At 39.7% G+C, this 72,089-nt stretch overlaps 1 protein-coding gene across 1 annotated transcript; it reads right to left on the reverse strand.

Moving 5' to 3' along the window:
• Positions 1–417: 417 nt before the first annotated feature.
• Positions 418–39,887, reverse strand: TMED10 (transmembrane p24 trafficking protein 10). Its single transcript, XM_036735311.1, has 5 exons — positions 39,597–39,887; positions 18,454–18,565; positions 13,875–13,948; positions 7,866–7,992; positions 418–2,784 (listed from the first exon to the last, which is right to left on the reverse strand). The coding sequence occupies exons 1-5, from the start codon at positions 39,819–39,821 to the stop codon at positions 2,663–2,665; spliced, it is 660 nt and encodes a 219-aa protein (XP_036591206.1). The 5' UTR covers positions 39,822–39,887; the 3' UTR covers positions 418–2,662.
• Positions 39,888–72,089: the final 32,202 nt, after the last annotated feature.

Here is a 72,089-nt window from a genome sequence, read left to right on the forward strand (position 1 = left end):
CACATGAGAACTTTCCTGAAGGGGAAATTCAGTTTAAAGGGTATCTTCTGAGTCTTCCAGGTGGCACAACATATTATCAGACCATATGTAATAATGCAGGTATAATTTTTCAACAACTGTGTGGTTTTGCTGTAGCTACAGCAGTGTTAGCGTTTCCAGATCCTGAGGAGTGTGATCTATCCATTCTAACAGCAGATGGCGCCATTATTCAATGTTTAGTAGCTGAGCTATACTTTATCTTCCTCAGCCTAGCTTGAAGTTAATGAAAGCACTATTTTCCCCCTTAATAATCCATATAAATTTCTATGTATGTATGCACATATCTATGTCCCGTTAGAACCAAGGAAATCTCACAAGAATAAAACCATATAAACTCTGGCAAAGATATATACTAGACTCATAAACACACAACTAAAATGGTTTCCCCTAAACTTTATTCCAGAAAATTTACACAAAAATACCCAATCCAATACTTACAGGTAAATCTGTACAAATCCCACATGCTTCTTTCCTATAAAACAAGTTGTATGTGAAAACAGCTTTATGACAAGAATTGCATTTAATTTATGACCATGGTACAAAGTAAAGCTTACTGTAAACCTTATCACCTCATTTACATTATAGAGGTCATTTTGAATAATATACTCATGAGACAGAAAGTAGAGAACTCAATATGCTCTTATTTTCTAAGCAGACTTAGTCTAGCACCAGTCTTTCAAAGCAAATTAATTCTTAGATAAAAGCAAGCAGAGTATTAATTAGCTTTAGAATAAAAGCAGAGGCTTCTGGAGAAAGTTCCAGCATGGTTTAAAAAGGGAACAAACATGAAACAGAATTTGAAACTGCACAAACAAATCAAGGGTTCTAAAGTAACTAGGGATAGGGAGAGTTAGTAAAATGAAGATTTCTCCTTTCTGCCTGGATTATAATTCAAAGACATTTTGTCAAACGATATCATAATTAGTTTGGTGACTACCATGGTTAAGACAAGGAAGAAGGATATTGCAATCAGAATGGTAGTGAATAGCTTATCACATATTTTGCTTCAGTAGGGAACCCTGATGGCGTATGCTAGCATTTCACCTTCAAACTTCTGTGGAAGGTGCCTCAAAGAGAGATTTACTTTTTTCTCTTCCTTCTGGACACTGACATTTTAGCCCTAGAAAATCCCATGTGTAATATTGTAGATGATCAACGACTGTTTTTACTGTGGATTTTTGCTACACTGAGACCGACTGATCATTGCTGGATTCTCAGGAACAGAACAGCTTTTACCAGTAGATGGCGAGACTGCACTAGTTCTCAAAAATCAGAAAAGGAGAATTCACACAAGTGACTCCAAAAAGCTTCAACAGTTGTCACTTTATCCAGTCAGAACATTGTTCAATTTCCCTTTCTTTTAAGTAAGTCCCGTTCCTCTTACCTCAGACTTCCCTCTCAATTCTTTCATATATGTTACTCCCCATAATAGATAAAGAGAATCACTCACATGACTGAGGACAGTTCTTCCAGTTGTTGCTTAAGAAATCTTACTTATAAACTGGTTTGCAAGACAAAATAAGCCTACAAAGGAGCCACATATCTTCAAAATTCCCAATTATTTAAAAATGCTTGGTAGATGTATAACTTTGGGCAAGTTATGTAGTGTCTGGAAGAGACAACATAAAGGGCATATTCTTCCTAACCCTGGATCAACTGAGAAGTCCTATTTCAAAATGAAAACAGTATCTATTTTTTCTAACTATAAGAACATGGTCACTACGTTCTTCCTTATACGTACATACATAAACACACTTGACAGTGGCCTCTACTTACTCTTCAATCCCACACTGATTTTTGGCCCTGCATTCACTCCATGTATTATTGGGACCTACTTTATTCCTGATGCTCCTAGTTGTACAATTTTACACCTCACTGAACCAAATTCCTAAACACAGCATAAAAATATGGAAACTAAATAGCTAAGGTAAGAAAAGTTATTCGATTTTGCTTCTGTAGGTTACATTAAGAAATCTAGGAGGCAGAGTGCATAAAGCTTAGTTCTATATCCAGCTCTGAGTTTTTTTATGGAACTTCAGCTCCAAGTTTGAGCCCTATTAGGAAACTTATCCTTCATCTTTCCTTCAGCTCGTGGATTTTTATATCACTAGAACCACCCAACCAAATTCAATTCTAGCTAAAATATAATGGTCAGACTGCTAAAGTAACCTCGAAGAAGAAAAACAAACAGGACAATCAGAACACAGCAAGTCAATCTGTAGCAAGGTCCATATGGTCATACAAATCTTGGTGACAGAACTAGAGTGGAAGTCCAAGCCAACGGGTGGGTGGGAAAAGGAAAGAAGTCATAGGGTTCAAACAGATCATTCTGAGGAAACCCAGTGGCAATCTGGGAAACCTATTTCTTATCATAGGTGGCCTTAATGACAGTTCCAATATTGCAAAACCAGCCCACTACCCAGCAAGTTAAAAAGAGTCTCCCTTATTGACCTACATTGGAGTCTAGGCGGTTCCCCATTCCCCCCACCCCAAATGAGGCCAGTTCTGACAAGAAAACTCCAGGGTCAACAGATAGAATGTGCTGTCTGTGGTGTGGCTCAGGCCAGGTATGTCTCAGTGGTGTCCTCCTGGCTGCAAGACAGGGTGGGAAAGGATTGCCTCATTATTCAATCAGCTTCTTGGCCTTGAAGAAACGTCGAAGATAGAAAACTTGCCAGGTGGCCAATCCAATAAGGCAAAACATGGAAAAGATACTGAAGTACAGGACCCGGGTGTTTGTTGACTCTAAAAGACAAAAAACAAAGCTGTAAAGACATCCTTCTGGAAATGGAAGTAGAAAAGCTCAGCTGGCTAAACTATGCAGAAGACTTAAACAAGAATTTAAATTCTATTGTCTCTAATCACATGATTTTAAATGAATTACTTAATCTCAGTTAGCTAATGTATAAAAAGGGATAATAATAAAAAAAAATATTAAGCACTTACTATGTGCCACACACTGTGCTAAAGTGCAGAATTTTTAAGTTAGAAGGACCTCAATCCAATCCATGCACAAGAAGAAGGAAGCAAAGTATTTATTGATGTGATACTATGTGCTAGCCACTGTGCTAAGCACTTCACAAATATGATCACATTTGCTTCTCACAACTCTGAGAAGTAGGTGCTATTATCCCTATTTTACAGCTGAAGAAACTGAGGAAGACAGAGGTTAAGTGACTTGCCAGATAGCTACTATCCAAGGCAGTATTTGAACTCGGGTCTTCCTGACTGCAGGCCCAATGCTGTAGCCACTGTGCCACCTAGCTTCACTCTGGCCACTGATACCCAGATGCCCCAATATAACACACCAGAAAAGAATCTTTGCTTGATGACCTCCAATGAAAGGGAATTCACCACCTCTAGACGCAGGCCATTGTACTTCTTAACTGCTCTATTTTGTTTCTGGACACCATACGGATACCTAATGCCCACTGTTCAATTCCAGCTAAAATATAATGGTCAGACTGCTAAAGTAACCTCGAAGAAGAAAAACAAACAGGACAATCAGAACACAGCAAGTCAATCTATAGCAAGGTCCATATGGTCATACAAATCTTGGTGATAGAACTAGAGTGGAAGTCCAAGCCATTGTTCCTGGTCTGCTCCCTGGAGCCAAGTAGAGTAAGTTTATTCTCTCTTCCATGTGATAGCCTTTCAGATAATTTAAGACATTTGTCATGTTGTCCCTTGGTAGTCTCTAACCATCCTGTTTCCTCAACTTCTCACTTTATGACATGGAGTCAAGGCCTTTCTCACCCTAACTGCCCCATTCTGGACATCCTGTAGCTAATCAATATCCTTCCCAAACTATGGCTTCCTGGACTGAATACAACACTGAAAGAAATTTGGAAATTTGACTCCAGGAAGATTATCGCCTCTGTATACCTGAAAGCAATGCCTCTCAATGAAGTCCAAGAATGGATTAACTTTTTTAGTTCCCATATTACAATGAAGACTCCCATCATGATCACAGTTCACTAATCTCTCCCAGAGATCTTTTTCGGACAAACTGCTAACTGTGTGTCCCCATCTTGTGCTTGTGACAATTTTTTTGAACCCAAGCATATCCCTAAGATTTAGCACAATATTCTAGCTTGTAAAGATTTTTTTGGATCTTGTCATTTAGCATGTTAGCCACCCCTCCCACTTTTGTGTCATTCGCAAATGTGGTGAATAAGGCTTAATCCAAGTCATTGTTATAAATATTAAACCCTTTTCCATAAGAATACCATAAGCTATTTTATCAAATAATTTGCTGAAATCTAGGTAAACTATATATGTACAGTATTCCTCTCATTTGCTAGTTTAGTAACTAAAAAAGAGGGAATTAAGATTAATCTGGTATGATTTATTCCTGATATATAATACTTCACATTTCAGAGAGAGAGAGAGAGAGAGAGAGAGAGAGAGAGATCTCACTTTGCGCAAATAGGAGATGCAGCCCAAGGCTAGGTATCCTAGCTCCCTAACTTCAGAGGTGGAGGTTTGGAGGAGGTGGGGCCATGCAGAGCCCTTCAATGGGAGGAGCAGAAGGTCTGCAGAATGGTCTACTTATGTTAAGCCAGAACTGGCTGTGTATATACCACCTTCTTCTCTGGAGTTCACTAATGATCTTTAATGATCTGTTCCAGAGTTTCAAAGTTCACTGGCCGGTACTTTACAGGACTTGTTCTCTTCCTTTTTTTGAAAACTGGGACATTTGCCCGTCTCCTGTCTGCCAGTCTACTCCCATTTTCCACATCCCTTCAGAGATCATGGACAGTTGCTTCACAATAAGAACCTCTAGTTCTTTCAATACCAGAGGATGTGATTTGGATTAGGAGACCTGAGCCCATCAAGGTTAGCTAAGAGCTCTCTTATTCTCTCTTCTTATCTTGGGTAGCCAATCTTTGATAGCAACTTTTGTTTCCAGAGCAAAGACCATCCTACTGGGCACTGGAAACAGAACCAAAATAAGAATGGAGTAGCTCTGCTTTCTGTTGTCGACTATTATCCATTCATCTGGAGCAGGGACCTATCCCTTCTTTGATCTTTGATCATTGCCCTATTAAAAAGCTCAAAAAAAAAAAAAACCCTTACCTTTGTCTTGTCCTATCCTTCCCTCACAGCCTTAGTTCATTTTGAGCTCTGAACCTCCTAACTTCAGTTTTTTTGGACCATCATATTATATTCAATCAGTTACATGTTCTAACTTCTATCTTTCGTTCATATTTTAAAATTGGGTTGTAGGTTCTCTGGGCATACACAACTATCTCACTTCAGACAGTTTCCATTTTTCCTTCTCAATGGAATTAGTTTGCATTTTGTGTTCAGAATTTCATTCTTGAGTTTCCTATCTTTCCTGAGCCAACTCCCCCTGTAGAAATGGGATCATGCCTATCCTTTTTCTAAACCCTTAGAAATCTGCTTTCCTAAATTTTAAGTTGCATGAAAGCCTATGCCCAGAATCAAGGTTCACCTATCATTCCCAGCCTAGCAACTAATTCCTCCCTGTTAATTAACGAGAACCAAATCCAGGATAAGATTTCACCTTGTTGGGCTTGTTGGCACCCATCTTTTGAAGGATGAAATTATTATTAAGGCAAATCAAAAAGTCATTGGTTCCTGTGTCTTCGGTTGAGAGGGAGTGTCATAAGATGTCTAGACAACTGAAGTCTCCTATCACCATTATATTATGATTCTGTGCCAAGCTTGTGAACCTTCATTTAGTTCCTATTTCTATCCAGGCAATATACAACACAGTCCCATGATAAAATTGTGTCTTTCATCTCTCTGATCTTTACCCAAATGCCATTCACTATGCTTCCTGGATTACTTCACAAATGTCCCCTCTTAATATACAATGCTAACATTTTTCCTATCATGTTTCATTCAAATAAGGTAAACCCAGCCAGGCCCATATTTCTAGTCATAGATTATATTCCACAAAGCCTCAGTGGTACCTTTATAAAGTCAAATTTCCTACCTTACATTAGGATTTTTGGTTCCTCCTGCTTGCTGCCAAAACTGTGGGTATTTGTATACATTGTTTTTGAGAACAAGCATTTTACTACTGGCTCCTTTCTTGGATCTGTGTTTCCTGTACACTTCCATGTATTACAACTGCTTTTCTTCTTCCTTTATTGCCACTATGCTCTATAGTATCATGTTTGATGAATTACAGTTAGGCAGTTTTCTATTTCATCTATTTTTTAGCTTGAAGCTTTTTTGATATGATCCATACAACACTTGGTAAATATATTCTTTGTAAGTCAATTCAACATGTTAGTTTCAAAAAATGTCTGTGCCTTTTTAAAAATATCTTTCAGTTAATTTCTGTGTTTTAAAAAATGATTCTTGACCCCCCTTTTTTGGTGATCCTATCACTAGCTCCTATCCCCGATGTGCCCTCATCCAGATACAAAAAAACACAAGCCTTGTTATAAATGAGCATAAAGCAAAATAAGTCTACATATATGCCTCATTCCCCTATCAGGAGGTAGATAGAATGCTTCTTTCTTAGCCCTTCAGAGTCATATTGCACTGATCAAAATCCTTAAGTTTTCAATACAATGTTGTTGCTACTGTATAATACATTCTTGCCAAGCCTTTGTTAGGTATACTTCATCCCTGGCCACAAGTCCACAATCCCTATATTTTATGCCATGTTCCAGAAATTTAAATCCCATTCTCAGACATTTCAGACGTGTTCACTTCCCAAATCAGTTCTCTTGTGTCTCCTTTACTTTCAACAGGCAACAGTGATGAAAATATAACCTGTGTCCCTTTGGTCTTCAGTTTCTTGCCCAAGACTTCATAATCTTTGGCCATACATTTTAGGTCTCTTCTGGCATTATCATTTGTGCCCAAGTGAATCTCTTGGAACTGAATACTAGTCATTAGTTTTTATAAGTCTTGGAAAACTCTTAGTTATGCCTTGGATCCGTGCCCCAGAAAGACAACAAACCTCTCTATTATTGTTATCAGGTTAAAAGCTTCCTCAGAATCCTTGGGCAGGGAGTCACCAATCACCACAATTTTTTCTATCTTCCTTACTCTTACTGGATGACTTCTTCACAAGTTTTGTGGCTCTCCTATATCATTTTTTGGACTTTAACTTCTTTCTCCTAAGAGCACCCAGTTACCTCCTTAGGAAAAGCCTAAAATTATATTTTAAATCCAATGTACACCTGCCCTTTTTTCTTCCCTCTCTTTTCTAAGTGTCATTCGTTTACTCTCTAACTCACTAACAAGGGTCAAGTTCCCCTTCCTTTACCTCAGGTCTCCTTTCCCTCCACTGAAGCCCTGTTTCTGTTTTTGTTGTGTTTTTTTTTTTTTAATAAGGGAACAACCTGATTGTGGAGAGGCATTTCTCAAGTGCCTTTCACTTTCTCTACCAGAAGGGAGATTAGCCTGTGATAGAAATACACTCAACATTTAATGCAAGTTATTGCAAAGTCTTCCCTGATTTACATGACGACTAAGATTTTTATCCCCCATACTAATCTCTTTCACAATATAAGGAACAAGAAAAAAATCTGTAAAATCTTTAGAAATACAATAAACATTGTATATTGATTCTACTACTACTAATATGATTTGTAATAAACTGGATGACTGAGTTTATATCAATTATAAGGAAAAAGACTTTAAAGTGAGTCAAAATGTCTAAGTGGCAAAATTCCTACTTGATGCCTACTTGTTCATATGTAGCAAATAAAAGTGTGAGAAGTGAATTCCTTTACTTCATCATAGCTGGCCCACAGAATTTTGTAAGATTCTGCTAAGTCCAAGACCAACATTTAAAGTTCTAGGAGATCCCTCGGGAAAAGCTGACCACTACTGACCATTAGTGTCCCGCATCTCTTCTTCTCGCTTCTTCATGTAGGCAAAATCATTCACAATAGATTCTGAAAGGTCCTCCAGGCGTCGAAGCTCAACTTCCAGGGGTTTTAGCTTCTCCACTTTTGCAATCTAGGAAAGAAAGAACAGTGGACTGGCTAACACAGTACTGTCTACCCAAAGCACCTCTGAAGAATAAAACATTTGTACTTAAAATACAAGACAATGCACAACCTTTTCAGATTAAAATAATTATAATAATAATGATTACCTCATTTATTGACTCTAGTAATGTAAAACTTCAAACAAAGCATCTCCTCTGTCATCTAGCAGAGCACACCGGCACACAGTGGAGACTTACATGTTCACTGACTGGCTCCAATAGATGGCAAGAGCGGTTTTATTTTTGTCTTTGAATCTCCACAAACTAGCATGTACAGATGTCTGACATGTAAAGGATTTCTTAATAAATGCTTTCTGAATGAATACCCAATAACTCTCTATCACTATCCTAGTAGATACTTAATTGTTATCCCTCCCCCGAGCAGCTTATTTACCTTTGAATAGCAGTACCTAACATTTGTATAGAACTTTCAGCTTTGCAAGCACTTTATTACATTATGCCATTTCAAACATTATAATAAGGCCCATACAAAAGAAAACTGCTTTTGCAGAATGTGTGACATCAATAAGACCATTCACTTCCTCACATGCTAAGGAAACACATGTAACAAGGTAATTTTTTTTTTGAAAGGAAAGAGAAAGAGAAAAGGAAAGGAAAGAGAAAAGCAAGAGAAAACCTGGTACAGTATATTCACTATCATTACAATGTTAAGCCACACCAAATTTTGGAGAAGAAACTAGTCAGTTAATAAAAATTTATTAAGCAACAACAATGTGTCATGGCCTACGCTGGGGATACAAAGAAAGGCAAAAGACAGTCCCCTATCCTCAAGGAGCTCACAATCGAATGGAGGAGACAACATGCAAACAACTTTATAAAGGATAAACTAGAAGTAATCAACAGAGGGAAGGCATTAGAATTAATTAAGAAGGATCAGGAAAGGCTTCTTAGATTGGGGGATTTTAGTTGGGACTTGACAGAAGCCAGGAGGCAGAGGTGAGGCAGGAGAGCATTCTAAGTATGGAGACAGACAGTGAAAACGCACTGAGTTGGGAGATGGAGTGTCTTGGAGGATGGTGTCACTGGGTCTCAGAATATGTGGGGCAGTGTAAGGTGTAGGTTATTCAGGGCTTTGCAAGCCAAAGAAAGGACTTCATATTGGATCCTGGAGGTGGACAGGGAGCCCACTGGAGTTTACTGACTCTGTGTGTGTGTGTGTGTGTGTGTGTGTGTGTGTGTGTGTGTGTGTGTGTGTCTGTCTGTCTGTCTCTCCTGCAGTTTAGGAAGATCACTGTGAGAACAGAGTAGATGGACAGACTGGAGTGGGGAGAGACTTGTGGAAGGGAGACCAACTATAGAAAATGTACAAAGTACAGGAGATGAACTGTTGTGATTGTTAAAAGTCCTGAAGCAAGTTAAAGATTTACACCATGGAGAATTCAATTCAGCACCAAAACTCAATAAATATCTACTAAGCTCAGCATTGTTTTGAAGAAATTTATGTTAAGTAATTCTCCCATAGTCACATGACTGACAAATAGACTGGGAACCCATGATTATACCAAACTACCTCCTCAGAGAAGTTACTTATTAGTTGTTGAAAACTATCTATCCAGGTAACCCCTCCTCCTTTCCCACCCCCTTGAATCAGCAAAAATGGAGTTCTTCATTGTCCAAAATCAAAGCCTTCTCAATTACTACTGATGTTGTAAATCTAAGGTGTTTTTAGTACAATCTATATGAAAGTAGTTCTAACAAAGAAAGGTGTTAATTCCTTAAAAAATAGTTTCTTAAAGAGGATGTGTGAAGGCAGCTTGAAGGTTTCTAGATTTCACACTGAAGAGTTTCATAAAGCTCTTTTCCCTCATGTAGCATCAAGACCTAAGAAACAAATTTCTTTGTGACAAGCCAGATTTAATGAAAGCATTACATCAGTCTGAAACTGACTTCTGAAAGGGGCAGAACACTCTTATGATGGATTCCAGACCCCAGCACTAAGTGTTAACTACACAAGCCCAACTTTCACAAAGACAGGAACAAAATATACTTATGGACAAAATCCATGCACGTTTACCTGTGTCTGGGGAAAACAAAACAAAGCAAAGGCCTGTCTATTGGTGTTTCAAGAATTAATGGTGTTAAAATTAGTTCTGCAAATGTTCCTATCTCAAATGAAATTTGATACTTTCTGAAATATCAGATTTTGGTCCTGGCGTTTTAGAACAATAGTTCCTCCTTCCCTGCTAAGCATACTAGGGAAGAGAGCTATGGAAAGTCCTCAGCTGTTGTTCAAACCAAGAAACTGTGTTTCTGCTATATGTTCTATAATTACATTTTCTTGAGGAGCCCACAAGCAGGATGTTAGCATTAAAAGTACTGAAAGAAAAGATACATCAAGAGAAACCATCAAAATTGGGGGATAGGATGTGGAGGACTTAAGAATAAAATGTAAAGCAATTAATGTATTCTTTTTTTTTTAATCAATGCTTTCTTGATAAAGGAATGACTATCTTTCCTAGAAATGTACTTGATCAGTGTTTGTTCCTGCTCTAATAGTACCAGAAACATGCGAATTCACATGAATCAAGCAAAAGGGAAGGTACTGAAAGGCAAATTTAATGACAAAGTCTGACATATGGATAAGCTCTTCTTGAAAAAGCAACTTGAGAAATCAAGAACAAGTGCTATCCTTCTTACGACAGAAGTACACTTTCTCCTTATAAATATCAAGGTACCTTTGTACCTTTTTAGGCAGGAGAACTAAATATTTCATCTTAGCTGTGCTGAGCTCATTTTCTAACAGACCCACAAGATATCTGATCATGTAGGAAGGACTGACTGAAGGGACTTGCAAGCAGACTGCAAAAGATGACCGATGGATGACCTTTAAATCCTGGTGCTAAGGTATGAATTCAAAGAAGGGGGAGATGTATAGAGTATCAGAAGACTAAAAGCCTAAGCACACACCACCTTCTTAAATTTCAACAACAGACTCAAAAGATTCTGACCTCTCTAATGACTCCCAACCACATTAAGGCCTATCATCAGCCATCTCAGGAACACATGAACTCCCCAGACAAAGCCTGGATCTGGGTGGGTTCCTGAAAGTTAATTCCTCCCACTCTTTTCATGGCCTCACATTTTATTCTAGTACACAATAGGGGCAAGTGTTGTCACAGCTTGGCTCCAATAAATAGGAACATAATGTAGTGGGAAAAGCATGGACTTAGAGTTAGGAGGACTTGTGTTCAGTTCCTGATCTTTAATTTGTTGTATGATCTTGGGCAAGTATTTAATGTCTCTAAACTTTAATACCCTTATCTATAAAATGGAGATTACCCACCTCACAGGGCTATTAGGAACATATATCTGGGTTCAAGGCCAGACTCGGATACTTACTAGCTGTGTACATTGGGTAAGTCACAAATTTTCTAAACCTCAGTTCCCCTGCCTATATAATGCAGATAAAAATACTTACACTCCTGATCTCATGATGTTATAGGAACACTGAAAGGAGCTATCATTATTTCTAAAGACTGCATGCAGCAGTTGTCTCTACAACAAGGCCTGGGCAAAAACATAAAAGCACAGCCTTTGGGACACGACACAACCACTCCCTCTTTAACAGTAATAATAATGGGGGCAGCTAGGTGGCGCAGTGAGTACAGCACCGGCACTGGAGTCAGGCGGACCTGAGTTCAAATCCAACCTCAGACACTTGACACACTTAACCAGCTGTGTAACCTTGGGCAAGTCATTAACCCCAATTACCCTACCTTCTCCCCTCCAAAAATAATAATGATAATAATGATAATAATAATAATAATAATAATGACCAAATTCTGGTTGCTGCTAAGTTCCCATTTTTCTGAGTCCCAATAATGGTATACCATCTTGGGGCAGAGGAGTTTCATAACTGGGAAGCAGAAGCACTGCGCTATGTTGTAACCAAGTACGTAAAGACCGGCAGAGGAGAAGCTGAGGACGTGCCAGACACGCAAAGCAGGAAGTAAGGAAAGGAAGAGTGGCGGCTTCCTTTCTACTAGGGATTCCCCAGCTGGATTAACTAGGAGTCAGAGCCCTTCTTCCCAGCATTGACAAACAAGGCTCAAATCTTAATGGAATTCCAAGAGGTAGAGAGGCATCAAAAAGTTTGAGAACGGTACCATCTATGTGCCTTCTAATTTAGAGAACAAAAGAGACTGCTACATAAAAAGCCTTACTCGATATTTAATAAATATTATTCGATGCTAGTAAAATAGCTATCCATCATGCTGAGAGAAAAAAGATCAACCTGAACTGTAACTCAAAAACCCAGATTTGAGCCTGTTGCTTGTTAAGTTATAAAAATCTAGCAGTGTTGCCTTGGGAGCTGCTACAATTCAGAAAAATTACTGTACCTTCACAGTGTCACAATCAGCTAGTTTAAATGTCTTTGAGGATACCTGCTCCACATCTGACAAAAAGGTGGAAGATCTGGGCACAGACGCTTACTACTAACTAGAAAACATTCTACTCCTCCCTCATTTTATATTGGAGTTCCCTGTCTTTGGGATTGTGAAGACTTGAGATCATCTAGTAAAAAAAAAAAATTTGTTCTTTTCTACTGATCAGAATGTAGTCAGGGCAAACAATCCAGTGTCTCCAGGGAGCGCCTGTGGGATCATTTGCTCCGACTTACTGCTGACAAATAGCTCAGAGTGGTTTCATTTGAACAGGACAGACTATTTGGGGCCTAGGACAGAAAAAAGCAGAAATATCTCAAGGAACTACCATTCCCACTTGACTACTTCCCGTTTCAAAACTAACTGTTCACTTCCACTCCTCATTCGTGCCAGGGCATCTCCCTTCCAATGTCTGGTTCAAAGGTACAAATATCAAGTGGCAGAGGCTCTCATAATTTCCCTAATAAGATTATTCCATCTCTTATCTCCTGGTCACTTTATTACACCGCACCTATAAATTCCTTTAAAGGTTTTGAACAACTATCCTTCCTTAGTTTATGGTCTTCAAAAATAATTTATACTTCCTGTTCTCCCTCTCTCTTCCATAGCCAAAACTGTTGCTCAGCCAAATAAAATATATTCTTTCATTAGAGATTAATATGTCCTGTCCTTGTGGTTCCCTTGTGTCTCTTCTACTTTAGTAAATCCTTTTTGCCACCTCCAAAGTCCTCCAGCTGGGCCCTCATAAGAAGAGATGAATCTCTGTGCTCCTTTGTTCTATGATGTGATGCCTCATTCATTATATGCAACTGGTCTCTCTCCTAACCTCCACCCCCAATGCAATGACTTGTTTGCGGTTCTATCACATTTTTATGGCAGCATTTTATTGCCATTTATCATCAAAGTAGTTTCCTACAATTTTTCACAGTTTTCTAACCTTTAGCGTTTAATATAATTTTCCCTAAAAGTGACTTCTGTCCTTTGTGTCTCAGAGAGCACTGTTGCTCAAGATTGAATAGCACTGAATTCACTCCCCCAAGAAAACAGCTCTACTGGCATTCAAAAAGCCAAAACAAACCACTTTTTCCCAGCCTTGGACTTCAACACAGAAACAAATTCCAGCTTTTAAAATTAGAACTATGCACATTTGAAGTCTGCCTCAAGAGAACTAACGGCAGGCATATGAGGGTTTTATCACCCCGACATTTCCAAAGGACTGTCAGCAGAGTCTCTCTGCCTAACAACCAAGCCTGGAATGTTTTTCAAGACTACTAAACCAACTTTCCGTATCAGTAAGACACCAGATTACAAACAGCTGGTTGTCATGTGACTGCTGAGAAAAATACAGCATTCTGGGCAAAGCACAGCCTACTAGCCTTAGTGGGTCACAGAATCCTAGTAGCATAGTTGGCTGCTGCTTAATTGGGTATCACTGTAGGACGTACCTCCTCGTAATTTTTTGCTTCCACCCCATGTTTCATGTCCAGGATCACGAGCTGGTCAGGTGTCCGCCCTGTTCCTGGAAACGAAATGAAAGGATTCATTGTGTGGAATATTTAACATTCCAGGAAATCACCCACCCACTCTCTCTCCTTGCCCCCACCCTTTCAATAGAGGGAAACAGGCAGTCCCTCCCCCTACTCAGCTGTAGAGAATTCCCGTCTCTGCCTAAAATCACAGGCACTCCAGACAAAGCCTGGATCTGTGTGGGACTCCGGAAAGCAAAGAGAACAGGCTGCTGGCAAACAGTACTAAGTGTGTAAGACACAAAATACTGCAGCTGGTGGTAGAGGGACAGGGAGGGAGAGGGGGAATACGGGAATGTGAAATAAAGCTCACAAAGTCAAAACAATCTGAATTTGGGTGGGAGATAAATCAGCTGGGGGAGACCACTGGGCTCAGGCAGAAACATACATTTTACTCACTTGAAGAAGTGCACCAACAAATTCCCCCAGGGAGGCCTTGCTCACAGAGGTTTAAAGTGTTTCAAATAATTACAACATAGTCAATAAAGACACCAAGCTGAGAGACCACAGATTCTATTATGCAACACACTATTTTAAATCTAGGTATTGTGGTCACAAAATAAGAGAAATCTCTCTTATATATAGCATTAAAACCCTTAAAATTTAGAACAACTTACAGTAAGGACACAGAGACAGCCCAGTAGCCAAGTGGATGGTGTACTGAGCATGGAGTCCGGAAAACCTGAGTTTAATCCTGTCTCAGACACCAGCAGTGTGCACACCATTTAGCCTCAGTTTTCTCATTTGTAAAATCATGGGGTTGGACTCCATGGCCTTGAGTGTCCCTTCCAACTTGAAATCTATGATTCTATGATCTCTGATCTGGTGCAGATGATGTCATTGCAAAGGAAGGTCTCTGTTCTTCAGAAAGAAGAGGTCTATTTATGATGGCAGGGATCAACAAAACAATGCTCATATTAACAAAAAGTTCATCTCTGACCCAGAGTGGTGAAGTGGAATTCTTTCCTCATCTATCAAGTAGGTGAAAAGGAAAAGGCAACCGGAAGGTTCTGTGATCTTAGACTTTAAAATCCATCAGCTCATAAAGCATAGCAGGCATCAATTAATAAGTCATATTTATATAGCACAAAGTGCTATATAAATATATTTGCATATATTATCTCACCTGATTTCTTACAACAGCCCTACAAGGTAGGTCACCTCTTACAGGTGACATTCAGGCAGAGTAGAAAGAATTCTGTGTTCGGAGTCCAAGGAACAGAGTTCAAACTCTAACTCTACTGCTTTAAAACTAAAGTGGATGCTGATGACCATGGACAAGTCACTTAAACTCTCCAGGCCACAATTCTCTCAGCAATAAAATGAGGTTATACTCATTGACCTCCAGGTCTAGAGCTAGGATCTAGGATCAAGGCTTTGCCTGAGTCCAACATTCTCTCTATTATACCAAGCCAACCAAGCTGTAAGGAGCATATACTCTGAAAACAAGGGTTGATCCTAGGAATAGCATGGAGTTAAATTCAGCAAATATTTACTGATAACCTATGTGCCAGGGATATGATACTTGCACTCAAGGATCTTGCTGATTAAATGCCAAAATCAGTGGCATAAACAATAAATGCTACAAGAGGTCAGAGGAGGGAGAATAGGGTCCAACGTAGGGAGTGAAGACATCATGAAGTCAGGATTTGAGAAGAATCTGGGAGGACTGAGAGGATTTAGAAAGGAGTAGAGAGTACACTCAAGCTAGGGGAGGTGGGACAGGTTTCGGAAGGCTATGAAAGGAGGGAAGGGTAGACGCAGCCCAGAGCTGCGAATGAGCCCAGCATGTTCAGAAGACAATAAAAAGTCGAACTTGGCTAGAACAGTAGGTTCATTGGATAATGGACAGGCAAGTTAGAGAAAATTGTAGAAAGCTTTCAATGCCAGGCTGAATATTTGATTCCCAATCCCATCAGTAAGTGGTGATGCTTTGGAAGGACTTTTCCCCAAAACCAAGGTATGCAACCCTGATATTGCCATAGTTCCTATAGAAGATACAAAAGCATTTTTTCGTTTCCCCTTCCTCATTTATGGATTCATGAAATCCAAGCAGCTCAGAAAGGCACCTTCGTCCAACTGCCCAGGATATCCTCAGCCTAACAGTTTCTTCTCACCACCTCACACCTTGCCACTGCATAACATTAATTAATCACAAGTAAAACCACAGCCCTCTGCCAGGTCTGGTTCCAGATAACATAATCCCTAGAAAGTCCAGTGTTTCCCACTTTCAAAAACCTCTTCCAGCATCCTATCAGTTTGCAAAGATAGAATTCAGTCTATGTGGTGTCAGATATTAACAAATCTGAAAATGGTTTTCTGTAGGGTATGTAATCATTCATTCTAAAAGTATCTTCCACCCTAAACTCCAACTTCCATTAAATTCTTCTTCCTCTAACTCGTTTTTCTCATACATACCTTTTGTTTTTGTTTTGCCATTGCTGTAAGTACACCACCTACCACAATCCTTAATAACTGTCTGCTGAATTCTTATGTGCCCAGAACTATACTAATACTGTAGGAAGTACATAATAAATATAGGACCCAGTGCCTATACTTCAGGAGCTTAGCTGGAGCTGTCCGTGGAACACTGAAATAACATAGTAAGTGAAAACCCTTTAAATTCCAGGCTTAGGGTGGACTTCCAGGTCGAAAATTCTTTAATTCCATAACTTTATCCTGCATGCATCAGTGAGCCTACTAACAGTTTCTAAACAGAGGAATAACATGACCCTAGTATCCCAAGATTCAGGGTTGGAAGAGGCTGATGAAAGTAGTTTGAGGAAGATTAATTTGGCAGTGGTTTACAGGATGGCTTAAAGCAAGGTAGTAAGTTAAGAGGCTAATGAAACACAGGCATGAAAAAATTAGGGCATGGACAAAGATGGTTAAAGTGAGAGCGTAAAAGAACAAATAAAATAAAAAATTTGAAGGAATTATGAATAGAACTGATGACAGATTTGATATAAGCAGTGAAGGAGAAGGAGACCAAGATGACTTCCAATATTTTAAGCATATCATGACTGAGAAAGATGGTGCCATTGACAAAAATATGGATGTCAAGAAAGAGCCAGTCTGAAAAAGAATATAAGGAATTTTGAAATGTGTTACATTTGAGCTGATAGCAAGTGGAAATATTTAGCAGGCAATGGGCCATATAAGGCCTGAGGGAATGTTAACACTGGAGAAAAAGTTCTGTAGTTTTTCACTTCTTTACCTAAAAGCTAGTTCATAGTATGACACAATGGGAAAAGCACTAAATGTGCATGGCAGGCAGCTCCTTGCTCATCCATTTACTGGCCGTGTGGACTTGAGCAAGGCAGTTATAGCCTCTTTTGGGATTCAGCTCCTACTGCACCTGCAAATAAGCAATAATAATACCTACTCACAGGACTGTTAGGAAAATTAAATAAAATGTATGTAAAGTACTCTGAATCTGGAAAAGTATGCAGAAATATAAGCTATTATCATTGTTAATATCCCCAGTAGCTTTCAAGCAAAGCTGGGCTGATGCTGATCAGTTGCAGCCAGTTCTTGGTTGAGCTACTAGGAACTCTACCATCCTTAATGCAGCTGCATGTGCTGCTTACGGGACAAGAGCCACTCTCCTAGTGGAGTCTAGGAAAGTGTAATGAATCTGGGGGCAGGAGCTGCTGAAAAAGGTCTTAAAACAAGCCCTACTCTGCATATAATGTTAGCCTTGGGGGATGTGCTGGTTAGCCTGGCTGAACTGTTTTTTCTTTTTTCATGTGGGATGGCTCTTGGGAAATGGGAGTGAAGCTATCTTGGGAAACATAAGTAGTCTGAAAACAAAAACCATTAATATTTTTTAAAGGCACAGCACAGCCAACCATGACTCCAGAGGACTGAACTATGTTACCCACCTACTGACAGAGAGGTGACAGATTCAAGATGCAGAATGACTTACATTTTTGGACATGGGCATTACAGGAATTTGTTTTGATTGACTATGCATATTTATTACAAGAGTTTTGTTTTTCTGTTAAACTGGGTGAGAAGAGGAAACGAATTGAAAAATAAAAAGATAAAAATATAAGTAAAAGAATTTCAACTAAAGCACTCATACCCAGAAACAGCCAAGACCAAGAAGGAGTTCCTGGACCTATCACATAATGAAAGAAATGTATCAAATCTTTTTCCAAATTAGAGATAAAAAATTGTGCTTGAATGTGAATGTATCGTTTCTGGACCTCTATACCAATATCAGGCCTAGCTATACAACCTAAGGTACATCGCAGGACTCGTAGAGCAATTCCAGTTAGAGCACATGAGGAAAGAGGCCTAACTGGCTAACTTTCATTTCTACTTACGTGAGTAGATGCTCAGATCTCATTTCCTCTTCACGGCCATCCAGGACAGGAAGTTCATGCTCTGCCTAACTTCTGCGAGCCCTGTGGAAGTTCTCTGCCTCTCTGCCAACTAATCAAAAGTGGGGAGAACACCTATCATCTAGAAAGTACCTTCTCTGGTCACTTACCCTTGCTCTCAAAACATGCCTCAAACATATCATAATCCTCAGTGGTGAAGGCAAATTTCCCTTTGGTTGCATCCTCCTTGGAATATAGGATGTGGCCAGCTGAATCTGTAATCTGCAAAAAGAGTACATAATAAATGCAGTTTTGGAAGGGAATAACAGGCAGTAGAAATCCTTCCCCGTCATCTCTAAAGTATAACCATGGCAAGCAGTTCACATTTGTCTTTGTTAGGGTTTATCTAACCATCTCCAGAAACAGGCTCTAGATTGAGGCAGGAAGTCCCAGGAGATTCCAGTTTACAAAATTTGAGTTTTCTCCTGTCAACCTAACTATACTACATACTGAACCAGCAGTTTCCACAAATTTTCCTACCATACTGAAGAGCAGCTGTAACACTGTTCCATTTTATATGATTAAATGACTTCCTTTTTTAAAACATGTTTACTATATAGAACAAAGACTATAGCTAGGGTTCTTAGCCAAACTCATAGATAGTTAATGAATTCTTCTCTATTGAACTTTATCTCCCCCAGTGACCTATATAGTTACTCCAGATTTAGAATGGTACCCCTGGGATTGAGGGTTCGGAAAGCAGGGAGTCAAATATCCTATAACTCTAGTGAGTACAAGTGGGTGGTGGGGAGAAGAGGAGGAGTTACTTTCTTATGTTGAAATTTTAGGAGTATGCCAGGTGTGGTAGCACACACCTGTAATCTAATCCCTGCTACTGGAAAAGGCTGAGAACAGTGGATTACTTGAGTTTGAAGTTCTGAGCTGCAGTAGGACAAGGGCCAATCAGGTGTCTATATCTATAGGGGGAGCCCCTGGGATGGAGGGTGGTGTATGTGAGGGGGGCGGTGACAGTATGAGATTGAGGCATAAGGGCCATCGAGATGCCTAGGGAGGGATAAAGTGGCCCAGGTCAGATACAGGGTAGGTCAAAGCTTCTGTGACAATTGGAAGTGAGATCAGGCTCATGAGTGGCCCCTGTAGTTTCAAGCCTAGGAGAGACAGGGAGAGCCAGTACTGATGCGGGAAGGGGGAGGAAGAAATTCTAGGAATCTATAAATTTAGTACTAAAGCAAAATCTCATTTTTACAGAAATAGTTGGGTCTAAACTCATTCTGTAAAAAAAAAAAAAAGAATTTTCCATAAAAAAAAAAAATCAAATGATAACCCTATAGAAGTACATGAAAAAGCAGGTTAAAAACCAACAACTTTAAAGATACTTAAATTTCCTCCGTGGAACTAATTCTTACCTCCAGAGGATAAGTAACTGCCATACCTGCCATGAGAAAAGGATAGAAAATAGGAAAAGAGATGGGCCCAAAGAAAGAAATTGGATACAGTGGACATTTCAAGAAGACAAACTTTCTAAACTCCATTTGATTTTTTTTTTGGTGGGGTGGAGTTGGCTATGGCTCTTTACTCTATTTTAGCTTTCACACTATAGAATAGCTACTAGCTGATAAGAGTCCTTAGCCTAAGCTATAGTAGACAAATTACCCCAATCACTGTTTTGAAGGCAACCAGTACATATAGCCATAGATAAACAAATGGTAGAGGAACTTCTATTGCAATGTGAATCATCCTGGCTAACCAAGACTTTATGAGGGTTTGGTAGTTTGTCTACCGCTTGGACTATGGAACTCCTAGTCAAAGTGAGGCTTAAAGACATCTTTTCAGACATTAATGCTTAAAGTGAGTATCATCAAAACAAGATTCACTGAATCAAACCGCACATTATCGTAATATTTGTTAAAAGCAAGATTCTACTTCTATAAATTTGGTGAAATTGTTAAACAGAAAATGTGTCAATTTTAATTCAAGAAATTACTATAGAAACTCTATCAAGGCTGTTGAGCACGGATTGAAGCATTTTTTCCCCACTTTACTTTTCTTGCCTTTTTTTTTAAATCATGCCTACTATGGAAATTTCTGCATAACTACTGCTTGCTTTCTGAGTAAGAGAATTTGTTATTTAAAATTTTTAAAATGAATCAATAAACATTTAAAAAATTCTTATTAAGGCATTAAAAACGGCTTCCCCTCTACCCCCTTTACTAGGCAAATATTGCTAGAAAAAAAACAAGATTTTGTTATATCTCTTTTGAGTTCCCTATGCTTCAACATCCACATAGCCAAGGAATGCTGAAATAATCTGAGGCACGCCTAGAGCCCAATCAAAGTTAGGAATCTGGAAACTGTTCAGAACACTGGTTTGCCTGCATAACTCATCCAACTCTTGGATGCATGATAAAAGTTGTGAAACCAGCAAATGTGTAATATTTTGAAGAGGTGAAAGCACTGCCTTGACTGTTTCACAAACATCATGTTTATTGTTCTGCTTTTTTCTACGCCCTCCCCCTCTAAGCCCCTAAGGACAGGATTTATTTCATTCATTAAAGGCTTGTTGCCTGATCAGAAAGAGCTTCCATTTGGAGGTGTTGGTGGTAGGGGCAAAAAACAGCAAAAGCTGCCTAGGCAGAGTTCCATGGTACCTGATGGCACGACTTTGGGATCTTCCATCAACCCCAGAATCAAATGTCTTGATAATGGAAAAGTTCAAACATTAAGGAAATAGTTCAAGAAGTTAAGGATTTGTATATAGACAGGGCAAAGAAAACTAGCTGTTCTCACCAGGTATCACCTTCCTGCTCTCAAGACTAAGAGAATTCTAAAAGGTGAATAAAGATATCTGATTTCTACATTCTGAACAGAGATAAAAATCTCAGTTTGAATGCAGCTAGCAGGTAAGACTCAAAGCTTTATTTAAATAAAGTCAGTTTCTCCCCCCAAAGCACATTTGTATAAAAACCAATATTTTAGACTTGCTCATTGTACTAGCTTAGTTCTTAAGGAAGGTGATAATGATTAAATAGTGATAAGCAATACTTAAATATAAATGAATATGGTTTATGCATTAAGGATATGCTATTGAGTGGGGAAAAAAATTAAACAAATTTAATCTTCTTACCAAGTCAGGTCACTGACCTAGGACAAAGGAACCAAATGAAACAAGGTTAAGATGAGTTGAGATTTGGCACAGGAACACCCTTTGTGCTTTCCTAAAATACTCCAAAAGGTCCTCTTTAAAACATGTCATATGCAACTGGGGAATGACTGAACAAGTTGTAGCATATGAATGTAATGGAATACTATCGTTCCATAAGAAATGATGAGCAGGCAGATTTCAGAAAAACCTGTAAAGACTTACATGAACTGATACTGAGAGAAGTGAGGAGAACCAGGAGAACATTGTAGACAGCAACAAGACTGTGTGATGACCAACTTTGACAGACTTAGCTCTTCTCAGTAACGCAATGAACTAAGACAATTCCAAAAGATTCATGATGGAGAACACTCTCCCCATCCAGAGAAAGAACTATGAAGGAGTCTTGAATGCCAATCGAAGCATATTATTTTCTCTTTTTTTTCCTTTCTTGTAGTTTTTACCTTTTGTTCTGATTCTTCCTTTGTAACACAACTAACGTGGAAATGTTTAATATGATTGTGCATACAGCTTATATCAGATTGCATGCCATCTTGGGGAGAGGAAAAAAATGTGTAACTCAAAATCTTATAAAAGTAAATGTTGAAACAAAAAATAAATATAATTTTAAAATGCGATATGATAACATGGTAGATATATATCTCTAGCAATCAAGAAACATTATGTTGGGGGAGGGGTAGAGAAAGAGAAGAATGTGGGGGAGAAGACGGAAAGGGAGAGAAACTATCTAGACTGAAGGACTGAGAAATCTTAACCTCTAATGACTATGTCAACGACTTGTTAATTTTTTGTCTATGCAATGAATTGGGTGGTCTTGGCCTAATTTTCCTAAGGACAATCAAACCCCCTTTTTTTTTTTAAACGGGCAGACTCAAGCTTGGTCTAGACTAGGTAGTCTTAGTGTAGACTTCTTCAAAACAGATGAACACAAGAAAGACACTTCCACTGTCACCTGGGGCTATGGAGGTACTACAATTGACTGTGAAAGAACACTAGTCACAACCTGTGCAACTAAGGACAATCTGTAGAAGGGGTTCAAGGATATGAAGAATGCAAAAGAAATTTGAGAAGATTTGTAGGAACTGATGAAGAACAAAGAAAATACAGTTAAGAAAATGATTTACACAATGACCTTAATCAACCAACCAATATAAAAATGTAAGGAAGCAAGAGAGAAAAACATCAAAATTCTGATCAGTGCAATGACCAATCATGACTCCAGAGAAGTGACAGTACGATATACTTCCCTCCTCTGAGCAGACAGGTAACAATGGGTGTGGACTGAAGCCCATGTTGTAAGACATGGCCAATACGTTTATTTTGCCTAACTTGACTTTTTTTTTTTGTTTTGAGGGAGAGTTCCATGGAAGGTAAAGAACTGGTTAAGTGAAGTGATAGAGATGTTTAAAAAACCCAAAAAACAATTTATATATATACATGTACATGGACATAAACACACACACATACACACACACACACATCTGTTTAAAGTAATTCAAGGCAAAACAAAAAGTTACTCCATTCCCACTCAAGCATGTACCTTTTATTAGCAAGAAATTTGCTAACTAGAAATGATGCATCTAATAATGACCATAATTCCCCAAAGATGTCTCCTAACTTTTATATTCCCTATACACTCTCAAGCTGACAAAACTACTGGCATCATACACATCTCTGATGATTAATTTTTAAATCTGAAGTCAGACAACTCATTACCTTTGAGGCTCTGCTAACTAATATGGATGGTTTGGAATTCTTACATGTCCTAGAGATTTCCTATCTCTCGATTCAGTAGGCTCTTCCATCTCTCACATGGCACTTTGAGGCTGCTTAGACTCAAGCTGTAGATCTCAAAATTCCTTACCCAGCTCCCTCCCTGGCAATTCCATTACACAAAACCAGCAGGTAGCTAAAATTAGAGAGTAGGAAATTGGGCCAAGCTTGGTGACTAACCAGAATTGGCAAAGGCTAACAGGCTGAAATGATTGTTTTTAATTTTCTTTAATTAAAATCTTCTAACTACAGATCATTTGAGAAGGTCATCCAGTTTCTCAGGAGTTCAATTTGGTAATTTCATATTTTCTATTTAAGTGCTATTCAGATAACATACCCAGAAATACTCTAGGTAATGCCTCTTATGTATAGCTAGTATACCTTCAAAGGGATTCTCTATTCTTTCCTTATGGTAAAAAAAAAAAAAATTAGTTTTCAGTTACAGAGGCATAATATTAGCCTTTGCTTAGATGGAAAGTGATATTAAACTATAGATTTGTTTCAGCCACTCTGTCCCATATCACATCCCAAAAGCAATACAAAGACAAAAGTTTATTTTAAAATAACACCTTCTGGAGAAAGTCAACCAAAGCTCACAACTTAAAAGGTAGGAAGAGAAAAATGTGCTAATTGCCACCTGCAGAGTGGCTGATGTCAAAAATGCACTGTAATGTGAATACTCGCCCTAAATAACTGTGAAAATACAGATTACTGGAAGGGAAAAGCGAAAGAGAGAAACGTAAGAGATACATAAAGAACTACTATGCAACCTGTTCTGCATGGAGCTCTAAAGTTTTCTGGGTTTTGCTGCGTCTAGCTCAGCTCTGCTCCCAGGTACTTCCCCAATCCCTTGCCATTCATTCATTCAATCATTCATTCAAGACTTGTTTCCCTCTTACTTCTAAAATGACCTACAGATACTTTCACATTATCCATAGTACTAGCAAAACATTTAATAAAACAGAAAGATACAGAGGAGTTGGTCACTTGACCAATCAGATGAAAGACTAGATATTTTCTCCAGTCCTCTCAAGTCTCAAACAAAACAAAACAAAATTATGCAACAGAGATTAAGCAATTACAGCTGTACATACAGGACAAGAAAGGAAGAAGCCTAACAAAGCAAGGCCCACAAATCAGCTCTCAAGATTGTGTCTTGGGATACACAGGGATTTCCCTACTCCTGTAAGTTCTTTGCCAGCGCATCCTATTCTTGCCTTCCCCCCACTGTCCTGTTACAACAAGCAGAAAGCCTCAACTCTACCTAACCTCAGGAGTGTGTGTGTGTATCAAAGGGAGAGACCATGCTTCATTTCTGCCTGGGGCATCCCCACAGACTTAGCCTAGCCATCAAACTAAAAAACGTAGGGAACTGGAGTAGGAGATTAGTGAGCATGGTTATATCAGGCCTGAAGGAAAGGGGAATAAAATTCAGCTGGGACTAGTACAGTTCTATCCCACCCAAACCCACCTGGATCAAGGACTAAGATCACTGTTAAGTAAATTCCTCTAAGGGCTAGGACAACTCTGGCAGCAAAGGTACTATCCAAGGGTGAAGTGTTAGAAAATGAGTAACAAGGAAAAATATGAAAACTACCAATGATTTCAAGAAGAAAATTCTATTAAAAACTTAAGAGTAAAAATGATAAATGCTGGAGAAGACAAGGTTAAACTGGAACACTAATTCATTGTTGGTAGAGTTGTGAACTGATCCAACCACTGTGGAGAGCAATTTGGAACTGTGTCCAAAGGGCTATAAAAAATGTGCATACCCTTTGACCCAGCAATACCACTTCTGGGGCTGTATCCCAAAGAGATCATAAAAGTGGGAAAAGGACCTACCTATGTGTACAAAAATATTTATAGCAGCTCTTTTTGTGGTGGTCAAGAACTGGAAATTGAGGGGATGCCCATCAAGTGGGGAATGGCTGAACAAGTTGTGATACATGAATGTAATGGAATACTATTGTGCTATAAGAAATGATGAGTATGAGGACTTCAGAAAAACCTGAAAAGACTTATATGAACTGATGCTGAGTGAGGTGAGCAGAACAGGAGAACACGGTACACAACAATATCCACATTGTGCGACGACTGACTTTGACAAACTTAGCTCTTCTCAGCAATGCAAAGACCTAAAACAATTCCAAAAGACTCATGATGGAGAATGCTATCTATCCAGGGAAAGAAATATGGAGTCTGAAAGAAGATTAAAGCATACTATTCGCTCTTTTTTTGTTTTTTTTCTTTCTCATGGTTCCTCCCATTCGTTCTAATTCTTCTATACAACACGACTAATGTGAAAATATGTTTAATAAGAGTGTATATGTAGAGCCTATATCGGATTGCATGCCACCTTGGGGAGGGGGGAGGAGGAAGGTGGAGAAAATTTTAAACTTATGGAAGTGAAGGTTGAAAACTAAAAATGAATAAACTAAATTATAAAAAAAAAAACAACTTAGAGTAGAAGCAGATAAATCAACAGATGATGCTATAAGTAGAAGGTAGGATGAATACCAAAATATTCACAAAATTACAAACCTCTCTAAACAAATATTGCAAGCCAAAGGATATCAAACCACACTTGATGTAACACGGAACCCTATGGATTTCTGAGAGAGCAAAGACCCACAGAAGAGAAAAATCAGACTCTTTGGAGAAGTTACAAAGGAACAAATGGCAGAATTTATGGGCAGCATAAGCAAAATAATCTGTAGAACAGAAAAATCTGAATCCACAGTGGTGAGTCTCTCCAAAGAAGTGGAAAACCGATTGGGAATACAAATATATTGAAATGAAGGACAATCTGGAAGAAAAAAAAGCAATAATATTAAAAGAACATATGATCTCTATACAAGCAAAACACACTGAAGATAGGATACACAGAAAGAACCTACATATGTTCATAATAAGCCAAAAAGCCATGAACACCATATTTCAAGAAATAATACAAGAAAATTGAGGACTTCTGAATATAGAAAACAAAGCACCCAATTTGAAAGAATACAGATTGCCTTCAGAAAAAAACTCAACACTTCAAATTCCAAGACATACTGTGGTTCAATTTAACAATTCCAATGACAACAAATTCTGCAAGTGACCAGGAGAAAAGACCATCAAGTATAGAGGAAAGGAAATAAGTATTTATGTATATAGCATGCCAGATACTGTGCTAAGTGTTTGACACACATGTCATTTGATCCTCACAACCCTGGAAAGTGGAGCTATTATCCCCCTTTTTACAGCTGAGGAACCTGAGGCAAACAGGCAAAGCCTGACTTGCTCAGCATCACACAGCCAGTTAAGTGTCTAAAGCAGATTTGAACTAAATTCTTCCTGACTCCAGGCCCAGCAATATATCCACTGTATTACTTAGCTGCCTCAAATCTGAATAACATAAGATTAGCATGTGTCCACTGGAGATTGCAGAAGGGGATGGAATAATGTATTCCAAAATATTATTGTGTTATAAGAAATGATAAGCAGGAGGACTTCAGAAAAACCTAAAAAGACTTATAGGAACTGATGCTGAGTAAGGTGAGCAGAACCAGGAGAACACTGTACACAGTTAACAGCCACATAGTGTGAAGACTTTGACAGACTTATCTCTTTGCAATTCAAGGATCTAAGACAACTCCAAAAGATTCATAACGGAAAATGCTATCCACATCCAGGGAAAGAAATATGTATTCCAAAATGCAAAAGAACTCAAGATGCAACAGAAAATGACATACTCTGCAAACCTGAGCCTAATTATTAATGAAAAAAGATAGACTGAATTAAAGAATTTGAAGCATTCCTACGAAACAAAAACAAACATGAGAATAAAACAGAAGAAAAGAATCCATGTGAAGAGACAGGAGTGACTATTACTATGCACCTCAAGTGAGTAGATACCAGGGCAATACAATTATCTCTGTTTCCTGGCAACGAAGGCAAAAAAGGAAACAAGGAATTGCAGACTTCATTTTCTGAAGGAAAGCAAACCAATTCATCAGCACAGGGTTTTATAAAATTAAACTCTAGCAAGAAATTTATGATGAGGATCTTTGTTTAAAGGATACTTAACACAGTGGACAATATCTTCAACTAGTCTGTGAAAGAGAACTGTTCAAATGGGTGGTTCTATGGGCAGAGGCCATGGTGTGACACTGTACCTCCATGAAGGCATTTCTGAGGGCTGTGGGGATAAGCTCTAGCAACCCCTTTCTGGCAATCCAACTTAAAGGATAAAATGTGGGAGAAATCTATATAAACATTACATTTTATCCTGTTTTCTATATTCTCCTATTATAGGCCCGGATAACTGCCCTGCTTGCTACCTTCTCATACAGCTGCCTAGCCCTATTTAATTTTGCTACTCTCTTTTGCTGCATGTTGGGGTGGTGCAGGTAACTGCCACTAAGCAATTACTAAATTCATGGTGAAATGCCCATGAAAGGCAATAAAAAACAAGAGCTGTATTAGTGAGTAAAAAGTGAATGGGAACAGACTATCTGGGGAACTAGATTAGCAATATTTTGCATATTGAGATACCTCCCAGGTACCCCAGGCAAGGTTCTACTGTACCACAGGGTCTCTCATGTCTTTTCTTTAAGAGTCAAGAAAGGTCAGTCTCTCTCATCTGATCCTGACTTAAAAGATAACTGTAAAATAAATAAAGTTCAGGCTATCAAGAAGCTTACTAGCTAGGACACACCAAGCACATATTCATAAGTCAGGAAAAAGCTAGATGACTGAGCTGAAACAAAGGCCCATTACTTCCCTTCCACAATTATGCAGTATCTGCACAGGTCCAACTCTTCCTACCTGTACGAAAGTTGAAAAGAATGTCTCTGAACTGCTCACAAAAGTAGTTTGTAGTTTTATTTATAGGTTTGAGGTTTGTTTTTTTTTTTGACACATTCTAAGAACACGCTAGCCTCCCTTTCTACTTTGCTTCACTCGATAATGAAGAAACTTACAATTCTGTATTGGTGATAAAATCTTTAGATATGTTATTTCCCTAGTGTATAGTGCTACATGATATCAGTCTTTTTTTTTCTTGGAGGAGGGAGAGGAGTTATCATCAGACTGTGGTGATACGCAGACTACATGAAGTAGTCCGTAATCTTTTTCACATTCTCTTATACACAGGCTTTGAGAGGCAGTCATTAGCCAATGATGTCAAATACTTCAGAGAGGTCAAGGAGAATGAAGACTGAAACAAGGTCAATGGAACCCCTAAGCCAGTAGCTCTAGCAGAGTGGTGGGGACCAAACCCCAGATTACCAAGGGGCTGAAGAGGTGGGCGGTGAAAAGCAGGAGCAGTGGATCTAGACAAAGACCTCATCAAATTTGATGGACTTTTATTAGTTCTCCTCTTTGACTTCTCTACTGCATCTGACACTGCTGATCATGCCCATCCTTCCTGAAACCTGTTCTTCCCCTGACCTCTGTGCAATGTGGCCTCCTTATTCTCTTCACCTCCCTGGCTGTACCTTCTGTCTACTTTGTGGACTATTTTTCCTATTCTCTAAAAGTTAACTGTCCCTAGGATTCCATTCTTGGTACTCTTCTTCCTTTCTGATCTTATTCATTTCCATAGCTTCAATGGTCACTTCTGGTGATCACTGATGCCTGCCAAATCTCCATCTTGGGACTCAATCTCTCATTTGAACTCCAGAGTTACACTTCCAGCTCTTTCCTGGAATACGTATGTACTCGGTATCTCAAACTTATTAATCTTTCCCTTAAAGACTACTCTTCCTCCAAACTTCCCTATTTCTATCAATCACTCTACTACTTTTCCAGTCCTATTATACATTATTCCTCTTCATAACATTGAGCCCTCCCCCTCCGACAGATTACAAGATCCTTAAGGGCAGGCACAGTTTTACTTCTGTCTTTGCAGCACACTATACTCTTCTCTTTATCACCACTGGCACCGCCACCACCCTGGTTTCAGCCTGACCCATCTCTTGCCTAGATTACTGCAGCTGCCTCTTGACTGATCCACCTGCCTCCAAGCTTTCCTTATTCCAATCCTTCCTACATACATACATACATACATACACACACACACACACACACACACACACACACATATATATATATATATATATATATATATATATATATATATATATACTGTTACCAGATTAAGATGATCAGTCATCTTTAAGGAATAGTCACCTCCTTCCCCTATCTTATCCACATCTACTTTAGTTCTTATTCTTAGGATTCTGCTTAGAGATCACTTCTGGTACAGAGGTATCTAATCCTTCTGTCACAGTTGTTTGTCCTCTACACTAATATAGTATTCTGTACTTCTTTTAGCTCATTCCCACATTTTATGTGTATAACAAGAGTTTATAAAGCTGTACTTTATAGGAGGGGGGTGGGAAGAGGCTCTATTAAGGAGAGCACTGCTGTGTGGAGTGAATGGAGTGATAATGATGGCAACAGACGAAAGTCCTTATTTTGCCTGCTTTCTCTGGAAAGGAAAATCGGCTTTGGATTGTAAAGAACTAGGGGAAAAAAGGACTAATAGGGAGTTGAAAGATGAAGTAAGTGGAGACGTAACTGACCTTGACTTTGCAAAACATCCTGAATGAAGTCAGTAATACAGTCTTTCTGGTGCTCTAGATAGAACAATGTCTAATTTTGGAGGCCACACTGAAAGAAGTACATTGGGGAACTGAAGAATGGTCAAAAGAAAATGGCCGAGACAATGAAGGGTCTCAAGGCCAAGCCATGAAGACTGTTGAAAGAAGTATGGAAGGATTCACGAATTTGAAAGGCTGTCACATGGAAGAGAGGTTATTCTTGCTTCTCTTGACCAAAGAGGAAACAGCAAGTAGCAACTGACAGAAGCTACAGGGAGGCAGATTTAAGGCTGATATAAGGAGCAATGACCCAACGATCAGAACCAGCAACATATAAATGGAAGCAGGAGATGCCCCTCCTTAAAGATCCTCAAGCAAAAAAGCCAGACGACCCCTTGTCAAGTGTGCCATAGAAGGAAGAAATTCTGTTCTGAGTGTAGTATAGAAGAAAGTGCTGGAGTCAGAAAGAGCTGGGCTTATGTCCTGCCTCTGACACTTCCTAGCTCTGGAAAGCCATAGGAAAGTCACTCATCTGTGTCTGTTTTCTCCTCTGTAAAGTGATGATAACCACATCTACAAGTCATAGGATTACCGTGATAATATGTATAAGGTGCTCTGGAAACCTTAAATAGCTATATAAACGTCGGCTGTGACAGCTACTCAGGGGCTGAGATTCTGTGGTTCCTTCGTATCTTTCTTCTCTGTAATCCCCATGCACAGAGGGTCTGAGTCTCAGTTCTTGTTTTTAAATCATCCACAGAATCCAACATAGGGGTCTGTTTCTTAACACCAAGGATCACAGGACTTGGAGCTGGAAGGGGATTTAGAGACCATCTAGTCCAACCTCCTTATTTTATGGATAAGAAAACTGAGGTCTGGAGAAGATAAAACGCCTTACCCCCGAGGTCAAACTGGTATTAAGCGGCAAAACTATGATTTGAGCTCAGATCCAACATCCCCACCATGATTAATTTATACTCTACAGCCAACATGCCCACCATTAATTATACTTCCACATATGTATACTTCAACAGGGAAAGTCAAATTTGGAACAGATAGGCCAGAGTAGTGTATGACAACACCAAATGCTTTTAACCCAGGAACATAATTCATCTTTGCACCACAAAGTGAAATACTACTAAAACTAGTATATGATCAAGAGCTGGGAGACACTCTATACAACAAACATGTTCAAAACCAGAAATAGAATTTTTCCTGGCACTTGTAAAATAACGGCCAGAAGCAGCTCTCCCAGCTTTAATCAGCATTTGCTACAATACCCAAACATAGACAATACGTCACTTCAGACCAGCTTAAAGAGAGCAACAAAAACCAGTTGCTGCCCAGACAATGCTGTTGCGGGGGTGAAGCCAGATCAAATGTTGGGTTTTTTTTTTCCCCCACTCTGTTCCAAAGTTATTTACGGTAAAAAACCTTCAGCCTGACCCTTTCAGTCACAAGCAAAGCCTTGTTCTTTCTTAACAACCATTCCTTTGATTTGAATATGGTTACACTGAACAATGAGGTGGGGACCCAGGATAAAGCAGATGACATCAACCTCCTTCAGCCCAGAAGCTTATTTGAGAGCTCAAATTCTGGTCCTTGGTCAGCGAGCTGACTTCATAGAGGGCTCCACTGTCAGAACAGCCATGTGGTGTGTGCATACACAGAGTCTGTATTCTGGGATTAACCACTAGTCAGCACTTCATATAAAAAGAACAAGCTCTGACACACCAATGACAATGTTTTAAATTTGTTCCACTTCCCTAGAAGCCACACTTGATCTCCAGGGCCAGCACAAAGAAATAAAGTGGCAAACTCAAACTATAAAGCATGTCTTTTCTTTCCATCATAGCTAAAGAAAGATGTCAGTCTCCTCTGTTTGATCATTCTTTGAATAAGAAAGAATATTAAAAAGACAATCACTTTTTTAGGAAGCTCAAGTGTTAATTTTTTAATTTAAATTTGGAAACTTGTTTGTAAAAAGGCAAAAGAAAACTAGCCATATAGTACTTAAAGCCATTTAGCCCCCAGGACACTGAAGCCCCTGACTCTACTGACCAGGAGCCCAAATGAAGTACTGTGAAAGGACCCTTCTCTCCCCTCTCCTCTCTCATCCATCCTCTAGTCAGTCAGTCAACAAGCATTTATTCAAGTGTTTATATGCCAGGCACTATGGTAAGCACTGGGGATACAAAGAAAGTCAAGAAAAAAGAAACTAGTCTTGGCTGTCAAAGATCTTATATTCTAATAGGGCAGACAACACACAAACAACTTTTGGTACACACAAAACATACGTACATGCGTGTGTATTAGATGAAATGTAAAGGGCAGAGCGGTGGGAAGGGAGAGTGTTAAGAAAGTCTACATGCTGAAGTGAGATGAGAATTAAGTCTTGAAAGCCAGAAAAACTCAAAAGGCAGAGGTGAAGGGGCACAACATTCTAGGCAAGGGGGACATACAGTACAGTAGCGTGTGGAGATAGTGTTATGCTTTGAGGAATGGTCCACGCAACCAGATGAAGTGTGTGGAGGGAAGAAAAGGATAAGAACACTGGAAAGGCAAGAAGGAGTCAAGTTATAAAAACTTTTAAAAGCCAAACAGAGTTTTATTAGATCCCGGAAGGAAAAAGGAGTCACTGGAATTCAGTGAAAGGTCGTGATATTGACAACTATGACAGACTTAGCTCGTCTCAGCAATACGATGATCCAAGACAATTCCAAAAGAGTCATGATGGAAAATGCTATCCACATCCAGAGAAAGAACTGTGGAGTCTGAATGCTGATTGAAGCATACTATTTTCACTTTTTTTGTGGTTTTCCCCTTTTGTTCTGTTTCTTCTGTCACAATATGACTAATGTAGAAGTATGTTTAACGTGATTGCACATGTATAACCTGTATCAGGTTGCTTGCTCCCTTGGGGAAGGAAAAAAACTTGGAACTCATAATCTTATAAAAATCTTATAAAAATGAATGTTGGAAAAAATAAAATACTATTTACAAGAAAAAGAATATTGTGATAATTTAAAAAAAAAGAAAGTGATATTGAATGGAAAGCCCTGAGGCAGAGAGACCAATCAAAAATCTATGGTAATAATCCGGGCAAGAGATGATGAAGACCTAAATGATTAAGTGAGGGTTTTTAAAGAATGGGGCATATTTACAAGAAGCAGGGAAGGAGTCAGTGGATAGGGAGACTGAAGATAAGATCATGGAGTTGACAGTGGGGATATTGCTGGAAAGGTCAGGAGGAGATAAGGACAAAGGTACACTTAGAGGGTTTGGCAAGAAGAACCATCTCTTGATCAGAAACCAGAGTAAAAGAAGAGAGTGTGAGGGAATTTGTCTGGATGATATATAAGGAAGTGGGAAGAAGGGGAACTCTCACTAAATAGCTTCAATTTTTTTTGGTGAAATAGGAGGCAAAGTTCTCAGTGCAAAGGGAAGGGGAGGAAATACTATGGAAAGTGTGAGGAAAAAAAAGGTTAGAATAGTCCCTGTGGTGAATGGAAGGGCTAACTGATTTACCTCACTATAGTAATTTGAGGTGAATAGCAGGCGGAATAAGCAAATTTTTGTGATTTCCTCTGGCTCCATTCAGAAGCACATAAATAGGAGCAAAGGAAGGAGATGGCAGGAATGACCCAGGGTTGGGGCTCTGGCAAGGTATTACTGGCAATAGGAGAAAGGGGCAACAGATATGACAGCAGAGAATAGGATAACATTGAGTTCATCTACCAAGGACCTGAGATAGGGAAGGCAGGAAACAGTTCAAGGTTGGTGGCCCGGGAATGAAAAGGAATGGAGGGAATCTAGGTCACAGTGAGGACAAAGGTAAAAATGGAAAGAAAAAAGATTATCATCAAATGAAGGAAACTTCAGAGTTAGTAGCTGCAGGAAATAGGAATATCAAGGGTGAAACCACCTCTGTGCATAGCAGAAGCATGGAGTAGGTATCAATATGTATGTTAAAGTTCCCTAGAATACGAGGCCAGGAGACGGGGAAGAAAATTTGGTATAAGTGAAGGATTCAGGAAAAATGTCAATAAAAATAAATGATCTGCTTCTGAACTGAACATTAAGAATTATTCTCTTTCTTCAAACATGCTTTTCTTGACAATATCTTGGGGAAGACATATACTTGACAGTTGCGATGAGCTGAAATACTTTGGTTCCAGATAAAAATTGGCTGAAAACTGCAATTAAAAAAAAATAGCATTCATACCCTTTGGTGAAATGGATTCTGTAAAACCAGTGTTTTCCCATATGCCACAACACTTCATTAAAACTTTCAGTTTGGTCTTATGGTGGAGTATTAATAACCCAAGCCTGGGCTGCTCTTGAAGTCATCTGTTAATCTCTCCTACTTATAAGCCACTTGGCAGTTATTTACTAGGGTCCTACATGTGAACAACACAAGTGATAATTTCATTAGTAAAATACATTGTTAATTAGCATTTATGGGAAATTATATTATTAAAGAGAAACTAAAGAAATATCTAACTCACAAGGGATTTTGATTAGCATCAGCCTCAGTCCCTCAAGTGATGATATATCTATATAAACAATCTATAAAGTCTTTCACAGATGACTTTTCAGTGAAGCTTCACAAATACAGACCACCCAAAAGCAGTTCTAGCTCTTGCAGTCATTTGATTGACTCTGATTATCTATCCGACCAAGATTTTGTGATAACAAACACTTTTTTGGACAGGACCAAATGATTTCATTAATGGGGAATACACAGGTTAAAAAAAATGCCTCTAGCAATGCAGGGCCACACTTGATCTGCAACTTGAAAAGTCTTAGAGTTGCATGGGGGTCCTGAAATGTTAAGTGACTTGTCCAGAGTTATTGGAACAATATACATCAGAGGTGGGACTTGAACTCAGTCTTCCTTTTGAACTTGGGCTAGTACTTGATCAAAGCACTTTAAAAAGTAAATTATCTTTTCTAATCATCTTTTTTTTATTATACTATGCTATGAAATGCTTGTTTTATTCCATAAATTAAAACATATTTTTTAAAAAGTCAATTACCTCTTGGATCCTGTTAAGTTCATCTAATAGAAAAATTAAAATTCTCTTTATTTTGATTGGCAGTGCAGTTCTTAATTTAATACAATATAAATGATGAACAGAACTATCCCATAAATACACATTTTTATGAGATATAAATCAAAAGAATTCAGTGCCCCTGCAGCATGTAGCAGAACGTGAGCTCCTTGAAGGCAAGGACTATCTCACTTTCGAATTTGTAGTCAGTGTCTAACATAGTGCTTGGCACACAGTAGGAGGTTAATAAAGGCTTGGTGGATTTCTATAGGACTTAAAGTCTACAGAGCATTTCACATACATTATTTCCTTTCATGATAAATTCTTTAAAGTTCGACATGCAGGCTTGGGCTGACGACTCCGAAGGGAATACGAATGAGTGAAAAATCATTAAGTCCCCAAGTCCCCACCCTCAAGTCCCTGGGTTCCTTACTCTCCCTCTCCACTAACAAATTAGGTGCCAAATCTTGTCTTTCCACTTCCCATGTCATTTCATTAGTCCCCTTCTCTCTACTCACACAGCCAGCACCCTAGAACAAGACTATTACCTCTCACCCAGAATACTTCAGTAGCCTCCTAATTGGTCTCCCAGCCTCAAGTCTCTCCCCTCTCCAATGCATTCTCCACACCGATGCCAAGATGATTTTCCTAACATGGACGTCTGTCACTCTTGGTCCAGCCAATCTAGCCTTGTTGCTGTTCCAAACAAGGAACACTTTATCTCCAGTTTCTATGGCTTTACAGTGATTAGGCCCCATGTCTAGTATGTAATCCCACCTCACTACCAATTCTGAGAATCTCTCATGTTGTTCAGAAGTTGGCTTGAGAGATATCTTCATAAAGCATCTCCTGATCCCCTCAGCTTCTCTGACCTTCTGCTACAAGAAATTTACCTTTTATTTTTCATATAATTCTGTTAAACGTTGTCTCCTCAGCTAGAACATAAGCTCCTTAAGGACAGGGACTGTTTATGTTTGTTGATTGTTCACTAAACTGCAACTTCTGTCTAATACACTCAATTCTCTTCTGTCACCAAGAGGTTATTTCTGGCCTTGGGCATCGAAAGCCACTCTTTGCCTGACTCCAACAGCAGATACTCCATCTGTTGCTCTCTTATGCTTACGCTACTCAAACAACAGGTCTAAAACAAGGGCACCAGAGTGTGGTGTAGAGGAAAAAGATCTAAGATGTAGTAATGAGATCTGAGTCTGAGTTCCAGCTCTGCCACTAACTAGCTTTATAAGCGGACCCTGAGTAACTCAATCTGCTGATCTGACTCTGTTTCCTCATCTGCACAATAAGGAGATTAATACCTGCAGTACTTACTTCACAGGGTGGCTGTAAGCCTAAAATGAAATAACCCAAGTGAAATGCTTTGTAAACTTTATGGCTTAGATCAGTACTGCGTCTCTATCACACCCAACACAAAGCAGTGGGTAGAGAGCTGATCTCAAAACTGGCTGTGTGACCCTTTAGCGCTCTAAGACCACAGAGAAGGTGCTGACCTGCAGTGAGTCTCCTCAAGGGGTTTCCTACAGTACTGAAATCAGGCCTAGATATTAAACTCTGTGTGCTGGGCACTAAGTAGATAAATACAAAAGTGAGACGGATGATTCCTGACCTCAAGCTTACATCCCACCAGAAAGATACAACATAAATTGCACAGTGCTGGTCAAGCAAAGGATCTTTGACCTACGTAGTTGGGAAGATATGCAGGAGACTGTCTCACCATTTCCAGTAGCAGGGATATTTAATTGCTGTTCTCTTATCAAGAGGTGAAATGTCGGGGGACGGGGGGGGGGCGGGGAGAGAGAAAGGATTCAGTCCCCAGGAACAGAAGGGGAGATGATGAGATACCAACAATGGCTGGGCCCTTTTGTCCTGATGGATGAGATGAAGCATGTCTGATTACGGCTAATATTAGACGGCTGAAGTAAAGATTGACTTACTTGACCTCCAATCTAGGTAGCACCTCTTAATAGACACACAATGTAGCCTAGAAGGGAGCATTCTAGCCCAGGCCTAGGAAAACTGGAGACTCCATAAGCTGAAAGCCTTGGAGTCTCCAGCAAAAAGCTTTTTTGCTCAGTACAACACTGGGATTCTGAATTGTGAAAGAGAATACTTAGAATTCTTGGTGGTCCAAAGTATCCCTTACCTGTCACTGCCACACAGATTTGTTTCAAATAGAACAGAAGACTTAGACTACCCACTCAGTTTCGAACCAAGAGGCGGAAAATACTATTAAAATTTTTCTGTGAAATAGTTGAGCACTCCTAAGATATATCCTACTACTTAAGAGTAAAGATCAGATATGGTCCTTGTCCATAACAGTCTTCCTTGCATAAGATGTACTATGTACAATGTCTTTTTTAAAAAAATATTTGTATCCTCAGCACTTAAAACCGTACCTAGCACACAGTAGGTATTTAATAAATTTATTAAATTGACTATTGTTGTATGCCACTGTAGAAGCATCTGCCTGTATCATGCCCTCTTTCTAGTCAGCAACACAGCCTAAAAACTGCCACTTTACCATTCCCCAAGGTACAGCTGAGAAATAACAGCTGTGTTTCCTGGAATACCTCAGTAGGTAGAGGAGGACTCACTTGGAATCTCATCTTGGTTCAGTGGCAGGCTCACTCAATACGTAATTACATAATAGGTAAGTTCAAAACATTGCTATTGTTGTAGTTGTGTCTTGTACTCACAGAATCATAGAATCAGACATAAAAACCACCATCTCTGCCACTCAGAAGCTGTGTGACTTGAGGTAACTCACTAACCTTCCCAAGCTTCTGTTTCATCATCTGTACAGGGGTTGATCCAGAGCAGTGACATCAAACTCAAATAGAAACGGGCCACAAATCCATACATAAGGTCCTTGGTGGGCTGCACACTTACTTGTGCTTTATTATAATCTTTATTTGCTTTGTTAAATATTTCCCATTTACTAATTAGCCTGCTTTGGGCTACACTCACAGGTGTTGTGGGCCACATGTTCAGACAACTCTGATCTAGATGACTTTAAGCTTCCTTTTCAGCTTTAAACTTCTGAGTCTTATGAGATGCTATATCCATAAACTTTCACTTTAAAGTCTGAAATATGAGCCCCAAAGAGTCATATCTGAGCCTCTAAAATTTCTCCCCAATCGCTTTCTTGATCTATCTAGAATGGACAATATTTGTGGTGGGATAGTAACTGAAGAAAAGATCACCTGTAACAGAAGGTAGGGCAAAGAGTGAGTGGGTCTTTTATTTAAACCTAATGATAAATTCAAACAAAAAAGTTTTAAACCAATGGTTGGGTACCAAGATCTTGGATAGAAGTCATGGTCTTATCCCACAGAAACTTTGAAAAATTATGTGGTAAGACTTTGAAACAATTAAAAAGAATTGCCCTGCCCTAGGACTATTTGCTTTGCTCACCAGGAAGCTCTATTCTTTTTTTCAAAGGCATTATGAAATGAAAAAGCAGAGTAAACTACCTATAGTTCAAAAATGCTACTGAGGGTGGGGATGATTCATTCATTTTAATCACGGAGTGCAGACTACGTGCAAAGAATTTTGATGATGATGAGGGAGCTATACAAATGGATATGATCCCTGCTCTTAATCTGAAATCTAGTCAGGGAACTAAAACTAGTATAAAAATAGCTATGATACAGTACAGAGTAGAGTATGCTAAATGAATGAGAGGTACAAATAAAGTGCTATAAAAATCCTGGGATGGATTCCAGTTTGCTGACTTGAATCTTGTTGCCTAGGTGATTAATTATAACATTTTGGAAATAAAGTGGACCTAGCCTCTGCTGGCATAAATTGCATTACTCTTTCAAGGTAAGAAATAGTAACAAGCTGGGGTATGTGACAGACACCCTGTCACCAATTCCATTCTATAGTCAGGGCTTATATCAAACTTAAGACTTGGGGATAGAGATGACCTACTGGACAGCATTAAAGACGGAATAGGTCTTCCCATATGGTAGCTGACAGCCTAACTCACAAGTTAATGATAAATAGGGTGGAAGGCACACTCTAATCCCTGATATCCAGATGTAGAAAAGGGAAAATCTCCTCACCCCTCTCCTCCCATAACACTAAGAAATAAAATTTTAGTCTTATTTCCTTTCTCTGAAGAATGGGAGCTCCCATAAATATAAAGATGAAAATCCTCACTATAACAAAATCATACTCAACCTGCAGTTCCAAGGCTGGAAAGAATTTCTGAGATAATCTAGACCCCCCCCCCTCTTTTTTTTTTTACAGATGAGGAAACTGAGGTTTCGAGGGGAGAAATTATTTTCTCAAGGTCCCCCAGGCAGCAAGTGACCGTGCTAGGGATCTGAACACCCAGCTGGGGGCCTCCACTGCTTCCTGGGATGAGACTTCTCCGAATCACAAGAGACGGGCGTAGACCAAGCCCGGGGACAATCACGGACTGGGGCCCAAGGGCCTGCCCCGGGGTGGTTAGGAAGGGGCATTCCTGTGAAGCTCTCTAGCTCATGCCTTCGAGGTCGGGGTCGTGGCCGCCTCCATTACCCTAAACAGGAAGGTGAAACGGGGTGAGGAGGTGCCCCGGCGACACGCCCCAGGTGATCCCCGCGGCCCTGTCCGCAGGCCTAGGCCCCGGCCCGCCCAACCCTTCTACCGCGGCCGGAATCCGTGGCCGACCGCGGGCACGCTCTCGCGGGCTCCTGGCCCGCTACCCCCCGCACCTTGAGGTGGGTCCGCAGGCCGCCGGCACCCCCAGACTGGTCGGTGATCTCGTACTCGCCCGTCACCAGCAGGTCCTTGTGGATCTCCTCTCGAAGGCACTTGCGGGAGTTGACGGGCAGGTGGAAGGAGATGGTGAGGACCGAGCTGGGACCTAGCAGGAGCAGGAGCAGCAGCGCCAGCTGGCCGGGGCCGCGGGAAACACGAGGGTCGGACAACCGGGACATGGTGCTGTCTACCGCTTCAGCTCCGGGGGCCTCCACCGCGCCGGAACCGGGGGACCATGGGACCGGCCTCCGACACTGCGACGCCGCCGGCGCCATCTTGGAGACTGGCAGAGGGAGGCTGGGGGAACCTGGAGAGAAATTTAGCGACAACAAAAACCCCGATAACCGCGCGGAGCAGTACATTAAAGAAGATAAAGTGGGCTAAATGTCAGTTAGTCACTTAAATTGCTGTATTTCTGGCGTTTTAGACCTTCGCTATCCACCATGATTAGTAAGGGCAACCCTGGAAGTAATTGCCCTTTAATTTCCGGAAACTCTTCCCGGGAGTTCTAGGGTCACCGATACCATGACAACCAAGCCCCAATGGGGAAAGGCCACAGAGCCGTTCTGAGAGCCCGCCCCACGCGCCGGGGTTGACTATGTGGCGGCGGCTGCGCACGCTGGCCTGGGCCTCGGTCTTTGAGGCACTGCAGACGTCGCCAGAGAGCGGGTTTTAGAGCCCGTGCTGGGGCACAGGGTGACAGACACAGGCCCGAGGCGGGGAGTCGGGGGGTGGGGGGGCAGCCTGATGCCGCAGAGTTCCCAAAAGCCCCGGGGAGGAAGCTAGGACCGGAAGGACTCCTCGTGGACCCGGAGAGCGGCGGGACCTGCGTCTGAGTCCCGCTGCTCCCCAGCCTACGGGGAGAGGAAGGGGCTCCCGGGGCCAGGCTGGGCTGTTTGACCCCAGTCAGCCTGCTTGGCCAACTGGTCAGGAGTAGGCAGAGCACCCAGCCATCCTGTGGCTTCCTCCACCCAGGGCCTGATAGTGTAGAAGTGAATGCCCGCTACCGGGGGAGGTTGTGGGTGACGGTGACCTGGTGTCCGATGTACTGGGTTTGTGCGCAAGCGAATGTCCCAGGGGCAGGGTGTGTGTGCGTGAACGTCTATAATTGAAAGTCCCACCTATGAGGTGTGTGTGTGTGTGTGTGTGTGTGTGTGTGTGTGTGGGTGAAAGGTCCATCTCTAAGGGGTGTGTATATGTGTGTGTGTAGGTGAAAATCCCATCTCTAAGGTGTGTGTGTGATCTGTGTGTGGGTGAAAAAGTCCATCTCTAAGAGGTGTGTATATGTGTGTGTGTAGGGGAAAAGTCCCATCTGTAACGTGTGTAGGTGAAAATCCCATCTCTAAGAGTGTGTGTGTGTGTGTGTGTGTGTGTACGTGGAAGTCCCACCTATAAGGTGTGTGTGTAGGTTAAAGATCCATCTATGAGGGGTGTGTGTCTGTGTCTGTGTGTGTAGGAGAAAGGTCCATCTCTAAGGTGTGTTTGTGTGCAGGACCATCTGTAAGGTGTGTGTGTGTCTGTATGTGTATAGAAAGTCCCTTCTGTTACAGGTCTATGTGTGTATGTATATGTATATACATATATACACACATATGTATGTATGCACTATCTACAGGACATATGTGCGTAGAATTTAAAGGAGATTACTATTGAAATGTTATAAATACTTGTTAGGTTTCAAGGTCATTCAAAATAGTATTATTGCTCCTACAGTAAAAGCTGATGTGTTTAAGGTTTGCAAAACACTATGTTTATCTCATTTGATTTTCACAAATGTGGGTTATATTATTTTTATAGATATTACATATTATTTTCATTATCCCTGTTTCATAGATTAAGAAACCAAGGCTCAGAGGAGTTAAATGAGTAGTGAGTGCAGGGTCACCTAGCTAGTAAGATAGGATTTGAACTGAAGTCTTTTTGATTTTAAGTCCTGTGCAACTTGCTGCATCTTATGTTTCTTTGTGAGAATGCCTTCTGAGTTCTAAGAATTCTTAGGAGATATTCTAATCCTCATGGAGTTTAGGGACAGGATTCATACTCCTGGACATCACATTAAAAAAAATAGGCTTTACTCTTTTCTTGTTTTTAACTTAGCAAACATTGATGAACACTATTATTTCCATACACAAAGAATAGAAAAAGAGGATTGCATATGAAACTTAGCATCTCCATTACATTCATCTTCATTTTCTCTTCAAAATTACTATAATAAATTCCATATGTTAGTTTCAAAGCTGTCCTATTCTCCCATTGAAATTCCCCCCCTTCTCTATGCTTCTTTAAAAAAAATACACTAACTTTCTTTTATGTCTTTTCTTTTGGGGGGAATGTTACTGTCACTGCTATTTCCTTCCCCATCTGCCCCACCCCAATAAAAACAAACACTCGTGTAACAAATAGACGTGATAAACAAATCCATATATTGGCCATGTCTGAAAATGTGTATCTCAATCTGCACCTTGAGTCCCTTATCTCTTTGTCAGGAGCTAGATATGATGATCCACTGTGGGTTCTCTGGAGTCATGGTTAGTCATCAAATTGATGACATCTATCAGATATGTTTTTCTTTACAATGTTATAAATTGTTCTAATTGCTTTTTTATATCAGGTTTAAGTCTAGGTTTTTCTAAATTCATCCTTTTATCATTTGTTATGGTACAATAAAATCCCATTACATTCCATAATTTGTTCAGCCATTCCCCAATTAATGGGCACCCACTTTGCTTCCAATGCTTTGTTAAAGTGAAAAGGAGTGCCATAAACATTCTTTTTACATGTAAGTCCTTTCCTTCTTTTTTTGATCCCTTTGGAGTATAGTGGTACCTTAGTACATAGTTAATGCTCAATAGATGCTTTATATTATCTCTGAGTCAAATAGTGTACAATATAGTGACTTTAGGGGTATAGTTCCAAATTACTTTCCAGACCCACATATACAAAAATATAGCAGCTCTTTTTATGGTGGCAAAGAATTGGAAATTGAAAGGATGCCCATCAATTGGAGAATGGTTGGACAAGTTGTAGTTTATGAATATAATGGAATACTATTGTTCTGTAAGAAATGATGAGTAGGCAGATTTCAGAAAAACATGTAAACACTTACATGAACTGGTGCTAAATGAAGTGAGCAGAACCAGGAGAACATTGTACACAGTAACAGCAACATTGTGCAATGACCAACTTTGACAGACTTAGCTGTTCTCAGCAATGCAATGATCTAAGACAATTCCAAGGGACTCATGTTGGAGGAAGAACTGGAGTCTGAATGCTGATTGAAGCAGACTATTTTCACATTTTTTTCTTTCTTGTGGTTTCCCGCTTTTGTTCTGATCCTTCTTTCATAACATGACTAATGTGGAAATATATTTAATAAGATTGTACATGTATAGCCTTTTTCAGATTGCGATGTCTTTGGGGAGGGGTTTGGGGAGGAGAGAGAAAAAAATTGGAACTCAAAATCTTGTAAAAGTGAATGTTGAAAATTATCTCTACGTGTAATTGGAAAAAAATAAAATACTATTAAGTGGGGAAAAATAAAAACAAAACAACAACAAAAAAACCAAATTGCTTTCTAGAAAGGCTGAACCAATTCATAGTTCCACTAACAATGCTTTGGTGTGTCTGTCTTCCCACACCCCCTACAGCTGTTGTCATTTTACTTTTCCTTATCTTACGACTGTGAGATAGAACCTCAAATTTGTTTTAATTTTCATTTTTCTTATTATTAGTGACTTGGAGTACTTTTTAATATTGTTGATAGTTTGGACTTTTTCTTTTTAGAACTGCCTGTTAGACCATTTATCTGTTGGGGAATGGCTCTTCTAATATGTTTGTTTCAGTTCCTTCTGTATCTTAGAATCAGGCCTTTAGCAAATAAACTTGCTGCAAATATTTTTTTTCCCCAGTTAACTATTTCCCTTCTAATATGAACTCCATTAATTTTGTTTGTGCCAAAACTTCAATTTATGTAGTTATAATTATCTGTTTTAGTTTCTGTGACCTCTATCACTTGTTTGGTCATGAACTCATCTCCATAGCTGTGAAGGGCATCTTTTTCCTTCCTCCTGTAATTTATGATACTATCTTTTATATCTAGGACATTTATCTATTTGGAGCTTATTGTGGGATGTATGATGTGAGATGTTGATCTTACCCTAATTTCTGCCACACTGCTTTCCAGTTTTTCCAACCAGACAGGGCTGCACAGGGAAGCTGTATGTTGGCCAGCCACTGAGAGGCCATGAACTCTTCTCTGCCACCAGTACTCGTTTTAATGATATATCTTTGCTTACATAAACATTAGCATTAGAAAGCAAAAGTCTTTGCCTGTATTACTTGAATAATTACAAAAACAACACAGTACAATCTTACTTTACATTGCTTTGTATTGTAATTTGTTTAGTGACCACTAGAGAGTAAGCTCCTGGATGGCAGGGATCTTTTACCCCTTTGTAAAGGAGGTACTTTATGTAATGGGAGGAGGAAGAATCACTTAATATTTGCTGAATAAATCAGAATCTTGCTGGTAATTTGGGGTTTTGGAGTAATGGGGTGATATGGAAGTTTATCCTTTATGTTTAGAGAGTTGAATATTCTGTTTTTGCTTTTATCTCCAAGAAGTTTGTGAATTTTCTAATTATCATATTCACATTCTTTCATTTATTTTAACTTCTGTCTTCCAGGTGCAGAAATTGAAGCCTAAAACAGTTAAGTAACTTGCCTCAAACCATACAGTGCCAGAGCTAAGAATAAAAACTTGGTCCCCTGACTTCAACCTAGACTAGTATAATACTCAGAGTGTATTTTGCTTATGTATGTGTGTATACATATATATGTTTTTGTAAGCCTAATTTGGTTTTTAGTTTTGAATTCCCATATCACTCATTTTATGTGCCTAGTATGATGCCTGGCACATAGTAGGCACTTAAAAAATACTTTTTGATTGGAGATTTTGGTTTGATTGGTTCACTGAATGTCTTTCTTTGATACTCATAACACACCTTTTATGATTTTTATCAGTGCTTTTTGCTCTGCTAGAAGATCAATGAAGATGTTTATATCTAATGCAAAGACATATAACATCCACTATATACCCCCCTCAACTCTACAAGTAACTGTGCTTTGAAAAAGAATATCTGCATATTCCTACCTAAGTTTCGTGTGAGGATAGATTTTCCGTTTTCTAGGTGTGAAACATGAACTATATGCCAACTCTACATGGTACACAGTGTACTTCATCAGTGCTATCTACACTATGTCCTGAAGATAAACTAGCAGGACCCTGCCCTATATACTAAAGCCAGGAAGTACAAATCATCAGGATTAGAGTTCTGGTAGTAACATTGCTGGATGATATCACTAAGAATATCTAATTTCAAAAAATCATTAAAGAAGTTCTGAGAGGGGAGTTCAAATACAAAAAATGGGTAGAAGAAAAGAAAATCTCTTTTCCCTTCCCCTACACCCTACCTACCCCCCATCATATATGACATACCCCAAACAACATCTTGAAATATACAGTTCATTTGTATGTTGACTATTCTCTACAAGCTGTACTTAACAGAGAGGTAGGAATAGGAAGCAATGAAAAAGGAAGGAGAAAGAGGACCTTTCTCCACAAGCACATGACAGCCCTTTTTTCCTTGCCAAAGGTCATCCTGGCACGTGGACCAAGGAAGTATTAATAACTTTTCTAAAGAGGTACTTCTCCAGGATTTGGTGTCTCATAGACCACAACCAATGCTGTCAACTCTCCAGATGGTCAACTTCTGCGTTATGAACTGCAGCTTCCAAAGAGCTCAAAGTGCATCTCAGATCAGAGGACTCAGTTATGGGGAAGAGCATCATTAGAGTCTCTGTGCTAAAGATTAAATGCCATATTTGTCCAAAGCAAAATTGTCAGAGGTAAAAGACCTAAAGATAACCATCACAACCTTATATCTGATTGAGCAAAGAAAAGGGGAAAGGATAGAACTGAAGAATACATTGAAGACCTGGATTCTTGCTTATAGGCTAGGTACTGGCATGAGGAGGGGGTGGGACTATAGAAGGAAGACATGCAAAAATGCTTCCTGCCCTTAAAGATTTTATAGTTATTTGAAGGAGAAACAAAATACAAAACAATTAGACAACGTTACAAGACAAGGCAGCATGGTGTGGTTAGGATTTCACTGATTTGGAACTAAAAGGTATGGGTTCTTATCCCACCCCTGGCTTAGTAGTAGTTTAATAGTTATTATAATTGCTAACATTTTTATAGGGCTCACTATGTGCCATGCACTGTGCTATGTGCTTTACGGTCATCTTATTTGGTACCGCAACCCTGGGAGGTAGGTGCTATTGTAATCCTCAATATACAGATGAGGAAGCAGGTTAAGTGACTTGACGAGGGTCACTCAGCTAGTATGTATGTGAAGCACTACAATCTTGACAAAGTCACTTCATCTCTGGCCTTCAGTTTCTTCATCTGTGAAATTAGGTGGTCCAGTTCGATGATCTGTAAGGTGTCTCCTTCTCCTGTCTATATAGGATCCCATGAATTATGCAGCTACTAAAGACAGAGACAATGATTTGTGACTCTAAATGATCAAATACAATGTGACATCCCAGGAGCCAAAGGAGCATTTAGGAAGCTATTGTCGGTGCAACAATCGAAATTTGAGTTTACCTCATTTTTGTACCAGCTCATATGTGATGTTATGAATAAGACTTGTGTAGGAGTTTTCAAATTAAGAATCAATTTCAAGAAGGTGGAATGATTTTCCTTGCCCTTTGCCACTGATTAATGAATGTTTATTGAATTGAAACTGAAATGGAATCAAATTGATAAAGGAGAAAATATCTGGAGTTGGAATAATGTTGGACTCCTTTCATTTTTTGTGTGACTAAAGACAAATACCTTCACTACTCTAGGCCTCAGTTCCTTCATCTGTGAAGTGAGGGAGTTGAATTACATGATCTCCATGGCTTCTGTGATTTTTAATACCCTATGGTTTGGTATATAAAAATGCAAATTTTTATGGTATGGGTTGTAAGTGCTTTAGAAGTCTAAAGAAGAGAGATAGCACCTTTCCATTCTATATCTTGCCATCTTCAAGATCTTCAATATTCATGGTGGCAACCCTTTTTTAACACCCTAATCCATTGCTCCATTCCATCCCACACTAGCCACACACCAGCTTGGATCTCACCATCGTGAAGAACTACCATTTCCAAAATTCTAAACTTCAAAATTCTGCTTCTACTACTCTACTCACTTTAGACCTTTTCTTCATACTCATCTGATAACCTCTTCAAGGATGGGGAACCTGTGGCTTTGAGGCCACATGTGGCCTTCTAGAATCTTGGGTACAGCCTTTTGACTTGAGTCCAAGTTTTACAGAACAAATCCTTTTATTAAGGGGATTTGTTCTGTGAAGTTTGGATTCGGTCAAAGGGCTGCCCTTGAGGACCTAGAGGGCTACATGTGGCCGTGAGGCTGTAGGTTCCCCACTCCTGCACCTAGGCTCTGGACCCAAGTACATGGTATAGACAGGATCTAGTCCTGGAGTACCTTGACCAACTAAAAGAAGGGTCAGGTTCATTTTCTCACACTCTGGCTCTTTTTACCACCACCCCAATGCTTTTGGGGACAGATTTACTTAGTTTAGGTTTCATTCATGATGGTGATCTCCCCAAAAGGAAGACTAGAAAAGTACTCATTGTACAATGTAATACAGGTATGAGACAGGTATTTTATTTCCTCCACACAAAAGAAATGCTATACAAAAAGCTATCACAACAGTGCACTGACAGAGACTTAAGCCACAAAAATAACTATCATTTCACTTTCCCAGGAGGTTGAGTATTAAATATTGGAACATGAAGCAGTTTGCAAGACTGCTGAATAGGCATTAGTGAATTTCACCTTGGCTCTGCACTGTCGCACCTCAAGGCCTATTAAGTAGCAGAGGGAAGGAAGAATTCATTCAAAGTACAAGAAACAGCCTCTGAACAGCGAGTAGCGCAGAGTAGCTAAAAAACTGAGGGCGTGAAAGATACCTAGACTGGATCCAGATTGTAAAGAGCTTTAAATGCAAAACAGAAGAGTTTGTTTTTAATCTTAAAGGCAATTAGAAGCCACTAGAACTTCTTGAAGAAGGGAATACCTTGTTCAGATCTGTGCTTGAGAATTTGGCACCTAGATGGGGTATGGATTGAAGAGATATTAATTTAATATTATTGATCAAGTCAAGGTCACAACTGATTCCAGAGCCTAGTCAGATAATTTTCCACTAGCCTGTGGGATGCTATCACTTCTTCACCTGAAGGAGGAATAAAAGAGAGAGCCAGCAGCTGAATGAAATCACTTGTAAATCTTTCATCAAGCTTTGTGCTCATAGGATCAGTTAGTCCTAGAAGGGACTGTGAGGCCATTTAGTCCAATCTTTAATTTTACAATTGCTACCTACCATAAGTGCTTTTAGCTTTTCAAAGCTTTATTCCTACTTCATTGATCATTTCTTTTCTATTATTGTCAACCTAGGAGGTTTTCCTGTAGGTTCTATATATTTGATTGCCTTGAAAAAACAGGTTATACATTTTCTAGCATATACTCTTATATATGTATTTTTATTATATATGTATCTTTGTATATTCTCCTGTGGAGAAGGGTAGCCTTGGACTCAAGAAGAGATGGGTTCAAGTCCTGCCACTGAGACATATCAGTGTTGTAACTATAAGCCTTCAGTGCCCCCTAGACATTCAGTGAGACTATGAGTTACAGAGAGGCTACAAATCTGTCCTGATATAAATGGAGGGAGTTTCCAACATGGCTAAAATCACTGCTCTGGGCCAAGGAATAACATTATGGGTGATTAACTAACAAATCCAGAATTTAAACCTAGGTCCTTTGTCTCCAAGCCAGTGAGTGCTCTTTTCACCATGATACAGCTGCTTTCTCCTGCTGCCTCCAGGACCTTGCTACAATAATCATCCACTCTCTCTCATGTATCTCTGTCTTTCCTCAGGCTCCTTACCATCCACCTATAAATATGCTCTGGTCCTTACCTTAATCCTTCTACCTCATTAGCATCCCATAACTCTCCTCTTCTTAACTCATAAAGTTCTTAGAAAAGTTGTCTATGTTAATGCTTCCATTTCCCCATACTCACTCCTTCTTCAATCCTCTATCATCTGACTTCAGCCCCCACCACTCTACTGAACCTACTCCTAGACTGGACCAATGACCTCCCAATTGACAAGTCTAATTACTTTTCTTTTCTTCAGGCCTCATCTTTTCTGACTTCTCTGTAGTTTCTGATACTATTAAGTGTCTCTCTGTTGGTTGTTCTCACCATCTTTAGTTTTAAAGGCACCAATCTCTCCCCATTCTCCTCTCTAATTACCTCTCCTCTTGCCTATCACTCTTCTGATACTCCTTTCTGAAAGGGCTCTGACCCGAGTGATCTAAGATCTAAGACAGAGTAGCATGGCTAGCCTGATGAGCTCTCCATGATTGAAGTATATAAGCAAAGGCTAAATCGCAACCTGTTAAGATTTGGATTTTCCCTTCATTCATATATTCTGGTTGAACTGGTAAATTAAGGGATTAACTACCTTAGTAAATTAGGGAGTTAACTACCTTAAAGAGAGGTGATAAACTCAGAATATGAATAGAGAACTCTTCCTTTTTTTGAGGGGGAAAGGCAGGGTAATTGGAGTTAAGTGACTTGCCCAAGGTCACACAGCTAGTAAGTGTGTCAAGTGTCTGAGGTCACATTTGAACTCGGGTCCTCCTAACTCCAGGGCTAGGGCTCTACTCACTGTGCCACCTAGCTGCCCCTCTTTCTCTTTCTTTCTTTATTCCTTTCTTTCTTTCTCTTTCTTTTTTCCTTTCTTCCTTCCCTCCTTCCTTCCTTCCTTCCCTCCTTCTTTCTTTCTTTCTTGACATGGACAGTGTGAGAATTTGTTTTGCTTGACTATACATATTTATAACAAAGGTTTTGTTTTTCTAGCTTTCTCAATTGAGATAAGAAAGAATGTGGATCTGAAAAGTTTTTTAATTAAATTTTTTAAAATTAGAGTTAAACTAATTGACCAAAAGGTTCATTATGACTACAATTTTATGTTTTGTGTGAATATTTTGTTTTTGTATAGCCATATATGTATGTTTTTAACCACACCTGTGATTTCAAAGGTTTAGGGAAGTTCTCTACAAAAGCAGAACAGCATCTGCTTTGCAACTTGTCTTATATGTGTATGTACAAACATACACATACACATACACACACACACACATACACACCCATACACACACATTAGAGGCAGAGTGACTGAATGAATGGAAAGCTGCCATTGGAGTTGGGATGACCTGAATTCATGTTTGGCTTCTCACACAAAGTAACTATGTAACCATTGCTTAACTTTTCAGTGAGGTAGCCAATTCTCTAAGCCTACATGTTAGAGAGAGGAGTTGCTGATCTGTATTGGTAATGGGAATTTCCACACTGGGGATTCCCCAGAACAATAAACTCATAGGTGGAGATAATAATAATACACACTTATATGTTGCTTTAAGGTTTGAAAAAGTACTTTCCTCACAACAACCCAGTGGTATAGATGGTACAGGTATTAAAATATTACTCCAATTTTATCGATGAGGAAATTCAGCCTCTGAGAAATTAAATGACTTGCCCAGGGTCACATAGCTCATAGGTACCTGAGGCAAAATTTGAACCCAGATGTCCAAACTCTAACACTCCTTCCACTAAGCCACATTACTTCTCTTATATTTCCATTCTCACTTCTCTACTTTTTCTGTTTTTCTGTCTGCTTCCCTCTCCCTTCCCTTTCTCTTTCCCCCTCTTTTTTTCTTTGGGAGATTCGTCAATAAGCGTATATTAAATTCCTGTGAAATATGGATGGGAAGATAGCTGAGTGAGTAAATACTTGGCAGGAAAAATTATCCTCTTTTTTACCCCTCAACTTAGCCATCACTTTCGTCCCAATAGAACTACCGACTGAAAAGGGTTGAGAGGTGCTACTCTAGCTATTATCACTAGCTAATGAGGTGACTGTGGCTAATAAGGAGAGTGAGTGAAGGGGGTGAGGTTATGAATAGGAAACACTAGGCCTGCCCTGGGTAAAAGAAAATATCTAGAATTAGCCCTGTCTCCAATTTTTAAAATTAACTATGAATTGTTTTCCTTTACTCTTGGTGCAATGTTGCATTTTGCTTAATTTGGCTTCCACGTTTCCTACTGTGAATTTCCCTTCATTGTAGGTCTGACATTGAGGAACCACTGCTGAGACCACAGGAACTGGGATACAGTGACCTTCTTTTTTTGACTAGGAGGATCCAGGCATTGTGTTTGACTGTGTTCAGTGGGGATGGGGAGAAGGGTAAGGAAAGGAGGAAGAAGGAAGCCTGGTCTCTAATGAGAGTGGTTAGGTTCCCTTTTATCACACTTTTAGGCTCATTAAGTATCCCACCCTAGCACCCTGGAGACAGTTTTACTTAGAGCGAATTATATTATCTACATATCTAGGGTATCCCCAAAAGTGGGGAGTAGAAAAGTCTGCAGTTTTTTATGTGAATCAGACATGGGACAGGTATTTTTGACACACAAAAGGAATGCTAAATATAGTACACTCACAAGCATATATTTGACAAAAACAAAAGCTTTCTATAACAACTTGTAATTATATTTACAGTCTCCTGGAATGCTGATACTTTAAAAAAATTAATTAACTTTTTTTCAATTAACAAAAGTCAATCCTCTTTCCCTACCAATCTACCTCTGAATTTAAAAAACAAAAACAAAACTTTTGCAACCAATATACATAGTTCAGCAAAACAATTTCCCATATTGACCATGTTCATACACACACACACACACACACACACACACACACACACAGACGCACACACATCTTATTCTTCACACTGAATCCAACCCCCTCTCAAAGCATACTTATCACTGGTCCTCTGCAATCACTGTTAGTCATTGTGTTGGTCTATGACTTGAGGCAGGCAGACCCACAACAGGTTATTACAATAGTTCAAATGAGGTCAACAGAGTGGTGGCAGTGTCAGAGGAGAGAAAGGAGCATTTTTGAGAGATGTTGCAAAGGAGAAATCGATGGACGTTGGCCATAGATTAGTTTCGAAATTATTTGTCTTTGTAATGTGGTTGTTATTGAATACATTGTTCTCCTGATTCTTTTTACTTCATTCTGTATCAGTTCATACAAGTTTTTATAGGCTTTTCTGAAACTCTCCTTTTTACAATTTCTTATGGTACAGTAGTATTCCATTACATTCATATTCCATAATCTGTTCATTGAGAGACTGAGACCTAAGTCTCATAAAAACTTTAAGAAGTTTTCAGGACTGCTGATGAGGCATTTTTTGTTTCAGCTTGGCTCTACACTGTCCATACATCTACTACTGGCCATTTTCACCAAGAACACTGGAGTGGTTGCTGGGAACTCCTCCCTAGCTGCCATTCAGCTTCAACCTAGGAATTTAGGACCTCTTGAAGTCAGAAGATCACCTCCAAGCCTGGACACATCTATTTCAGATAGATGTGGGTTCATTCACCCAAGATCAGGAAAGAACAAACATAAAAGAGGCAGCCCTAATCCAAGCTCAGGCTTGCCCATGCGTGATATATGCTTTAGCAGTCATGTACTTATGGCAGCCAGGGTGGTGGTGGTGGTGGTGGTGGTGGTAGGGAATCTACCATGGCATCTTGGCATCAGTAGGATAAAGTTTAGTTCAAGTAGTATCTAGCTATTCCATACCCTTCTATGTCCTCTATCCTATTCCTATTGATCCTTGTCAAAACCTCAGGGAAGATTTTTTTTCCTGAATGTTCTCTTATTTAGTTGTCTTATCTTTATACTGTCATAACTCTGCATTATCATGTACAACTTTTAAGTACTCACAATCTATACTAATATGTAGAATCATATATATAGTCTTTGCAATATTTCTTGTCAAATCTTAAGACTAAGTTCAAGTAGAAAGTGGTGTCAGGACTCCTAGATGATACCTTGTTTTGTTTGCATGCCTGAAATATGTAGTGCTTGCAAAAGACTTCTAGGCTGTCACTTTGCCAGCTTTTCCATGGACTAGAATAGCCCTATGTTCTCACACATTTTTGACACAGTAAGTCTCCATAACAAACACACCCAGCACTGAAATTTCTGAAAGCTACTGAACTGTGAATGCATGCCGCCCTAGAGCCAAGTCAGACTTCTATTTTTCCCACTGGTTGTCCTGATGGACTAGTTCAAATCATGGCGTATGATGCCCTGTAGGTCCATGAAAATGGAATATTCCCAGGTATCTGAAACACCAGAACCAACTTAGTCTTTTAAGAAGTAACTGAGCTTCAAAAATATTTATTAAACCAAAGAAAAAGGTTTAAAAATGTTGTCCAAATGTTTTAACCCTGTGTTTGTGTCTATTTGTTCTTTCTTCATTTGTAAAATGAAGGGATTGATATAGGTCATCTGTAAGGTCCCTCCCAGCTCTAATATCTTGTATAGGAAAATCATTTTGGTGGCCAAATAGAGGATAGACTAGAGTAGGGAGAGACTTGAGGCAGGCAGACTCATCAACAGTTTATTAGAATAGTTCAAATGAGGTCATAAGGGCCTGCAGCAGAGTGGTGGCAGTGTCAGAGTAGTGAAGGGGACATTTTTGAGAGATGTTGCAAAGGAGAAATAGACAGACTTTGGCCATAGATTAGATATGGAGGGTGAAAGAGAGAGAGAGTGAGCAGTTAAGGATGACTCCTAGGTTATGAGCCTGGCAGACTAGGAGGATGATAGTATCCTCAACGGTAACAGGAAAGTTTGGTAGTCAACAGGGTTTAGAGGAAAAGACAAGTTCAGTTTTGGACATATTGAATTTAAAATATCTACTGGACATCCAGTTTGAGATATAAGAAAGGCAGTTGGGGAAGACAGATTAAATATCAGCAGAGAGGTTAGGACGGGATAGATAGATTTAAGAATGATTAGCATAGGGGACAGCTAGGTAGAGCAGTAGATAGAGCAACAGCCCTGGAGTCAGGAGGACCTGAGTTCAAATCCAGCCTCAGACACTACCTATGTGACTGTAGGCTAGTCACTTAACCTCCAAAAAGTTTGCCTCCAAAAGGAAATTATAAGGGGGGAGGAGAGGGAGGGAGAGAAAATTTGAGACTCAAAAACTTGAGGAACTGAATGTTGTAAACTAAAAATAAAGTAATTTTTAAAAAAGGAAAAAAAAAGAATCATCAGCATAGAGATGGAAATTAAATCCGTAGGACCTGATGAGATCACCAAGTGAAGTAGTATAGAGGAAGAAGAAAAGGGGGCCCAGCACTGCATGGTTAGTGAGCATGATCTGAATGAAAATCCAGCAAAGGAGACTGAGAAGGAGCAGTCTGATAGGTAGGAGGAGAACTGGGAGAGTGGTGTCCTGAAAACCTAGAAAGAAGAGAGTATTGAGGAGAAAAGGGTGGTGCCAAATTGGTGCCAAAAGCTACAGAGGTCAAGAAGAATGATTGAAAAAAACCACCATTGGATTTGACAATTAGGAGGTCATTAGTAACTTTGGAGAGAGCACTTCCGGTGGAATGATGAGGTTGGAAGCGAAGGGAAGTGGAGGTTTCTATTGTAGATGACTTTCTCAAGGAGTTTAGCCACAAAGGGCAGGAAAGATATAGGAGAGATACAGGATGATAGCAAGGATAGAAGGACCAATAAGGGTGTTTTTTAAGTATGGGAGAGACATGGGCATTTTTGTGGGTGGTAGGAAAAGAGCCAGTAGACAAGGAGAGATTGAAAATAAGTGAGAGAGTGGAGACAACAGAGGGGGCAGCCTGTTGAAGGAAACAGGATGGAATGAGATCGCTTGTGCAGGTAGAGGGGTTTGCCTGGGACGGGGTGAAGGAAGAAATAGTATCAGAAGACATTTGAAAGATATGAGATGAAGAAGAGGAGAGAAGTGGCTCAGAGAAAATGGCCTCAATTGTTTTCTGTAAAATGTGAAGCAAGACTCTCAGCTGAGAGGGTAGGGAGAAGGGGGTACTATGGCAGTTTGAAGAAAGATGAAAACCTTGAGAGTTGATTGATTGATATTAATCATCTTACTTTCAATTTACCTTCAAACCCCGCACCCCCCCACACACTCCTGATTGTTGTTGATCCTTCGTTTTTCAAGTGGACCAATGACGTCGCAGGATCATATCCTTACTTGTTTGTTAATTGGATTTAAGTGAGGCAGAGTTGCACAAAGTTGTCAGTCTCACTCTCTCTGCCAGAGTCATCCAAGTCCAGTGTCAAGAAGAAGTCAAGACCACTATCCTTTATCCTTTTGGTTGGTGGATTCTGTCTTGCTTTCTAGCTCTTAACCCTTTGTCCCCAGACTTTTTATCTGGAACCTTGACTTCCACTGCCCATATAAAACGTGGTCTCTGAGGACAAAAAATGTCCAGTACTTGGCTTGAAGACTTCTGCCAATGTGCTCCTATGCTCACTGGAATCTGTGGATATTGACTCTAGCTTGTTTATTTTGATGCCACACCTTGCTTGTCCCCTTTGTTTTGGTCTGACAACCCAGATTCTGATGTCAACCTCATCCATTGACTGCATGGTACTCACAACATCCTCTGTATACTGAGTGGACCTTTCCATTCCCCAGCTGTATGTCCCTTGCTTAGCCTCCTGAACGAACTGGAGAGGTTTACCCTCAGTGATAACACTGGAGGCAGCATGAACCAGCTCTTGAGAAAGTTCTAAAAATAAATTTTCAGTATAAGCATCTACATTTTGGAAATCAGTTAAAAAAAACCAACAACTACAAATCAGGGCTTGATTTATCATTTGGCTTATTGTCTAGACTTAAGAAAGTGAAGGGGAAAATTTTTTTTAAGGAATTATTTTCTTCAGTGACCCTTTGTACCTCCTTTTCCATTTGGCCAATTCTACTTTTTAAGGAGTTTTTTCTTCAGTGAACTTTTATGCCTCTTTTTCCATTTGGTCAATTCTGCTTTTTAAGGCATTCTTCTCCTCACTGGCTTTTTGGACCTCTTTTACCATTTGGCCTAGTCCGCTTTTTAAGGTGTCATTTTCTTCACTATTTTTTTGTGTCTCCTTTACCAAGCTGTTGACTCATTTTTCATGATTTTCTTGCATCACTCTCATATCTCTTCCCAATTTTTCCTCTACCTCTCTTATTTGATTTTCAAAATCTTTTCTGAGCTCTTCCATGGCCTGAGACCAATTCATATTTTTTTTTGGAGACTTTGGATACAGAAACTTTGACTTTGTTATCTTCTTCTGAGCATGTGTTTTGATCTTCCTTGTCACCATAGTAAATTTTTATGGTCAGAATTTTTTTTTGTTTTTTGCTCATTTCCCGGCCTATTTCTTGACTTCTAACTCTTAACTAAAGGATAGCTCTGCTTCCAGAGTGAAGGGTGCACTGTCCCAAGCTTCAAGGGACTTCTAGGAACCTTTAAATTTTCAGTTCTTCCAAGGTGGTATGATCTAAGGAGAGGTGTGTTTGCTACTCTCCTGGCTTGTGCTCTGGTCTTTTTGTGACCACAAAGCACACTTTTCTGTCCTGGAACTATGAGGAGGGTCCCTGCTCCACTGCTGCTGCAAGCTCTGATGTGCTAGTTCTCCTCCTTGCCCTGTGACTGCCACCCAAGACTGAGACCCAGATCTGAGTATGGGTAAAGCAACAGAGTCCTGCCCCAGTGCCAGCAAAGAGACCCCTGTAATCTCCTTCTGATGAGTTGTTTCACCCCCTTGCCATCTGTGGGCTGAGAGCTCCAGAAGCAGCCACTGCCACTGCTGATTCAGTAGCTGATTCATTGCCTTTTCTGCACCATCTTAGCTCTGCCCCCTGGAAAATGTTAATAATGTAAAATAAACTTAAAAACGTGTCCTGTTGTGCATGTCCCAGAGAGCCAGTTGTTAAAGCCTAGAGAAGACAGTGAAGTATACTGGGAATTTTCAAGTATTTGAAGAGCTCATATAGAAAAGAAGGAAGGGGCAGCTAGGTTGTACACTGGATAGAGCCTCAGCCCCGGAAGACCTGAGTTCAAACACAGCCTCACACATTTGACAGTTGGTAGCTGTGTGACCCTGGGCAAGTCACTTAAACCTGATTGCCTCCAAAAAATAAATGAAGAGGGGTTAGGCTTTTTTCTGCTTGACCCCAGAGGACAGCATATAGAAACAATGGGAAAGTAGTTGCCAAGAGTCTGATTTTATCTCTAAGTACAGTATAATCCAAGTTCCAAAGCCTATAAGTAAGGGACTCTCCTTGTCAGAGATCAATGTCCTATGCCTGCATGAGACTTTTCTTGAATCTTTTCAGGAGTATCTTCAGTCTCTTCAGGCTCTTTATTCACTTCTGGCAACTTCTGGCTTCCAGCTTCAGGAGAGAAGATGGAAGATGCCAACCCCACTTCAGATCACTGAAGGAAAAAAACTCTGGGAAAAAGCTTGAAATGAGAGGAGTCGGCAGTCTCTATCATGTCCCTATCCCCCGCTTGCTACACTGGAGACTTTGGGGAATTTCACCTTTGGTGAGATTAGTAAAAGCTTCCTAACAATTAGACCAGTCTAAAAGTGTGATTGACTGTAACAGGAAGTATTGGGTTCTCCATCAATGGAGGTCTTCAAGGAGAAACTAGGGACGCAGATTGGATTAGAAGACCTTTGTGGTCCCTTATAATTCTGAGATTCTGTTGTTCAAGCAGACCCCTCTGGTCTAACTGGATTCCTGGTCCTGTCCTATCTCATTCCATCAGTTGCCAATCTTGGCCTTGACAACTATTGTCTTTAAGCAGATGCTACCATTTATGTTAGTATTTTATATATGCGTTCTATCTCTGTGACTAGCTCGTAAGCTCTTCAAGGGCAGAGACAACCTCTGCTTTCCCCAAGGACACTAGGCCCTACCTACAGCAAATGCTCAGCAAGTATTTTTTGATAATTTAAGGTGCCAATGAAGGAAATCATAAGGGAAAAATTCACAGATAGTTCCTACAAAACACTGACAGAAGCTGTTCATATGTAACAGTAATATGATTATCTTGAGAGGCCAGAATGCCATGGTACAAAGATTCTGGACTAGGCATTAAAAACACCTGAGTTTAGATCCCAGCTCTGCTTAGAAGCTGTTGACTTTGAGCAAGTAATTTAACATCTATGGATCTCAGTTTTTTTGGATTGTAAAATGGAGATTATAATACTTGCACCACACCTCGTGGGGGCAGTTGTGAGAACCAGATCATCATAGGATTATAGATTTAGAACTGGAAAGGACCTAAAAGGTCGTCTAGTCCAACCCCCTTATTTTACTGATGGGGAAACCAAGGGTCAAAGAAAAGGAATCATTTTCCCAAGGACACAGAGGTAGTCAGTGGCAAAGCTAGGATTTTAACCAGGTGCTTTAACTCCAGAACCAGAATTCTTCCCACCATATGCATAAAGTGCTTTCCAACTCTAAAACACTATTTGAATGGAAATTATAAATTCTTATGCTCTCCCATGTAGAGAGGATACTACTTGCCCATTGTCATTAGGTTCAGAACTTTCAGTTGTTTTCCTAGTAGGTGTGTGAAGTTTGAGCCAGGGTAGCCCATTTTGTTCCTTCCTCCGGGTTTTCTGTGGCTATTGAAGAATGCTTTTTTCTCTATGTAAAGATAGCCAGCCTTAATACAGAACTCAAACCTGTGACCTTGACCTCATTAACAGCATGCTCTAACTGAGAAACTTACGGACCAATAAGTAGATACATTTGAATGACTTGAGTCTCGACTTTTTCTTCCCCTTACACTCACACACTAGTGGAGGTGCTAATAATAATAAATGGGCCTTTCCAAATGTTAATGAATCCAGATAATTATTCACAAATATATGTTTACTTTCATTTAGGTCTAATAAAAATATATTTTATTTTCTCCCTATTACTTGTTAAAACAATTTTTAACATGTTCTTTTAAAGTTTTGAATTCCAAATTCTGTCCCTCCCTTCTTCCTTCCCCCTTCCCCTTCTGAGATAGTAAGCAATGTGATATAGGTTATACATGTGCAATAATGTAAAACATTTCCATATTAGTCATTATGTACAGGAAGACTCCAATAAAAGAAAAAGAATGAAACAAAGTGAAAAATAGCATGCTTTGGTCTATATTCAGACAATATCAGTTCTTTCTCTGGAGGTGGATTAGTATGCTTCATTACTAGTCCTTTGGGATTGTCTTGGATCATTGTATTGATGAGAATAGCTAAGTCATTCACAATTCTTCATCATACAATGTTGCTGTTACTGTGTACAATGTTCTACTGGTTTTATTCCCTTCACTTTGCATCAGTTCATGTAAGTCTTTCCAGGTTTTTCTGCTTGTCATTTCTTATAGCACAATAATATTCCATCACAATCACATCCACAGCTTTTTCAGCCATTCCCCAATTGATAGGCATCCTGTCAGTTTCCAATTCTTAGCCACCACGAAAAGAGCTGCTATAAATATTTTTGTAGAAATAGGTCCCCCCATATATATACATATATATATATATGCATATATATATATTATACACACACACATACACACACACACACACACACACACACACACACACACACACACATATATATATATATATATATATATATATACACATACATGTACATCTTTGGGATATAAACCTAGCAGTGGTGTTACCAGATCAAAGGGTATGTACAGTTTTATAGCCTTTTGGGGCATAGTTCCAAATTGCTTTCCAGAATGGCTGGGTCAGGTCACAGTTCCACCAACAGTGCGTTAGTGTCCCAGTTTTCCCACATCCCCTTCAACATCTGTCATTTTCCTTTTTTGTCATATCTGATAGGTGTGAAGTGGTACCTCAGAGCTGTTTTGTTTGCATTTCTCTAATCAGTAGTGATTTAAAGCATTTTTCATATGACTATAGATGTGACTTTGTCTGAAAACTGCCTGTTCATATCCTTTGACCATTTATCAATTGGGGAATGACTTGTATTTTTGTAAATTTGACTCAGTTCTCTATATATTTGAGAAATGAGGCCTTTACCAGAGATACTTGTTGCAAAATTGTTTTCCAGGTTTTCTGCTTTCCTTATAATTTTGGTTGCATTGGTTTCCAGGAAACATTTATTAAAGGCCTATATGGTACAGTGTATAGAGTGACCAGGCCTAATGTCAGGAAGACCTGAATTCAAATTTGGCTTCAGACACTTATTGCATGTCTGGTGGCTTTTGAGTAAGGAGAAAGAAATGTTGTAGGCCTCTGGGTGGGGAGAAAGAGAGAGAGGGAATGGTAGCCACAAGCCATGAACCCACAGTCCCTATGTTCCTTCTGTCACCCTGGGCAAGTCACTTAACCTCTGTTGGCTTTAGTTTCCTCATCTGCAAAACAAGGATAATAATAGCCCTTCCCCTCCAGGGTTGTTGTGAGGACAAAAGTGTTTAATATAGTACCTGACGCATCATAGGGTCATATAAATATTAGCTATCATCATCATCATCATTGTCACCATCACTACTAAGTGTAAGACAAAATGACAAACAGTAACTGTGGGGGCAGCTGAGTAGAGCACTGGCCCTGGAGTCAGGAGAACCTGAGTTCAAATCCAGCCTCAGACACTTGACACACGTGCTAGCTGTGTGACCTTGGGCAAGTCCCTTAACCCTAATTGCCCTGCCTTCCCCCCTCCAAAAAAAAAAACAACCCAGTAACTGTGCATAAAAACAAGAATAGCACCCACCACTTTACTTAACTATTCAAGTGCCAGAAAGTACTGCAACTTTGGACCATAGACAAAAATAATGTGCTTTGATTCGTTTTGGAACATGCTTTCTCCCCCTCCTCTAAATAAAAAATCTTTGTTAATGAGGGATGGCTTGCTCAGTAGGGAAGGGAGATATATTCAGAAATGAAGGTGATATAAAAACAAAAGATATCAATAAAAATAAATTTTTTTTCCAAATCCAACATATTTCTTCTTTTTTTTTTGTCTCCAAAAAAAGCCATGAGTTTCTAGACATTGTGGGAGGAATTCTTTCTTAGTTCCTCAAATTTTGTAGCTTCCTCAAAACTAGATCTCCAGCTTTGCTTCTGAAATAAGCTCATTTTTCCTCTTTAATTTCCTGCTAGACACTTGAATGAACACAGTGGCTCCTTTTTTTTTTTCCTTTTTATGAAATGCCCCCAGACATTGTTCACTCAATGACTGCAATTACTTCCTTCAAAAATAGTCCTCCTCCAATGCATCATGGCATAAGGATGTTCGTTTATTCTTGAAGACCGTGTCAATGGTATATAAGCTCTGGCTCTGCCAAGCTAGAAAGATTGTAGGTACAGGACTGGTAATAAGCTGTCCATTTGTCATCTGTGGACCGGCTTTGGTTCAGAGAAGTTCATCATTAGTTAATTGGCCACCAGGTGACTAGTTATGCAGCCATAACAACTAGTGAAGATCATCTACTAAGACATAAAAAGGTCATGACCTGCATAGATGTTTACCTATACCTATTACTGCTTTATGGGAAACAGCTACACCAATTAAATTCATATGACTATAGATGTGACTGTCCAAAAACTGCCTGTTCATATCCTTTGACCACTTATCAAATGGGGAATGACTTATATTTTTGTAAATTTGACTCAATTCTCTATATATTTGAGAAACGAGGCCTTTATCAGATGTACTTGTTGCAAAATTTTGATCATTGAAAGATGTGTAATGGGAAGACTGATCAATGATGGCCTCATCTTTAGAGCATATATAATATGCTCTGCTTGGTACCAACCTTTACAGAAGCTTGGTAAACCTGAATCTAGAAATACATGACCCTTTCCCTAGGGGCCTTTACCCAGTTCAGAGCATACATAGGTACCCTTTGACTATTTCCTGTTGGCTCATTTTATGCTGAAAGCTTTTTAGTTGTCTGCTGAGCTAGAACAGAGTATACATACAAAAGACCCTGAAAAACAGAACTCTCTCTCCCTAGTGGCTTTTGAGTAAGGAGAAAGAAATGTTGTAGCCCTTTGGGTGGGGAGAAAGAGAGAGAGGGAATGGTAGCCACAAGCCATGAACCCATAGTCCCTATGTTCTTTCTGTCCATGTTTTGTCTATTCTTCCCTAATTTTAGGTAAATGAATACCGGAGATAGAATGGATTGTGAACTTTGAAAGGTTGGAAGAGCCACCAAAGATCCAGCAACTAGAGTCCATAGCAGAGTTTGCCAAGTCATAGTAACTGAGTCCAGCGAGAAATCAGTCCAGAGGAACAAACTGCTTGAACATGACCAGTAGTGAATTGATCCAGCTATTGAGAACACTATGTCTTGCAAGTAAGGAAGTAGGGGAGAGATTAATTGATTGGCTATGTCACACCCAAATGAGAATTTTAATCTCTCACTGGAAGTTCTGGTGGTGGATGCCAAGAAATAGTGTGGATATATTGGTAGTTACTACTTTAAGTTTGAGTCCGCTCTCCCCAAAGAACAAAGTGGTAAAAGAGAATGGACTCCCAGTTTGGGATCTAAGATCCTTAGACCCTTGTCTATTCCCAAGTGTTTTAAGTGTTTTTTTTTATCGTTTTTGAAAGCAATTTGGATCTAATTTTTTCTTTTCATCATGAGCCAAAGTACTTTTTTAATTTTAAGTTTTTTTATTATTTTTTTACAACAAAATTTGTGAAGTTGGGGGCCCTAGATACAGTTTTCGTTGAAATAGAAATGCACCTTTAATACATTGTTCACTAGAAATTAAACAAACCATGGAAGTTTTTTGTTTGTTTTTTAAATAATAATAAGTTACCTGCAACTTTTTGTAACATTTCTTTAGTGTAGTGAGGTAGGAATGCAGTCTTAAGGGTTCATGGAGATGCAGACCCCCTTGATATGTCTAAAGAGAAATTGCTTGTCTATCCAATCTGAATAAAAGTATTTTACTGTATACTGTAAATTACCCAGAAATAGACTTGCAAATTTAGAAGCTCTTTGAAATGGTTTTTTTATATTGTGCTTTTTTTTTAACCAGGAGAAGTATGCCTATTCCATTGATATTGTATCTGAAGTAGTTAAGGAATTCTTATATGCAGTTTTGTTTTGACTTTACAAAGCTTTTTAAAAGAGAGAATTTAAAATTGGAGAGAAAAAACTTTTAGGGTCCTTGAACATTTTAACAACAGAGGTAATTTTGTTTAATGACCCTGTTATCATTAATATCAAGTAAGGTATAAAACACAGAAATGGGGTACAAATCTTAGTTATTCTTGGTGGGCTGTCTTATTTGCAACCATAATCTCCAGGGACCATATGAAATAATTTTTCTCATGAATGAAAATAAAGCCCACATGAAGATCTTCCTACTCACATTTTTGAAATGCCATACCAGTTCTTAGATTGCTCAGCTATTTCCAGAGTTCTTACTCTTGTCTTTCGATCTTTTCCAGCAAATTCCTTAGACAGTCTCCACTGATTTAGCATATGCAAAGTTTAAAATCTCTAGGACTGGACTGCTTAGGATGCTGCCTTAGAAGAACTGGGTTCCAATTCTTATTCTCCTTAAAGCCTACCTTTGAAGCGGCAGAAGGAAATGGCAAACCCCTCCAGTGTCTTTGTCAAGAAAACCCCAAATGGGGTCACAGAGAGGCAGATGGGACTGGATAAAATACCTCAGCAGCAACGACAAGTCGCTCATTCTTTAAAATTAGGGCATCAGAGACAGCTTGTTGTATTGAGAAGAGTGCTGCAGCAAGAAGCCAAGCCTGGAGTTCAAATGCCAGCTCTGCCCTCTAACTCCTCTGTGTTACATAAGAGCTCCATAGCTTCCCTTTTCTGACACTGCCACCCTAGCACAGGCCCTAACTGCCTCGCACCCAGACCATCACAATAGCTTTCACCCTGCTCCAGTCTACCCTCCACTCAGCTCCGAAAATAATCTTCCTAAAGCACAGGTCTCCCCAGGTCACCCCTCTCTTCAATGAATTCCAGTGGCTCCCTATTACCCCTCAGGATCATATATAAAATCCTCTGTTTGGCTTTTAAAGCCCTCCATAACCTGGCCTCTTCTTATCTTTCCAGTCTTTTTACATTTTACTCCTTTTCATATTCTCTGTAATCCAGCCACCCTGGCCTCCTGGCTCTTCCTCCCACAAGACAGTCCATTTCCTAACTCTAAGCATTTTCACTGACCGTAGTCCTCCATGCCTAGAATCCTCTGTCTTCCCTTCCTGGTTTCCTTCAAGTCTCCATTAAAATCCTATCTTCTACAAGAAACTTTTCCTAGTTCCCCTTAATGCCAATACCTTCCCTCTGAGATTGCCACGTCCAATTTTTGTGTGTGCATATGTTATATTTATATATAATTATGCATGTTCATATATGTGCATGTATGTATATACATATATACACACACATACATATGTATATGCATATATACACACGCAAAAATTTGGAAGTGGTAATCTCAGAAGGAAGGCACTAGCATTAAGGGACACTAGGAAAAGTTTACATACATACCTGCATATGTGTATATTATACAGTTGTCGTTCAGTAGTTTTTTAGTCATGTCTGACTCTTCATGACTCCATTTGGGGTTTTCTTGGCAAAGAACCTGGAGGGGTTTGCCATTTCTTTCTCCAGCTCATTTTACAGATGAGGAAACTGAGGCAAACAGGGTAAAGTGACTTGCCCAGGGTCACACAGCTAGTATATGTCTGAGGCTGGATTAGAACTCAGGAAGAAGAGTCCTCCTGACTCTAGTGCCCAGCACTCTATCCACCATGCCACCTAGCTGCTCACATGTTGTACATACATATATGTGTATATGCATACATGTGTAATACATGACATGTTTGTACACAGTTGTTTGCACATTGTCTTCCCCCACTAGATCACGAACCCCTTGAGGGCAGACTATTTTCTGCCTTTCTTTGTATCCCCCGTGCTTAGCACAAAGTAGCCACTTAAAAATACTTGCTGAAGGCTTGCCCGAGTTTCCTCGTATGTTGAACGAGGAAATTGCACAAGATGACCTTCAAGGCCCCTTTCAGCTCTGTAATCTGTGGTTCTGTCATCTATGATTCTAAAGCTAGATTATCTCTAAGGTGCCTTCCAGCTCTAAAGACCATAATGCTATGAAAGGACATTTTTGCCTATCATAGAAACTCAACAAAATCCAGTACCTCATCTGGGCCAATTTCCGCAGGAATTTCAAGAGTTTAGAGCCCTGAAACTGCCTCTGAGCGATTTAGACTTTCTAATGAAACTCCTGTTGGAGTTTGCCTTTTTCTCATTTCCAGAGGGCAGTTAGAAGGGCGAATGTGAGGCCTGAACTACTAAGTAGCAACGTTGAGTTGGTCATTAAAATGGGTATCCTGAGTCAGCAGTTACTTTGGACTTAGGGGATTTCCATGGGGAACTGTGTGGGTAGAATTCCCCTTGGATGATGGTCTAGACAAGGAGCTCACCCTTCCCACTATATTCAATGGAAGCTTCTGCTTTCCCTTTGGGGAAGAAGCACCCTATAAGTTTATTTTTGGGTTGAAGTACCATTTTGTATGAACGGTGCATGGGGTTGGGGGTGGGGAAAAATGAGCTGTAGCAGAAGCAAGTTTTCAGATAGATGTGATTTCAGGAAGCATACAGCATGGACCATGATTTTCCCTGATATTATTCCAGAGAAGCATTTCTTAGCCTGAGGTCTAGACACTTCTTTTTTAAACAATATTTTGATAACTGTGTTTCACCATAATTGGTTTCCTTGGTAATGCTATGTATTTTATTTTATTCATCTAAAAACATTCTGAGGATGTTTTTGTCAACATCTGAGAATGTTTTGTGTCAAACCATGACACAAAAAAGATTAAGAAGTGCTACTCATTAGAAAATGAATGAAAGAAAGAAAAACTAAAATCAATAGGTGTAATAATAATTAATAGTAATATTCCAAGGGTATCTGAAGGATATCTTAAGGATAAAGGATTTCATGTGTGGGTATTCACTATAAATGTAGACTGTAACCTGTTCAGGTTCTTAGTAGTTTCTTAAGTGAATAAAGCTGCAGTCAGGAAGACTTCAAATACAACCTCTGGCTGGATGAACCTAGGCAAGTCACTTGGCCTCTGTCTGTCTCAGTTTCCTTAACTGTAAAACAGAGATAATAATAATACCTACCTGCCATGGTTATCAAGAGGATCAAATGAGATAATATTTTTAAGGCCCTTAGCATGGTGAGTGGCCCATAGTAGGTGCTTAATAAATGGTTCCTTCTTTCCTGCCTTATGATAATGGTAACTATTAATATCCCTCCCATTTCTATAGCAGTTTACAGTTTACAAAGTGCTTTCTTAAAAAACAAACAAATCTTGAATTAGGTATTATATAACCCTATTTTACAGATGATGAAACAAAAACTTACAAGGGTTAAGAAATTTGTCCAAGGTCGCAGAGATATTTGAAACGACATCTCTTGGCTTCAAGTTCATTGCTCTCTGCTACATTAGAGGGCTAAATATACGTTGATGAAATTAAGAAAAATGTCATTTTTCAAATTGGCTGAAATTCTCCTGAACTTTTTCAGTCTTTCACAAGAGACAGTCTGGTGAGGTAGGACAAGCACTGAACTGGGAGTCAGAACTCAGTTGTAGTCTAAACCCTACTTGCTAACTTCAATTGTCATAATGTCTCTGAGCTACTTTCTCATCTTTAAAATGGGCATTAAGAATAGATGTGGGGTTGTGATCTCTCTCGCTCCTTTGTGACAGGAACCGAGTTTGGTGATGTAGAATGGACCCAGAACCACAATCATTGTTACTTACTGGCCTTAAACTATTAAGGCAAATTCTGTGATGACTATGAAATTAACCAACTAAAATGGAATCATTTCAGTGTATACTGGAAGGAGGAAAACAAGCATTTGTTAAGCATCTACTATACGGCGGTCGCTGTGCTAAACGCTTTACAAATATTATCTCATTTGATTTATATCCGCAACAACTGTAAGAGTTAGATGCTATTATGATCCCCATTTTACATTTGAGGAAACTGAGGCAATCAGAGGTTAAGTGCCTTCTTTGCCCAGGGTCACAGTAAGTTATCTGAGACTGGATTAGAATTCAGGTCTTTCTGACTTCAGGATGAGAGTTCTAACCACTTTGCCTCCAAGCTGCCTAAGAAAGGTTCAGGATGGGTGTGTCCACATGATGAGAAGGGACAAGTACCTTGGGCCCCTTGCTTTGATCAAAATAAAAGGAGAATATTCACAATAACAAGAGCAGGGTTTGGTGGTCTCTATGGGAGTCCTAGTGGGAGCTACTTAATTGGGCTAGGGAGAATCATGGCAATCATGGCTTCTCTCATAGATAGTTTTTTTCTACCATACATCTCCCCAGCCTACACCAGATGGGAAAATCTGCATATTCAAGGAGCTCTGGGCCCCAGATCCCCTCAAACTGGCCTCATGACAATATTGCTTCAGTTTTCCCAGCGCTATCTGCTGGAAGAACCAAAAGTTTAAGAATTATGCAGCAGACAATAGGGTCTGTGGCACTCCAACTGGTTGGCCAGACACTTAAGGAAGTGCCATCTTAAGCCAATAAGAAGAATGCTGGTAGTGGCTGAAAATCAGATAGGCAGCTTCTTCCTTCCCTTTCCTCTCTCCTCCCTTTCCAGGTACCCAAGTTCCTTCTTGCTCCTTATTCCCTGTTCTCATGAATAGAGATGATGTCATTCCTAAGTCACGTGGTTTCCTCTCCAAAGGGAATGTGCTTTTTGAGCCTTCCTTCAAATTGTGGGATGAAAGTTAAAAGAATGTCAAGAATTAGAGATAAAAGCAAACACCCAGACAAGAGTAAAGTGACAAGGGGACTTCCCAGCATTCCTGAAATCACACCATATCACAGTCATCTCATCTGTCTATGAGTAAGACCAGCCATACACTTTAGAATACTGCTTAGTATGCCAAACAACCTTATTATCGAGTGACAAGATCGGTCTGTGAAATGCACTTTCCTGTTCTTAGTTTCCCTAGCCAAAAATCTGGCTTCTATCCCTTTTGTCAAATGATAGACCGACTCATTTTTCAGTAGGAGAAGGGGAGGGGGGTTGAAAGAAGCATTTAAGTGCCTACTGTGTGCCAGTCACTGTGCTTTACAAACATTAACTTATTGACCCTCACAAAAACCCTGGGAGGTGGGTGCTTTCCCATTTTTCAGTTGAGGAAATTGAGGCAGATGGCACTTAAGTGACTTGGCCAGGGACACACAGTTAGTTAGTGTCTGGGGCTGGATTTGAATTTTTATTTTTTTAATAGTACTTTCCTGAAACCTTACTATGAGTGCCAATGGGGTCTACAGAGGTTCCCAAACTGGTTTGGCCTACCGCCCCCTTTTAAAAAAATTACTCAGCACCCCCTGGAAATCTACTTTCTTTAACCCTTTAACATTTTTTAAAAAATATAAGATGTATATTTTTAAATGACACATCTTAAATTTAATAACTTATTGTGAATTTGTGGGTTTTTTCCAGCATTGAAATTTTGATGATGCAATATTGCATCATATAACATACAACATCATTGTAAACAAGTCTTTACAAGTACATATTCCTGTGGATATATGCTAGAGTTCCTGACAATGCATGATGTGCTCACTTGCCAACACTTGCTTGTTAAGACCTGTTGGTGGACTTGACCACTGATCAGTTATAACTTGCATTTTGTGTGTTTATTTGGAAAATAATGTAATCACTACGACTTTAATTCTGTTGTACAACAGATGAAACATGTACGAATGGTTTTTCAAAATTTCCTTCTCTTCTTTCCTTATGCTTCCACCACCCCCTTATTTTTATTCCATGCCCCGTAAGGGTACTACCGACCCCCTGGATCAGTCCATTGCCCCCCAAAGGGCAGTATTGCCTGCTTTGGGAACCTATGAAAGAGTATCCTACCTGGAATCAAAAGGCCTAGTCGTGGGTCTTGGCTCTACTGCTTGGTAGCTGTATAACCATGGACAAGTCACTTCTCTGGGCCTGTGTTTCCTCATCTGTAGAAGGCAAGTAGGTGGCTCAGTGGGTAGAACACTGGACCTGGAGTCAGGAAAACCTAACTTGCAATCCTTGCTCAGATACTTACTACCTCTATAACCCTGAGCCAGTCATTAAACCTCTGCCTGCCTCAGTGTCCTCATCTATAAAATGTGGATGGTAAAAGGGTTTCTATGAGGACAAAATGAACTAACGTTTGAAATGTCATCTATTGTTCAATCATTTTCAGTTGAGTCCTAATTCTCGCTGATCCCATTTGGGGTTTTCTTGGCAAAGATGGTGGAGTGGTTTGCCTCTTCCTTCTCTAGCTCATTTGAGGAAACTGGTGAGGCCAACAGGTTAAGTGACTCACCCAAGCTCACACAGCTAGTAACTGAGGCCACATTTAAGCTCAGGTCTTCCTCATTCTGGGCCCTTGGCTCAATCCACTGTGCCACCTATGTGCCCCTATTTGGAAAGTGCTAGTTAAATACTGTTATTATTAAAGTAGGGGCGGTAATACTTTTTACTTCTGGCTACACGGAATAGGCAAGTGCTATGTGAAACGTGAGGCTGCCTACGAATCGAGCTATTGTCATCACTATTACTACACTACAACTACTGCTGCTGCTGCTATTGCTGTTGACTGGGTACGAGCCCAGCCTGAGACCTTTGCTCCTTACCTCAAAAGGCCCCATTTGTCTACAGGCCCTGGAAAAACCCCACTTTGAACTCTCCTTGAATTTTCCCACTTGATGAAGACTTTGGTGTCAGTCTTCTCGACTAGCCTTTCATTATCACCTACACTAATTGCCCTTAACCTAGAGCCCTTCCTTGTCTGTTACCTCCCCATCGCCCTTCCGCCCACCCCATACACACACACACACACACACACACACACACACACACACACACACTTCCCACCCTTGATCCTCTCTAGGCCCCATTCTCTTTGTGTAGGCATTCACTCCACCTGCAGTCACTACTGGCCACTCCCACCAAGATCCTCCCTAGACCCCTCCTCTGGTCACCACTGGGCCCGTCCCAGATCCCTCCATCTTGTTTCCATTAAAGCGCTCAGATTCAATCTAGCCATGCGTCACCAATGCTGAGATTCCTTAAGAGTCCAGACAATGGGAAAGATTTTTAGAATCACACCCACCTTTTTACTGGTGTTCTAATAAACCTCGTTTTTCTTTGGCTGAAAGCAGACTTGGGTCAAATTCATTTGGGCAGGACCTGTGTGTCACTATTTCGGGATCCTAGCACTCCTAAACCTCAACACTACTGCTGCTACTAACACCACCACCACTATCACCACCACTACCACTACTACTACTATAACCGCTATTAGCACCACCACCACCACCACTCCTCCTCCTCCTCCTCCTCTTCTGTTACTACTGCCACTACCACCACCAGTACTACTACTACCACTACTACTCATTTAACAATGACCATCCTGATCCATACTACCTGGAAGGCTAGGCATGTTACATGTCACCCTTCCCCCAGGATTCTCTAGTTCCCTAAAGGAGGATACGTCCAACTTTGGGGATCTGGGAATGCCCAGACAAGCTCCTCAGGGCACCTCCACGTTAGATAATCTGGGAATGCTCCAAAATCCCATTTCACCAATAATAACTTGAAATATCAGACTCAATTACACTAGATTATCAAGTAATAAGCATTATTTTCAACCAATCAAGAAGCATTTATTAAACACTGCACGCCTGGATTTGTGCAAAGGGCTAGGAATACAATGACTGGCAAAAATTCTAATTGGGCATGCCTACGTAAGGGGAAGCTTTCAGACCGGAAGAAGACCAGCCAGGTGTAGTCAATCTGATTACCAATAACATGAGATAAGGCAAGGTGTGTAGCCATGTCAAGTAACTGTGAGTCAGCTTCATCCCTTGGCAGAAACTCAAATGATTTCAATCAAGAAACAGAGGAAGGGGGGAGAGGGGTCCAGGAAGGTACAAACAGCAGGGAATATGGCACATGAGCATTTTAAAATGAAGAGCCTACCCTCAAAACTCCTTATTTTATTTATTCTACCTAGTCTCATAAAGCTCTCGTTTACTATGTTGCTGGATCTGGACTGAAAAACATCCCTGTTGTGATCCTGATTTAGGCTGATGGACTACATCCCCATTGAGGATCATAAAACAAAATGTTATGTGTCAGGGGCCTTTGGAACTTTTATGGTCTAGACTTCCTGTATCACCATTCATACCCATTCTCTAACTCCTGATTTTCTTGCTAGACTTGCTCTTTGCCCCTCCCAACTCTGGTGTCTGAGAAATGAGAAAAATATGAATGGTCTAGACTTATCTCACAAAGCCCCTAAGAAGGATGAAGTAATAAATGATAAAAGAGTGGGCCTTCCTCCTTAGAAGAGGTGCTGCTTGCTTCCATAAAATTCTAGGGTCCCAAGGCCTCTTTGGGGATTCATCATTATAGCCTGATACTGTTAAGAGGAAAAGAAAAAAAGCTATTTCCCAAGGTACCCTCCCTCCCTAAGACATGCCCTTCCATCTGAGGTTGTCTGCTTAGATGCTTTTGATTCTTTCCCCAATCAGTCAATCAGCTAACATTTATTAAGTTACTAATGTGCCGGGCACTATGCTAAGCCCTGAAACAATTCTTTTTCTATATTGTAAAGTAGAGGGTGAGAGACAACTAGGTGGCACAGCGGATAGAGTGCTGGGACTGGAGTCAGGAAGACTTCTTTCTGAGTTCAAATCCGACTCCGATACTTAGTAGCTGTGTGACCCTGGGCAAGTCACTTAACCCTGTTTGCCTCAGTTTCCTCATCTGTAAAATGAGCTGGAGAAGGAAAAGGCAAACCATTCTAGTATTTTTGCCAAGAAAACTTCAAATGGGTCACAAAGAGCCAGAGATGACTGAAAAATGACTGAATGACAACAACAAAGTAGAAGGTACGGCCAGAGCGCTCCTCAGAAAACTGTAGTTAATAACATTTTGCCTTAAATAAGGGAAGCTTAACCTTTTTTTGTGTTATGAACCTCCTTTGGAAATCTGTTAAAGCCTATGGATTCTTTCTCAGAATAATATTTTCAAATGTGTGAAATGAAATTCCTAAGATTATGAAACTATAGAAGCATATTTAAAAAAACCTCCTTTTCAGTAAAATAGAAACTATTAGAAATAATATTTTCTTCTAATAATAATATTTTAAAATTATAATTAAATAATTTTAAAAAATAATATTTTGTTTCCAGACTCCTGGGAAAAGCTCTTTGGAGGAAAAGCCCCTTGGAAGATGGAATAGATAAGAACAAAAGTTAAAAAAAAATTTAAAAAAGGCCTTTCATTAGGTGAATGAATTAGGAGTAGTTACCAAATTCAACTTTCGTTTACTTCATT

Source organism: Trichosurus vulpecula, chromosome 8, assembly GCF_011100635.1.
Source record: "Trichosurus vulpecula isolate mTriVul1 chromosome 8, mTriVul1.pri, whole genome shotgun sequence".
NCBI lineage: Eukaryota > Metazoa > Chordata > Mammalia > Diprotodontia > Phalangeridae > Trichosurus > Trichosurus vulpecula.

Coding starts and splice junctions, on each gene's coding strand:
- TMED10 (XM_036735311.1), bottom strand. CDS start 39,821: ATGTCCCGGTTGTCCGACCCTCGTGTTTCCCGCGGCCCCGGCCAGCTG. Junction 13,949..18,453: donor GGCATGTTTTGAGAGCAAGG/GTAAGTGACCAG, acceptor TTTCGTTTCCAG/GAACAGGGCGGACACCTGAC. Junction 2,785..7,865: donor AGAGATGCGGGACACTAATG/GTCAGTAGTGGT, acceptor TTTGTCTTTTAG/AGTCAACAAACACCCGGGTC.